The 72,089-nt window shown below is 33.5% G+C and overlaps 3 protein-coding genes and 1 non-coding gene across 10 annotated transcripts; 1 reads left to right on the top strand and 3 right to left on the bottom strand.

Moving 5' to 3' along the window:
• Positions 1-20,016: 20,016 nt before the first annotated feature.
• LOC149989100 (eukaryotic initiation factor 4A-10-like) lies at positions 20,017-23,169 on the top strand. 2 transcript variants are annotated; one of them, XM_090250894.1, is made up of 5 exons: positions 20,017-20,120; positions 20,655-20,735; positions 21,068-21,605; positions 21,942-22,236; positions 22,525-23,169. In XM_090250894.1, the coding sequence occupies exons 2-5, from the start codon at positions 20,668-20,670 to the stop codon at positions 22,863-22,865; spliced, it is 1,242 nt and encodes a 413-aa protein (XP_090107020.1). In that variant the 5' UTR covers positions 20,017-20,120; positions 20,655-20,667; the 3' UTR covers positions 22,866-23,169. The 2 variants fall into 2 exon arrangements, with proteins under 2 accessions (XP_090107020.1, XP_090107021.1); XM_090250895.1 differs by having other exon boundaries at positions 20,441-20,735.
• A 3,176-nt stretch (positions 23,170-26,345) lies between these two features.
• LOC112283272 (uncharacterized) lies at positions 26,346-30,640 on the bottom strand. 4 transcript variants are annotated; one of them, XM_073534499.2, is made up of 2 exons: positions 29,983-30,640; positions 26,346-29,562 (listed from the first exon to the last, which is right to left on the bottom strand). In XM_073534499.2, exons 1-2 carry the CDS (start codon positions 30,107-30,109, stop codon positions 29,468-29,470), a joined length of 222 nt encoding a protein of 73 aa, XP_073390600.1. In that variant the 5' UTR covers positions 30,110-30,640; the 3' UTR covers positions 26,346-29,467. The 4 variants fall into 4 exon arrangements, with proteins under 4 accessions (XP_073390600.1, XP_073390598.1, XP_090107018.1 ...); XM_073534497.2 differs by having other exon boundaries at positions 26,346-29,101; positions 29,983-30,636; XM_090250892.1 differs by having other exon boundaries at positions 26,346-29,696; positions 29,983-30,635.
• Positions 28,528-36,524, bottom strand: LOC141045481 (uncharacterized). 3 transcript variants are annotated; one of them, XM_090250891.1, is made up of 3 exons: positions 32,527-36,524; positions 32,157-32,281; positions 28,528-31,665 (listed from the first exon to the last, which is right to left on the bottom strand). In XM_090250891.1, the coding sequence occupies exons 2-3, from the start codon at positions 32,219-32,221 to the stop codon at positions 31,356-31,358; spliced, it is 375 nt and encodes a 124-aa protein (XP_090107017.1). In that variant the 5' UTR covers positions 32,222-32,281; positions 32,527-36,524; the 3' UTR covers positions 28,528-31,355. The 3 variants fall into 3 exon arrangements, with proteins under 3 accessions (XP_090107017.1, XP_073390597.1, XP_073390596.1); XM_073534496.2 differs by having other exon boundaries at positions 32,157-35,727; positions 35,963-36,524; XM_073534495.2 differs by having other exon boundaries at positions 32,806-36,522.
• Positions 30,544-30,616, bottom strand: TRNAK-CUU (transfer RNA lysine (anticodon CUU)). The gene has a single exon. It is a non-coding gene; the product is annotated as a tRNA-Lys (tRNA).
• Positions 36,525-72,089: the final 35,565 nt, after the last annotated feature.

Genomic DNA, 72,089 nt, shown 5'->3' with positions numbered 1-72,089 from the left:
TTTTTTTTTGTATAGATCAATTTTTATTATGCCATTTATGTTTTTGGTAAAAATTTACAAATAAAGTTTTATCAGATTAGTACTCCTTATTTTCTTTGCTTTCAATTTTGCTTACCTCTTTTAAAACCTTTTTTGACTATTTTACTTATATATTTTTTTAATTAATAGATTATATTAGAAATTTAACAATTATTAAATCTAAGATCTTTCTATTCTCAATTAAATATCAAAAATACCACCTTCTTCTTCTTTTTTAAAAATTTACTCTTAATAAGAGCATATGCTACTAATATAGTTTGTTTAAATACACCAATTTTATAGTAATTTGATGCTATTTTGTCTATTGGAATCTTAAAATTTTAATACAAATATAGTCACCAATATTAAGAAAAAAATTCTAACATTATTCAATCTTAGATTTTTTATGTTCCACCCATTATATTTTATTAAACTGAATATCTACAAAAATTATCCTAATTATAGCTTCAAACAAATTTGAAGCTCTATATCATAACAACTTTATTACAACTTAGTCTTTCAAAGAAGATAATCCCTATTTGCTAAAAATAAAAATTAATATATAGACTATTTTTATTTTTTTCATATTATATCACATATCATACCAATTCACTTGGATTAAAAAAATTAATTTATTGCTTTGATCATATTTCTATTCTTATAATTATAATTTCTTATTTATCCTAACTTTGTAAAAAAATTTATATAGCATAAAAAAGAAATATTCATCTTTTTTTTATTATTTTTAGCATTTATAAGTTTGATCTTTTTTAAAAAAAAATAAAAGAATGGAATTTTTATAATTCTAATATGACTCTAAATCTTCAACATTTATATTTAAAAAAAAAATTAAAGTCACAATTTTTAAAATAATGGCAATAGAACTTATATTATTGTTTTTAAAAATCTTGATGATTTTTTAAACAATTATGTCTTTGTGTATTACATCAAATAAAATATAAACTTTTAAGTTCTTTATTTTTTGGTACCTAAAATTTTACTATAAAACCAACTTAATCATAAATAAATATTATAATTAGATAATAAAATATTTTATATTAAGTCAAGTTGACTTAGTTGAGTTACTTTGATATGATCAAATTGAATTTTGTACAAATTTATGCAATTGAATATATTTTTAAGTAATAATATGCTATGAAAAAAATTTACTTCACAATTAAGAATTTACTATAGGTTAATATCAAGGATATAAATCCAAAAAATCAATGGGGTTAATACACTCTTATTTCACTTAAAAAGAGTAAAAAAACACTCAAAGACGGTATAATATTAAACTATAATGGCTATTGTCAAAGACAAGGAAACTAACATCTTTTGAAACAAGACTAAAGATAAGAAAGTATGAGTCCCATTAATGCATCATATTTGGTGGATTGACTAAAAATATAGTTTTAAGTCATTTGATTATATAAGTATTAAGGTTAGAGAGGCTTTTTGACTATTTAAGTATTTATTAGAATTTAGAAGTATTTATAAATTACAAAAGTCTTACTAGAAGAAAAGTTATAAAAATGAAGTCTCAATAAGTCTTAGAAACAATTATCTTAGTTGATTTAGTATTTTTACTTCTTGTTAAGTGTTAAGAGTTAGTTATTGAAACCAATATCTTCATTGGCTTCTTATGTATATGTATTACTTGTAAAAATCCTATGAATAATTAATTAGTAATTAAAAGAAGTATAAAAAAGAACTTCATATATTTTTAATTAATTATATAAAATATAGGATTTTTAGTGGATGTAATTTTTTTTTATTATAAAAATTTACTAAGGTAGGAAAATATAGCCTTAAATAGATATTAGTATTATAAAAATATTATAGGAATTTTTATAATTTATTTAGAATTAACTTAAAATATTTTAGGAATTTTAGAAAAGATTTCAAGACTTTGGTAAAATTAAGTTTTATCACCTTGAGAGCCATTATGAAAAAGTGGAGCAAGATTTGAAGACCATACCAGGTTTGTAGGCTATTTCGATATTTTAAACACCATAGTGAAGTCAAAAATGTAAAATTATGAGTTCTACTAGTAAAAAAATAAGAGGACTAGTAGCTAATTTTGTCCTTGTAGGAAAGGAGGTACACAAGTTCCATATGAGTTGTAGCACCTTGGATGTAGGTAGAAAGATAAGTCTATGGCCTCAAGGCCTCTTTAGGCAACTCACATATACTACATGTTACCTTTGATGAGGCTCGAATCCTTGATCTATAAGCAAGTTATCCTTGAGGTAAAATATTTTCACTTAACTTTTTAATTATTCACTTCCTATCTTTGAACTTTCATAATTTACTCATAGTAATTCGGATTTATATGTTTCTTATGTCATTAAAAAGATAATAAAATTATCTATCTAAAAATATATTTTTAAATATTTAATTTTACTTTTTATTAAATAAAAATTTGATGAACAAATTATAGATTATTTTTATTATATGTAACTGCTTGATTGCAATTATTTCACTTATTTTGTATGTGTGTGTATGTGTGTGTGTGTGTGTATATATATATATATATATATATATATATATATATGCATGTGTGTGTTTTATTTTATCTTATTTTATTTTTTTGTTTATTGCATCTCCTACTTCATACCACCAATTATACAATTCTCAATTGATGCCATCTTATAATTTGGATTGAGGGAGAAATTTACCCTCATAGAACGACATTGATAAGAGTAAAGAAGGCTTCACTCTTGTATTAAGGATATTAATCTTGAAGAAAGAAATCTTTAATATACTCTTATGACACTGAAAAGAAATAAAAAGTCACTCAAAGATGATATATTATTGAATTAGAATGACTATTGCCAAAAATAAGAAGACTAGAAAGTCTTGAAACAAGACTAAAGATTAGAAAGGTATTAATAAGAGTGAAGAAGGCTTTACTCTTGCCTCCATATATACTTTTAACTAAGAGCTATATAGAGATGTCCTATAAAACCTCCAAAATGTATTGACTTTATATGATACATATCTTAACTTGCAAGAAAAGTTTTCTATATGTGTGCCACATAGTTAGCTTGTTTTATAAGCTACTAACACATGGTTAACTTGTTGACCAAGTTTCTAACCTACCAATTAACTACAAACACATATAAAATCAAAGCAGCATCAATGAAGCTTTTAAGAAGCTACTTTAGAAAGTATTATAAAATTATCTTATTTTTATCTACTTTTATTTACTTCTATCTAATCATATAGATATTTATTAGAGTACCTATGTATATTTGTGACATTACCCCTCCTTCTAAGGATGAGTTCCATAAGGAGCAATTTTCAGATGTTGAAGAAATCCAAGATGTGACAAATTATATTTGCCACATACTCTAATCTTTGTTTTCTTCAAAGATGGTTGATAGGTCCTCTCAGCCATCGATAGTATCTCATACTAGGGCAAGAAGATCACCCTATTATTTGATCATTGTTGAGGCCTTTGTAACTTCTTTCAAATAAAATATTTGGAACATTATTAAGAATTATTTCTATCTCTAATAAAATCACCAAACATTGAGATTCTCTTCCAAGGTTGTGATATTAGATACATTATATCTCGCTATCTATTCAAAGAAGGACATGTCATTCTTGAGAATCTTCATCTCAATTTTGTCAATTTCAAGGTTGTGACAATCACAATGTTTTATCTGATATGTCCGCAAATGAAAGCTCTTGAATTGAATCTACTAGTTGTTGGTTCACCATCTTATTAGCATTACAAATACAAAGAAGCTACAAAGAAGGATAGAAGATAGAGTGTTATCTTCCTTTAATCTTGTTTCTTTTACAACAAAGATTTGCTATTCTTTATCTTAATTTTGATAGATGTTGTTGATGAAAAGCTTCAAATCTCTTTGCTACATTTGCAAGATTCTTTGATGGCTCCCATGTGCATTTACTAACATCATATCTATGCCAATGAATAAGATATTCCAACCTATTTTGGTACTGCCTTGAATCTAAGACTTCTTCCACCTCAAATTCTTGATTATTATCCACTTTTATAGGAAGAGATGGCATTTGTCTTCTTTCAAAACTATTCACTATCTTATACGGCTCAAAAAAAGATACATGAAATACAAAGGTGGATCTTTATAGACTTCAGTAGATATAATTGATAAGCAACAATATTGACTTATTCACTAATAAAAAAAGATCCAAGCCTATGATAGTCTAACTTATCATAAGAACGAGTAGTCTTGATATTGCAATGAAGTAACCATAATTTTTCACCTACATTAAATTGTAGTTATTCCTTGCAATAGGCATCTGCATTAATTTTTTTGTCGTTTTTGAGCTCTTTTTAACTGCGCTATTGTATTATAATTGCATATAGTATGTAAAAATTAATTAGAATATATAATATGTTCATAAGTCTCGATGTGTGTTAGAATGGTTAATAGATTAATTTAATGAAAATGGATATAAAAAACTTTATTTTAAATTTATCTATTTTAATTATGGCATTTAAAAAATTATAGGATCTAAATGTTTAGTATGAAGCTTTGAAAGGAGATTAGAGCTTAAAGATGAAAATTTAAACTATTACAAGGCTTATTGGAAGGGATGAAAGCAAGGCATGGTTGAATAAAGACAAGAGATAGGAATCTTCATCCCTATTGGTCAAAGGCCATGCTCAGTAGGCTTTTAGGAGGCAGTCTACAATCATAAAAAGAATTTTTAGCAACTTCAAAGAGGCATTTCAGAATCAAAAGCTAGAATTATAAGGTTTAGGATTTGGACTACAATTTGGATGCAAAAAGTAGTGAGTTTGAAGTTAGGATGAAGAAATTATAGTTGTTTGAAATTAAGGTATCATTTTAAGACATACTATTGTTCTTTTGAACATATGAGGAGTTTTAAGGTAGTTTTTAGAGATTGAAAGATACGGCTGAAATACTAATTTCATAACTTATATCTTTTATGAAAGAATTGTTATATTTGAAGTTTGAATGAAGAAGTTATAGAGAGTTGAAGTCAGTGCATTCAAATCAAAGGCAGTAAGTGAGTGATTTTATTCATAGTAATGGTTGGAACCATATTTTGAGTTTTTGGACGAATTTTTAGATCAAATCTTTTGAAGAAGGTAGATTAATATATTGAAAAGCTAGACATACAAATTTTGCAGCATTTGAGTACTTAATTTGTGAAATATAAAGAAAATTACATGTGGATATATAAAAATTAGGATTTGAAGCTACTGTTAGGATTTTGGCAATATCTTAAGATTTGCAATAAATTTACAATTGAAATTTGTTGTGGTAGTTATTAAAAGTATATTAATACTTTACATAAAATTTGAGTGTGTTTAAAAATTCAAATTGGATGATATGAGTTGTTGAAGTTCAAGAATAATATCTCATAAGAATATGTAAGGATTTAGAGTTTTTTTTTTTTTTTCATATTTTGGGTGTTTTTAGAAACTTAAGACTTATATGTTGGATATTATTGCTTCTAAACTTAATATATATATATATATATATATATATATATATATATAAACTTAATCTTTCTTATCTCAAGACTTGATTGAGCAAGTGGTGACATCCAAAAACTCAGTACTTTCTTAAGGCAAATTCTCTCTACCTTGACAGTGCCTTCATTGTTGCATGTAGCTTTGACAAACAATTTGCTAAATCTTTTGCCATAGGAATATCAACTTTTAAAAAGTCAAAAGTATTAAATTATAGATAATAACTATAATTGGTAAAGAAAATTATTTGTTAGATAGAAGAATGTACCAAATTATTGTATGCAAACTCTACCAATGGTAATAGAATTGTCCAATCATCTTGATGATAATTGATGGTACACTTAAAATATTACTCCAAAACTTAATTCACTCATTTTGTTTGCACATCAATTTGAGGATGAAAAGCCAAAGAGAGATTTATATCCACTTTTAAAATCTTAAAAAGGATTTTTCAAAATCTTAATATAAATTGAATCTCCTTATCTGATATAATATCACTGGACAATCCGTGATAGTAATAGATGTTGTTAAGAAAAAACTTAGTCATTTCTTCACTTATAATAGATTTTGTACATGATACAAAATGTGCCATCTTGATAAAATAATCTACTACGACGAATATAGAATCATACAAACTTGAGACTAAAAGATCCATGATAAAATCTATAGAAATTGAAGACCATAGTTGCTCTAAAATAGGTAATGGCTGAAGAAGACTATAAGATCGATGGCAAGGAATTTTGGATCTTGAACAAATATCATATGATTGTATAAAATCTTTGGCTGTCTTTCACATTTGAAGCCACCAAAAATCTCTCAATATTAGCTCCAAAGTCTTATTGTAGCCAAAATGCTCGGCTATTAAAAAGTCATGATAAGTTTGATGAAGACATAATCGTACTCTATCTTTTGAAATATATAATCATCCCTCAAAATAGAGTAGATTATTTTTGAACTCAAACTTGGAAGTATCATGAGACTTAGAAGAATTATTCTTGATATCATAGATAAGAGGATTATAAGACATACTTGATTGAATTTGTTTAACAAACGTTGAATCAATAGGCAATGTTGATTTTGTTGCTTGAAAGTGAAAATATTTTGACCTCAAGAGAATCGTTGTTTGTTGATTAAAAGATGCATCTCCTTCTTTAGATGCAAGATAAGAATATCTAGAAAGAACGTCTAACAAACCTTGTTGTTTTTCAAATCGATAAGTGATCTTGAAATCAAATCTTGATAAAGACATGCTCCAATGAGCTTGGTATTAATTTAAAACATGTATTGACATGAAATACTCAAGGTTCTTATTAATCTGTATACACGATGATTAGACTCAAGGTGCCTTCAAAATAATGACATTATTCTTGAAATGAATCCACGATAGTAAGGAGCTCTTTGTCATAGATCTCATAATTAATCTCGGCTGCTGAAAATTTTCTAGAATAGAAAGCTATTGGATGGAGTTTGTCATCTGCTTCCATTTATGATAATATTGCATCCAAGGCAAAGTCTAATGCATTTGTTTCCATAAAAAATGCCTTGGAGAAGTTGACACGATATAAAATTGATGTAAAAATAAACTCTTTTTTTAAAGCATCAAATGATGCTTTAGCTTCTTTACTCCACTCAAGTTTGTCTTCACATGTCAAATGTATAAGTGGAGCTGCAACTTGAAAAAGATTCTTGATGAAGATTCAATAATAATTGATAAAGCCTAAAAAGTATTACATGTCTTTTATTATTTTTAGAATCTTTCAATCTATGATAGTACAAACTTTCTTTAGATCCATCATTAGCTCTTCATTGGAAATGATGTATCTTAAAAAGTCAACTTGAATAGTTTAGAATATATACTTTTCTAACTTTGCATATAATTCTACATCACTAAGTTTTTGTAATACATGACGAACATAAACTTCATATTTTTTTGTGTTAAAATAGATTAAGATGTTGTTCAAATAGCAAATAAAAAAATTATCAAGAAACTCACAAAAAATGTCATTTATAAGATGTTGAAAAGCAGCTGGTACATTCATGAGTCCAAAAGACATGACATTATATTCAAAATGTCTATACCTAGTTCAAAACATATTTTTTTTTATTTATCTTTTTTTTTAATGTATACCAAATTATATGCTTCTCGTAGATCTATTTTTGTATAGATCTTTGCTTGATTCAATTGATCAAAAAGTCTTGAAATTAGAGGTAGAGGATACCTATTCTTAATAGTGATCTTATTGAATCCTTGATAGTCCATACACATTTACAAAGATCCATCTTTTTTCTTCACTAATAAGATAAGAGCCTCAGTTGGAGATTTAAAATAATGTATGAAATTCTTAGCCAAGTTTTCATCAATATACTCCTTGAGTGCAACCAACTCGTTTTGTGATAGGTTATAGATTGGTCCAAATAGTAGATGAGTTCTTTCATGAAGTTTGATGGAACAATCATAAGATTGAGGCCTCAAAAGAATATCTACATTTTTTTTTTCAAAAACATCATAGAAATCTTGATATTGGCTAAGAATACCACTTGGCATCTTTTTGCCATAAAAAATAGGCATAGCATATAAAGCAAAAGATAATCCTTCTTTTATGGCATGCATAAAAGCTCTTGCACCTACCGATAAGGGTTTGGATATACAAGATTTATATATTTTTACTTAACTAATGGGATTTTGGATTACACTATCAAAAAAATTAAGATTTTAAGAAATCCAATCTATCTGAGGATTAAACTTTTTCAACTAAGATAATTCTAAAATTACCAAATTAGACAAAGATCTTATTATGTTAAATATTACTATGTTATTATTATTATTGAAGAACAAGCTCTATGAAGTCATAATACTTAGTATCAATAAGGTTGTATTCAAAGAGAGTATGGAATAAGATATCTCTTACTTTCAACATCCGTTACTTATAGGTGGTGGTTGCTGTCCTAATGAATGAATTCCATCTTTTGATGAATTCATCCATCCAATATTCTACTAAGACTATCCATTGCTATTTTATCTATTAAAAGAATATATCTTGAGCATATTTCCTATATCCTTAAGATCCATTGTTCACTCATCTACCTTATCTCTTGGCCTTCTTACATACCAAGAACAAATCCTTTGACTAATAGCAACTTATCTAAATTAATATCTTCTACAATGTAACTTTTATTTATTTATTTTAACAACTTTAATATTCCCACTTTGCTATTAGTCAAAGGCTTTCAATTCTAATGCCTTTGTCAACATGTAATATCTATCCTTTATTAATACCTTTATCAACAAATCAGCAAACATGTCTTATGTTGCACAATACTTCATATCAATTATTCTCTTTTCAAACTTCTCTCTTATGAAGTTATGTTAAATGTCAGTGTGCTTGGTCCTTAAATGATACTTTGGATTCTTTGCAAGTGCAAAACATCCTTGATTGTCACACTCCATTGTAGTTGCTTCTATTTGTACAATTCCAATGTCCTCCAAAAGTTGTCTTAATCATATTGCCTCTATTGCACCATGACTTGTTGCCATATACTTTGCCTTCATTGTTGATCTTGCAATTATTGGTTGTCTCTTACAATTCCATGAAATAGCTTCCATTCCAACAAAGAATACATATCCTATTATTAACCTTCTATCATTTGTATCTCTAGCCCAATCCGCATCATAATAACCATACAAATTGATGTTATCACCTCCAAGGTATAATTTGAAATGCAAAGTGTCTTTTAAGTACTTCATGATACTTTTGATGGTTGTCCAATGGATTGATCCAACATTTGACATGTGTTGGCTCACAACACTTACCGCATATGCAATAACCATTATATACATAAGTGAGCCCACTATTGTCTTGTATGGAATATTTTATATTTGACCTTCAACTTCAGCAAACTCTTCATTTGTGAGCTTCATCAACTTCAAATTAGCCTCCAAAGATGTACCTATAGGCTTACACTCTTCCATGTTGAATTGTTTCAATACTTCTTCAGTGTACTTGCTTTGGTTCATTATAATAGTCGTTTTAGCACGACCTCTTACAAACTCCATTCCTAAACAATACTGAAGCACTTCCAAATCACTCATCTCATATTCTTTTTTAACTTTACCTTCAAACAATCCATCATCTTCATAGTATTGGTTAAGATGATCGAATCATCAACATAAAGGATGATAATCAATATAAATTCACTTGATTGCATAACATATAAGGAATGATCAAATTCACTCCTTCCAAATCTTTCATTTATAAAGAATGTATCAATATGTTATCATACTCTTGGAAATTGCTTGAGCCTATATAAAGCTTTTTTCAACTTATAAACAAGATGTTGTTTGCCTTCTTCTATAAATCCTTGAGGTTGCTTCATGTAGATGTCTGTTTTTAGATTTCCATTCAAAAAAGCTATCTTCACATCTATTTAATGCATCTCCATGTCCATTATTGTTCCAATTGCAACAATGATTTTAATGGTGGTGAATTTAGCCATGAGAGCAAATACCTCATTGAAATCTATACTAAAAACTTGTAAATAGTACTTGACAACCAATCTAAACTTGTATCTCACAACATTACCCATTGCATCTTTTTTGGTTCTAAACACCTACTGACAACCAATTAAAGATTGATTTTATGGAAGTTGAGTCAATTTCCATATTCCATTGTCCATGAGTGATTTGTACTCTTCTTCCATGGCATTCTCCTACTTCATAGCATCCGTGGACTTCATTGCATCATACAAACTCAATGGATCAACAAAGAGTGTAATATTGTCATGTCCTTCACTTACTTAAAAAAAGATGTGATTCTTCTACCATGCACCAAGTTGTTTTCTATCTTTCAAAGGATATCTCCTTTCACTTGATGAAGCTTCACCTTCTTTTACTCCAAGGTTTCTTGTAAGCTTCTTCTTTCTAAAAGCTTGTTTCTTCACATTCAAAGGTTGTTATTCTTCACCATCATCATCATCTTCAACATCCTCATTGTCTTCATTATTGGTTTTAACAATTGTAGGCACACTATAATTTATCTTCTTTGGCTCTTCATCTTGATTCGAATTTCCACCATCATCAATCTCATCATTTTTTTATTCTTATTTTGTTGAAATTGAAGATGTATCTACAAACACACCATTACCTTCACTTAGATACATCTCTAAGTGCTCGTAAGCACTTTTATGCTCCAAAAACTCTATATCATGACTCTTGATGATCTTTTTGGTTTCTAAACACATAAGCCTATATGCCTTAGTACCTTCACAATATCCAATAAAAACACATTTTATATCTTTTGTATCAAATTTGGACCTCATATAATCTAATATCTTTGCATAGGTAATGCATCCAAAAATCCTCATGTATAAAATACAAGATTTTTTGCCACTCCAAGCTTCTTATGGAGTCATTGATGTAAGTGCACTTATTAGGCACCTATTCCTTGTATACACTACATTTACCACTACTTCCATCCAATATTCATGCCCGAGGTTTTGTGCATGAAGCATAATCCTTGCCATCTCCACAATAGTGCGATTTACTCTTTTAGCAACTCCATTTTGTTGTAGAGTGTAAAGAGTAGAAGAATATCTTGCAACACCTTGAATCTTCAAGAATGCATCAAAATATTTTGACATGTACTCACTTCCATTATCCATGCACAAAACTTTGAGCTTACACTCACATTGTTTTTCTACAAGAGCCCTAAACTCCTTAAACCTTGAAAAACATTCATTCTTAGCTTTAATGATGTAAATTTACACTTTTCTTGAAAAATCATCAATAAATGTAATAAAGTACCTTGCTCCTTCAATTGATGGTATTTTCATTGGTCCACAAACATCAAAATACACAATCTTTAATAATTTGGTAGCATGTGTTGCAACTCCTCTTGGAAATAAAGCCCTTTGTTGTTTGCCTTGTATATATCCTTCATAAGCAAGTTTCAAGGCATTGTGGTTGAATTCACCAAGATTCAAGCCATTTACCATGGATTAGAATTCTTTCATGCTTTTGGCATTCAAATGACCAAGTCGTTGATGCCAAATTCTAAATTTATCTTGATGTTGTGGAAAACCAGCAAATGTTGCTACTTCTACTCCATTCACCTTCTTACAATTGATGAAATAGAGATTGCCATCTCTAAGGCCTTTGGCAACATGTTCTCCACTCAATGTCTTTACAAAGCATCCATTCTTATCAAATTAAACCTTACAACCATGTAATACAAGTTTGTTCACCAAAAAGAGGTTCTTTTTCATCTTTGGCACATGTAAGCCTTCTTTCAATCTTATTATCTTGATTTGGTCCTTCACAATGATTTTCACAGTAATTGATCTAATTCAAATGGCTTGTACTATGCTATTATCTCCCAATTAAACTTTGATTACTAAAATTTCTTCATAAATATCAAATAAATATTTATATGGTGTCATATGCTTAGTAGCACCCAAATCTATAATCTACTTAGATATAGTAGCCATGGAGGCTTTTTTACTTGCCATGAAAGCATAGTCATCTCCATCAAAGTTATTACAAGCATTATTTGCATTCTCTCTATTTTCTTTCTTAGCTTTGTAGCAATTTTTAGCAAAGTGACTTAATTTTCTATAAATATAATAATTTTTCATGTTACTTTTGGAATTATCACATTTATGAAAATAGTTATCTTTGCCTTGTCTTGAGAATAGAGCCAAATCATCACTTTGAAGTTTTTTTTTTTCTTCTTGATTACTTCATGAATAAGCCTTGATGTGACAATATCAAGGACCTGAATCTCAAAGTAAGAGAATCCTCGATGCACTCTTATGTCATTGAAAAGAACTAAAAAGTCACTCAAAAGGTAGTGTAATATTAATTAGAATGGCTATTGCCAAAAACAAGAACACTAGAAAGTCTTGAAATAAGTCTAAGGACTAGAATGGCATTGAAAAGAGTGAAGAAGGCTTCAATCTTACCTCTATATATACTCTTAACTAAGAGCTACATAGCGATGTTCCATAGGACCTTCAAAACATTTTGACTTTGTTAGCCATATGTCTTGACTTACAAGGCAAGTTATCTATGTATGTGCCACATAGTTAGCTTGTTTTATAAGCTATTACATGGAGTTAACTTGTTCCACAAGCTACCAACAGGTAGTTAACTTATTGGCTAAGTTTCCAACCTACAAAAACATCTAAAGTCAAAACCACATCTATGAAGCTTCTAAGAAGCTTCTAAGAAGCTTCACTAAAAGACTTTATGAAATTAATCTATATTAACCTACTTCTATCTAATCATATAAGTAATTATTGAGATAAATGTATATGTCTGTGACAGACATAATTCATGATAAGCTCTTTTATGTTGATAGACTCTAATGATACAATAAGGTAGTTGTAGGACTCGGGAAGGCTCGTGAACAATGTCAACACAATGTCCTTATCATCAACTAGCTTATTAACAACTGCCAATTGATTTGCAAGTGATTTTAATTTATTGATATGAGCCATGAGGTCATTTCATTCTTCCATTTTTATTGTTAAAAACTTCTTCCTTGTCTAGAGAATGTTGGCAAGGTTTCTACTTTCATAGATATTGTAAAGAGTCTTCTATGCTTTCGCTAGTCCATTATAAGCAATTACATGTAAAAAATTGGCATCATCCAAATTTGATGCAATCATGCCATAAGCCTTCATTTTACAACATTTATACTTCTTCTTCATCTTGATATCAGCATTATCACTTGGAGGCTCTTCACTTTCATCTACAATGTCTCATAGATCTAATGAAGCCAAATAAAGCTGTATTTTCTTCTTCCAATGGTAGAAGTTGTCACCTCTAAATTTCTCAATCACTCTCAAACTTGCATCTTCACTTAAAGCCATGTCTAAGAAAATGGTGTATCAAAGGCAATTAAGAAAAGAGAATAAAGAGCTCTCAAAATCAACAAGAAAGCATTGCTGCCTAAGAAACCTAGAATGCCCTCTTTGTAAATAAATAAGTGATTTCACTCTTAAATCACTCTCAACTTCACTTCTAAGACTTCTCACAAGTCTTATATTCTATCTTAATCTCTTGTATAAACTTTGCCACACCACAATCACCCCTCTTCTCTCATAAAATACTTCTAATCTCATAAAATACTTTTTATTACTATGAGAGGATTTGAAGAGAAGTTTATCACATAAAACCACAATGTTAGATCACAAATGATGTAAATCAGCAAAAAAATATAATACTAGTGTTTTAAAAACATCACTCAAAGGTATCTAACAACCTCTAAGATTATCCATGCACTTAACAACAAGTAAGAACAAAACTACATCAACAACTAAATGCAACAATGGAGTTAGATGATACCAAATCCTAACATCAACAACAATCAAAAGATCTATTCTTCGCAACAAATAAGACTTCAAAGAACTTCAAAAACTCACAACTAAAGATGAGTGGACTCATAACCTATTGAAGAATAAGTACTATAAAGTCACAACACTTATTATCAATAAAATTACACACAAAGAGAATATGAAGTAAGATATTTCTTACTTCCAACACCCATTACTTATAGGTGGTGGCTATTGTCCTAATGAATAGCTTCCATCTTTTGATGAATACATCCATCCAACATTTTATTAAGACTATCTATTGCTATCTTATCTACTAAAAAAAATATATCTTAAGTATATTCTCTATATTCTTAAGATCCTTTGTCTACTCATCTACCTTATTTCTTGGCCTTCTTACATACCAAGAGCCAATCATTTGACTAATAGCAACTTATCTAAACTAATATCGTCTACAATGTAATTTTTACTTATTTACTTTAATAATTTTAACAATTATAATCTTTAATTACTACATCTAAAAGAATATTCTCATGCATAACATCTCCAAAAGATAGCAAATGATCATCTATGACTTCTACATGTATAGTTTTAGTTTTTTTGACTAATGATATCTCTTGTTTTTTTGACAAAATCTTTGTCTATAAAACAAGCTGAGGCTCTTAAATCTAACAAAGCTAAGACTTTGTGATTTTTTGGTCTTAAATAAACTTCTATTGTAAAACAAGGTGAAGAATCAAAGAAGAGAATATAACCTTTACTAGAAGTTACACAAAATTCTAATCACGTGATCTCTATTGTAGCTAGAAAAACTTGTTTTCCAACACATCATCTTATTTGACAACCATGCTTCTCATTTTGTAGTTGCATTGTTTCTTTGGACAATATTGAGTAGTGTATTTAGTTTCTCCACAATATAAGCATAAGCCCTCTTAACATTGTCAAGTCTTTTTCCGCTATGTGAGAAAATTAAAATGTACCGTATGAATTTGTATTGATTCTAGCCTCGATGAATAAGTTTTTGAAAACTTGAGAGCTACCGTCATTAATTGATTTATTCTTTTCTAGCCAAATCTTTATTCTTGATGTCATTCAAATAATTGATTGTTGCATGCAATGCCATGAACAATAAATTCTTCCAAAGATTCTATCTTTGCCATTGTCAATAATAAATCTTTAACATTATCCTTCAATCCATATCAAAATTGATTGATAAGGGCTTTGTCATTCTAGTCCATGTCACAAACGTGGTGTTGGAATTCAACAACTTATATAGTGGGTAATCGTGTTCCTTGCCATAAAGATAAGACCTTAGTCTTTGTTACTCTTTTTCAATCACTTTCTCCAAATGTAGTCATAAATACTTCTCGGAATGAATTCAAATCATAAAAGAATCAAAATTTCTTTTCCTTTTAACGGTAGAAACCAAAAAAGAGCACTTTTTGATAAAAGTGCACCTATAAATTTAACTTGAGTAAATCCATCTGGATATTGGAAAGGATGCAATCTTAGAAAGAACTTGACTTGTTGTAGAAATCCTTGAAATTTTGATCTTGTTCCATCAAACTTCTCAAGCATGTTAATCCTTTTCCCTGTCACATTTATAGAAGCAAGACTCCCTAGATTTGGTTGCGACATTGATCTACTTATTTTTTTCAACTGCACAATTTCTTGCTACAAACTTTAAACTTCTTCTATATGCATAGGCATAGTATTTCTATGATTCATGTTGGAAATATGTGAAATTTCTACTCTTAGAGTGTTAACAAGCTCAGGAAGATCTACAATAGTTGCAAATCTATTCTCACTTGTACTGGGAGTAGCATCCATAATCTTTCCTTCCATAGACAATTCAAACAAATTCAAAAAATTATATTAGAAGAGGATAATTTGCAACCTCTAATATCAAATGAAAATTTCTACAAAGAAGGATAATCCACTATTTTTAAGAAAAAAATCAGTTTTAGAAAATAAGATTTTTTGTTTAAAGGTGGGTAATCCGTAATCTTTAAAATACAACAATAGAAGTGGGTTAATCCACTCACTTCTAAAACAAGATAGAAATAATAAGTTAGAATTCTTGTCAAATTATTAAAAAAATGAATCTCAAAGAAAGAAAATCCTCAATACACTCTTGTATCATTGAAAAGAACTAAAAAGTCACTCAAAGATGATATATTGTAGAACTACAATGGCTAATGCCAAAGACAAGAAGACTAGAAAGTCTTGGAATAAGACTAAAGATTAGAAAGGTATTTACAAGAGTGAAGAAGGCTTCACTCTTGTCTCTATATGTACTCTTAACTAAGAACTATGTGGAGATGTCCTATAGGACTTCCATAACATGTCGACTTTGTAAGACACATATCTTAACTTACAAGGCAAGTTTCCTATATGTGTGCTACATAATTTGTTTGTTTCGCAAGCTACTAATACATGGTTAACTTGTTGACCAAGTTTCTAATCTATCAATCAATTACAAACATTTATAAAGTCAAAACAACATCTATAAAGCTTCTAGAAAGCTGTTTTAGAAGATATTATGAAATTAACCTACTTTTATCTACTTCTACCTAATTATATAGATATTTATCAAAATACCTATGTATATCCATGACACAAAATTATTACAATGCCTCTATTCTTTGTTGTAATATCCATAGATATAAATCAGTTTCTAAGGATCTTCATCTTATTGATACATTATAAAAGATGATTAAAACTTTATACCTTTATAATAATAAAATTTATAATTAAAAAATATAAAATTAATTAAATATTTAGTTTTATAAATAGTTGGAAAGGTCTTCCATGCTTTAATTGATGCTATGTATTTTGGCATGTAATTGGATTACAATAGTTGCAGTTGCAAATCACAAGATTTAATGAAGATGCATCTCATATTTTTGTATCCTACAAGAAAATACATTCTTGTAGTTGTGAAGGATATACAATGGAATCCTAAAATACATAATACACTCTTATTAGACATAACCTTGTGCAAGAAAGGTTATAAGTTTAATTTAGATGATAATAGAATTGATTGGATCTTTTTTTTGAGTATCATACTCAAATAAAGCATACTTAATAATAAAACTTATCTTACACCTTGTAAAATTGAAAAAATTATTATAATAATTAATTTATCTATCTTAAGTTAAATACTCATTAAATAACACCAAGCATTAGTACATACTTTGATGCATATAATATAAGAGATGAAATGGATAAATAATACCAAAAGATTAAAGTTCAAGGATAAAAAAAATATATATATATATTCATTTGTTAATTATGCATTGTTAGTAAGGCTTATAAGCAATCTTTTCTACACAAGTAAAAGCATACCAACGGTAGTCTAAACATGAAATTATTTAATTTTGGTTATTTTGATGCAACTAATTTTTGTGGTACCAAATGGTTAGCTATGTAGATTGACAAATTATGATTATTGTAGCCTTATATTTCTTCAAACTAAGAACCATGAGCATGTTTCTTATAAATCTTAGGAATTAGAGGAAAAAAAGAGAATAATAAAAAAAAGATGAAGTTTTTTTTCATTGATTATTTGCAGCCATATTTGTGACTTGGGCTTACACTTGTCTTTAACTTGCAAAATTTAGAGGTAAGACACCATATAAAGTTTTCTATGGTAAAAAATCTTTTTTAGAAATTATATTTTGATTTGATTATCATGCTTGATACCATATACTAAAAAAAAAGCATAAAAAGCTGAATTTATGTCCTAATACATGTTGTCTTGTTTGAAAATGCACTAGGCACCTAGTTATAAAAGATGAAGTTGTATTTTACAAATATCCAAAAAAATCCTAATATGTTTCATCTATATAAGAAGAATGGAATTTGAATATTAATTCAAAAGTACTTAAAACTACTACAAAGTGCTCAAAAACACTCTTCTTAGTAACTTTAATCCTACATAAATTCTAATTGCCTTATTACTTTTATAATTAGAAATTTTGATTTATCTTTGCAAGTCTTAATATTAGTCAGTGAATTTTGGCAAGCTGTAACTCCTAATTTGATTGTCCACTTAGTACAAAATTTTGCATGCAAATTCCACTATAAGTCTTTTATATGCTTAGAAAAATTTAGCCCAATCCAATTTATAGATTGTGAGAAAAAGCCCAAAAACTACACTAATGTTACTTGGTCGCCAACTTGAAAGGAGATGTAGATGTTCCAATAGCAATTTCTCCTTCTCCAATTGTTAACTTTAGCTCAAAACTGGTGTGCAGCTTGATCTTGAAGTCTTCTACCACTATGCCAAATTTCACCTTGATCCAATTAGTAGATCTTTAGATATTATAGAAACCCTATCCAATCCCAAATTGTCAACTTCTAATATCCTCTTGTACCAAAATCCAAAGATCTCTCAATTGCACTATTAGATTAACGCAAAATTTTATATGCACTTATTATATCCAATCACCCAAGCATTGTCAAATTTTGAATCATAGATGTGACACCAATTGCACAAACTAGCCAAGAGTGCTAGCCTTAATTATATTGCATAAATTCCAAATCACTAATACAAATCTTGACTTTGAAGAATAAGTGCAAAGTCATTCCAAACCCTTTGAAAACAAGCTTTACACCTCTAGAATCAACTTGAAGCTAGATCATCAATCCTAATTGCCAATCTTTGAATGCCCTCCTACTTTATCCTAGGCAGTCATTTTAGTGGCTAGAGGCTTGATTTTGACCTTGTCTCACAAATAGTCGACCCTTGAATATCAATCTAACCTATCCTAGGGGTTTTTTAGCCCAACCCTACCCTCAACTTAATCCTAATATCAACTATGCTAATTATTTATCTCTTTTAATCTGGTTTTACCAATTTATGGCCTTTCTAAGGCAATAAAAGAGTTTTTGCAACCTAGATGGTAAAATTACTAACCAACTTTAAATCTACTAGCTATTAAGATAAGAAAATAAACTAAGAGGCTTTTATAAAAGCCATGTTTAAATATTTTGAATTATTATTGAAGCAAGATGATTAGATATTAATTAGAAATTTATTTTTGATTATATTTTCACCATATAGTTGTGTTACATTATGACTATGTAAAGGCAAAGAAGGATACATTTGTTGAATATTAACAAAAAAAATACAAGATTTTCTTACATAGGAAGAGAAAATAATTTTGAGTTAAGATGTGGTATTCTTTGATGACAAAGATGAACTGCTTGGTGAATTATTGACTCTTGAAGAAAAAAATGGAAGAAAAAATCTCAAATAAAAAAAAATAGAAATAATTACTTAGCTACAATTTCATCATTAACAAAACTTTTGGATGATTATTGGAATATCTTAAAACCAAAATATTAGAAGTACATGAGGCTATTCCAACTTAAAAGAAATAAAGCTTTGATGTGGCTAAAAGTTGTTAATCTAAAATTTTACAAGCCACTTATTCACTAAGATCAACAAAGCAAAATTGCCAAAAAAATCTACACAACTATAATGTAATCCATCTCTCACCAAATAACAATAAGATAATCATTGTCACATAACACATTATTTCAAAGCCTTTTAAAATTGACCATGTGCCACTTATAAATCATTGATCCTATATAACAATCCAAATACTTGTGTACAATTAGTCAATCAAATCAACATAGAACAAATATTTGTGAAACACTTTACAAAACATGTTAAAAAATTACATATCCACAAAATTATGATTATTTTGCTACTAAGAAAAAAAAAACAACCAACAAATACAATAATCTAGCCAGTGTTCACCTCTGTAAACCTGGTTACAGTATCCCATGGTGATCCAAAGGACTTAAAATCCAAAAAACCAAATTTCACAAGAACTTCTTTGATGTAATTGGTTTAAGATACCGTCATAATGTAGAACTGGCAGCAGCAGGTCACGAAGGGTACGAACAGAAGCTGAACAATGGAAGGAAAGAAGAAGAGAGAGAGAGAGAGAGAGAGAGGGGAGGCAAAGCAGGGCAGAGACAAGAAAGGAGGAGGAGGAGAAGGGCAGCAGTGCAAGGAAGGAAGAGGCGGGATGGGGGGATTAGGGGTTGGGACTTGAGAGGCCGGGTGGGGGCTGGCAGGCACGCAGCAGCAGCACTCGCACCAGCAGGAGGGCCTGATATAGCGACGCCCAGCGTGCAGCAGAGTTCTTTCGTGACCTCCGCCGTCACGCCCCGCTTCGGCTCTCGCCCGCGTCGTTGCAAGCTCAAGCTCGCGCTCCTCCTGCTCCTCTCGCCCGCCCTCGCTTCTTCGACTCTCGCACCGGTATGCTTCCCGGCGTTCCTCTTGTTGACACGCCCTCCTCCCCCTGCCCCCTCCCCTACACTTTGTGGTCTCTGCGCCTCCATTTCTGCTTCTTTTCGAGTTAGGGTTTCGCCCCTTCCATCTCTCCCTGCTTCACTTGCTGTCGTCAGCGTTTGTGTTTACTGTGCGCCGCTTCTTCGTCTCTTGTCAAGCCCTTCCAGTGCGGCGCGCTGCATTCCACCTGTGTTTTCCTCGGGGTCGGTATCGACCGCGGCCAGGGTGATTGGATTGGAGCTCTGATGCGTCAGGGGTCTTGACAGTGTTTTTCTTTTATGCTTCAGGAAGTATGTAATGTTTTTAGGCTTGCGGTGCAAACCCTTCTGGTCTGATTTTTGTGGCGCACTCCTTGCTGCTTCGGTGAGAAGGTTTAAGCTTTTATGCCACAAGGCTCGGAGGATCTTAATACCGTGCGGGTGAAGGGGGTTTCCGCATATAAAATGTTTTGGCTTTATACAGGACACTGACTTTCGTTAGGGTTTGGGCCGGTTGCTGCAGCAAGCATTCCAGCATGGCAGGTTCTGCGCCAGAAGGATCCCAGTTCGACGCGCGCCAGTATGACGCGAAGATGGAGACCATGTAAGTGTTGTGATCTTGAGTCCCTTGTTCTTGCAAACTTGCGTTAGCACCGAGTATTCCATCTACGTAACTGCACGCGCGAACTTTTCGTTGTTGGCTCTCGTCCAGCATCACCTCTTCTCACACCCCTACCCTCCGAGTCTTGCGATGCTGGGACGGCTCCCCTTTGCGCTCTGCGAGTGTGCAATTGTCCACCACGCAGGACCATTTGTGTCCAACCGAGTCATGAAAGTGTTCCGGCAAGGGTATCGTGGGAGGTCTCCAGTCATTCCCGGTAGCTGTCTTTACCGTTGGTGTTGACGCAATATCGATGTGTGACTGGTGTATCTCAGCTTGGGCGGCGAGGGAGAGGACTTCATTTCCACATGGGAGGAGGTCCACGAGACGTTCGACGTGATGGGTCTTCACGAGAACCTTCTGAGGGGCATTTATGCGTACGGTTTCGAGAAGCCGTCGGCCATCCAGCAGCGCGGAATCGTGCCGTTCACGAAGGGGTTGGACGTGATCCAGCAAGCCCAGTCCGGTACGGGTAAGACCGCGACGTTTTGCTCAGGCATCCTGCAGCAGTTGGACTACCAGCTTTTGGAGTGCCAAGCCTTGGTGTTGGCACCCACCCGTGAGCTGGCCCAGCAGATCGAGAAGGTGATGCGCGCACTGGGCGACTACCTTCAGGTGAAGGTGCACGCGTGCGTGGGAGGAACCAGTGTGAGGGAGGACCAGAGGATTTTGCAGGCGGGTGTGCACGTGGTGGTGGGAACACCCGGGCGTGTGTACGACATGTTGCGCAGGAATGCGCTGCGCGCGGATTCCATCAAGTGCTTCGTGCTGGACGAGGCCGATGAGATGCTTTCTCGGGGTTTCAAGGACCAGGTGCGGTGTTGTTGTCGTTGCTGTTGTTGTTGTTGTTGCCAGGTGCCGGTGAGCGTTTGTGGAGAATTGTGTTTGGTCGTGGTGGGAGCGGTGTGGATGGAGTCGCCGGTTCGGGTGCGACGGTCGATGATGTTTTAATTATGCGTTATCTTTCCGAAAGGGGAGTGGAGATTGATTCCTCCTTGTGGAAGCAAGATGGCTGAGACCTTTGCAAGATACGTTTGCACGTTGGTGTGGTGGTAGGGTAGGGAGTGGTTGGAGCAGCGTGGGTGCGTGGCAGTGTCGTGACTTGGCTTGGACGAGTGGCTTACCTGGTGCGGTGTCCATGACGTGCAGATTTACGACATCTTCCAGCTGCTGCCCCAGAAGCTTCAAGTGGGCGTGTTCTCCGCCACCATGCCCCCGGAAGCCCTCGAGATCACGAGGAAGTTCATGAACAAGCCGGTGAAGATCCTGGTGAAGAGGGACGAGTTGACGCTGGAGGGTATCAAGCAGTTCTACGTGAACGTGGACCGCGAGGAGTGGAAGTTGGACACCCTGTGCGACCTGTACGAGACATTGGCGATCACCCAGAGCGTGATCTTCATCAACACCCGGCGGAAGGTGGACTGGTTGACGGACAAGATGCGCGGTAGGGAGATAGAAGGCATCGTGTTGATTGTTTGAAGAGGGTTTGGTTTTCGTGGGGTCGGACCGGGCGGGTGTCGCGTTTCGGGGATGTGGAGTGGCGGGGTGGATGGTGGGCGTGCGTGGGTGTGGCTGTGGTGGTTAGGCCGGAACTGTGTGTGTGTGTGTGTGTGTGTGTGTGCGCGCGCGCGCGCGCTTGGATAGGATGGTTGGCATGGCGTCCAGCTTGGATGATGTTGTCTGACATTGAGTGGGTCGTGTTTTTTTTCTTTTTCTTTGTGGGGATGGACAGCCCGTGACCACACCGTGTCGGCCACTCACGGAGACATGGATCAGAACACCCGGGACATCATCATGCGAGAGTTCCGTTCGGGGTCTTCCCGAGTTTTGATCACAACGGACCTGTTGGCGCGGGGTATCGACGTGCAGCAGGTGTCTTTGGTGATCAACTACGACCTGCCAACTCAGCCGGAGAACTACCTTCACCGTATCGGTCGCAGTGGGCGGTTCGGGCGCAAGGGAGTAGCGATAAACTTTGTGACGAAGGAGGACGAGCGCATGCTCCAGGACATCCAGAGGTTCTACAACACCGTGGTTGAGGAGCTCCCGTCGAATGTCGCGGATCTTCTGTAGGTCGGGGATAGTTCTGCAGCAGCACAAGGATCGGGAGCAGTATTTTCTCAAGGTCTGCTTAAGGATCCTGTGTAAAGTTTTGGAACGGCTCCTTTGTTAGAATCCACGTCGTTGTCGCCTGTCGGTTCTGCCCATATGCGTTTGTACTGCGGTGGTGCATTACGCTTGCTAGTCTGAAGAGAAGGAACAGTGGGAGATGCGGCCTCGAGAGGCCTTGAGTTGCAGATTTAGGGGCAGAGGCATGTGGGTCCCAAATGAGGCCAAATTCCTGGTAATTAGAATATATGGAGTATTTTTGAGCGAATTTTGTTTCTGATTGTAATTTCTTTTACGAGAGCCACGTGATTCAGCCACTTGCTGTCGGTGTTACTGTGGGGGTGGGTCGATTGCCCTCGCCTTGGCCACAGGGAGGCTTTGCGTGTTGTACTGCCGGGAATGCAGACGGTGGTGGTGCGAGGAAGACCGTTAGCAATTCAGGGGGTTACGTGCCGCTATCGCAAGAGTAGTGCCGTCGCATTGTGCTCCGTCATTAACCAACAGCGGGTGAAGATGTGAGGTGTTTGGTTGGGTGATGTGTAGGTATTGTGCTGTGCATCTGTGCAAACGTTGTGGGCTACGGGTCCGGGACTGATGCAGGGTCATCGATACGACGTCTTGTTGTTTTTGTTGCAGTGGGTGTATGGAGTGTGTTGGTCAGTCGGAGCACTTCCATTATCTCGGGCTATGGCACCGGTTGGTTGAGTGAAGTGGGGCGTCGATTTGGAGAATGTGTGTCGTTACCTAGGTCGTCGATGGTTGTCGATGTTGGTGCGAGGAAGGACGAGCAGTGATTGGTCACTTTGGAGGGTCCTCTCTGGGTCGTTTGAGGCGTGGTTGCTCGAGTTGTCGCAAGGTTGCGAGCATGCGGAGCCAGGTAGTGCAGGTAGGCGAGGGGAACGTATACGTGGATTAGAACAGCGCAAATATCACCAACCACGGGGTTCCTACGATTGTTTTTAGGCTGCGTGTGTCAATCGGACTGGGTCCACGAGCGGGGTTGAGGTGATGATGGCCAGCTGAACGTAATTCTTTACTTGTAGGAGTCAGAGCTGACGGGGAATGAGGGACTGCAAGGTCGTTTGTGTACCGCTGGGGACCTAGAAGCATGGAGAAGTCATTGGATGCGTACAAGTCGCAGTGCAAGTCGCACCACCATATCGTTTTCCTCGCACTCTTGGGGTGGCGTAGGGGTACAGGGGGGCACACATTACCATACTCGTAATGTACTTTGATAGATTTTGAGCTTTTGATGGTCCCAGAATAGGGCAGAGAAGTGAAGGGACAAATCATGTTAATTGTTTGGAAGGTGATGGGTCCTCGAATATTTACCAGGCTTTTCGGAGCCCCCTCTCGGGTGGCGGTGGAGCTAACTTCACCTTTGAGAATTTGTTTTACTCTGCATTTGCAAATTGAATGCCAATTGAGTGTTGACTTGTTGCGTTTGAGCAAGTTTTTACTGAAGTTGTGAACCTTTGTAGGTTTGTTACGGATTTGATGTGTTGGGGGAGGGTAATGTTGGAGATGTAATGCTGCCTTGTTTCTCCTATCAAGTCTTTTGTTGGGTGCCTCTACCAGATTGTTTTGCAGGATGTGTTTTTGCACATTTCTGGGACATTAGTTGTAGGTTGGGTTCCTGCATGGAATTCAGTGGAATAGTAGGAAGACATTGTTTTTTAAGTTCTCCTTTAATTATGTTGCGTTCATCCTAACTCTGTTCTTTAGTGACGTATAATGCCATGTTTGGGAATCGTGTGTATTTGTTTTTTATGCAGGCAATATTTCTTAGACGGAAAAACTGTTTTGATGATTGAGTATTGAACCATTTGTTTGTTTCCTATTTTGCCATGCTTGATAGGAAGGTACTTAAAAACAATATTCTTTGTACCAATGTAGTGGAATGCTTACAAAGTGCACCATGAGATCAATATTTTGTGTGGAATTGGATTGGTGTGGGTCAATTCTTGTCTCAGTAAAGAGGGTGTGATTTGTAGATAAGACACAAAGGTGTGGTGGTTAAGACTTAGAGGGAAAAAAATTAACTTTTGCATTAGTATTCATTTTGCTTTGTGCCACCTTGACCTTGCTACCTCTCTTTTATATACATTAATATCCAACTCATGGAAGTGGAGATCTTACACAGAGCATTGTTTTGAAAACAAACAATTTTTGTTGAAGCTTTATCCTTTAGATTCAAATGTTGTTGTGGGATGCAGTCCTCTTCAAAAACTTTATTTGTGGATTATCTGGATATATATATATATATATATATATATAAATATTTGAGTGTGTGTTTATTGAAAATAAAGAATGGAATAAACACTATGTTAGAATCTTAATTTGGAATGGACTAATCATATATGGAGAGATTTATTTATTGGAATTTTTTGAAAAAGAAAATAGCAAACCATCCACAATAGATTTGGAATAGATTAAGCTTGTATGGGAAATTCTAGTAGAATTTTTTGAAAAACAAACTAGCTTTATACTTGCAACTTGAGAGAACCTTGCTTAAGAGATGGAATAAGTTTTTGATGACAAAACAAATGTTAGATTCTAGAAATAACAAAGTCATTAATTGGAACTTCAAAATGTCCAAGTGTGGCATGATATTATATTAAAGTAATATCATTCAAATATATATATATATATATATATATTATAAAAAATTATTTGTTTGATATGTATGTATATATATATATTCTTATTGGATATTGGTTTATCAAGTTATTCATACAAAGCCATTTTGTAGATGTGATTGAATTTTCATGTTTGTTTAATCAAAAGAAAGAATTAGATGTATATAAATATTATTTGGTGAACTATTGTGTATCAATTGCTGAAAATATTTTAGTAGAAAAGTTCATTGATATAAAATATATTTTATATAGTATTGGCTTTAGTAGATGCATTGTATAAAGATTTGTGGATGCAAATCTCTTTTATAAAGCCTTCATTACATAATATCGATAATATTAATATGCCTTTTCTTGTCATGGGGTTATTTTTCATTATAGTTTAAAAAAAAAAAAAAAAAAAATTGTTAAATTTGACCCAAATATTTACTAAATCAACCCACCCATTGTAACCATCATCAAAAAAGTTCCATTGCTGGATTCCAATGGTTGCATCTTCAAGCAATATTGATGAATCAGTTCATTTAGTAAATGTCTAGTTCAATTTAACAATTCCCTAAAAAACTTATGTAATGGTTGTGGAAAGTTGATATTATAATATAAGTTTAAAGTTGCTTAATTTGTTAATATTATTTGATAAATACCTAGGTATAAATGAGATATAAGTTTATTAATTTAATTTTAGATCTTTAATTTTATTTTTATTGTTTTTATTTTATTTAGACAAACATATGTTGCAAATTACAATAGTTATTTTTTTATTTTTTTAGACTTAGTAGAATCATCAAATTAAATATTTGAATATTCATTGAATATTTGGAAGTTTTACAATGAAATACTACTATTTTATAAATTATGAAGATTATACAATTGCTAAAAATTATAGTTCAATTCCTTTAATTTAAAATTTTTTATCTTAAATTTGGTCAATATGGTATTGTATACATTCAACCTTGGACTTATTATTGTGGTTGATAATCAAAGCAAGATTTAGTAACTTTCAAAAAATATATATTATATGTATAAGAATTATTTTTGAAGGTCAAGTGGGTAATATACATATCACATCTTCAAACGTGATCTTAATTAGTTTATTGACATGTATTGGAATAATGACCAGATAAAGGATTTTCCATTGCCATGCCACAAGCCCTTTTGCAATAAACTCAAAACACAACTATTGAGATGATTAGAGATAGAATGTATCTAAGTAAACTAAACATGATATAGAACTTTCTATCTCAAATTATGTTAATTGTGTAGAATATGTTTTGAATAAAACCACATCTTCAAATAGTCTCATTAGAAATAGAGATAAGGCCAAATGTAAATTATACAATACTGATCACGTCTTAGTCTCAGCTTTCTATTATCTTTTTATTTGTATTCAACTTGAAAGTAGAGTAGGGTAGTATATCAAGCACCCAAAGGTACTTCAAGACTTTTAATGAAAGATGACAATTTATAGAGGCCAAGTCTTGGGTCTTTGCTCTCTATTGCTATGGTTTTATACGATTTTTGTGACATCAGAATTAGGCTCTTAGAATTTTTGAACAATATAAGATTTTCAAATTAAATAATTTGATCAATGGATAGCACGTTTCTACTAAGTCTTTGAATATAAAAAATATTTGTAATGGCCTTGATTTCACCATTGGACATTAGAAGTTTAATATTTTTTATTCTTTGAATCATGTGATCTTGGCCCAAGGTTGATGTTACTATACCTTATGTGCTATTCAATTCTAGCTTAGAGAATAGTTTTGGATCACTTACAAAGTATTGTGATGCTCCTAAATCAAGTACCCAATCTTGAGTTTGATATGTATTTATTGATAGAACAACAAGAATTCTTATAATTTCCTTGTCAGATATATTTACAAAGGATAGTGAACTATCATGTGTGACTTCATTTGCAAAGTATGCCTTTATAGATTGCCTTTTAGAGTATCTTCTATGTAGTTTCTAAAAGTTTGAAAACAATGGTATTGAGATAGTATAAATTGCCATAATAGTCATATTTTTTTATAGTAATGACACACCATTTAGTCAAGGCATGTGTTGTAGTTGAGTTGATATATTTTGGGTTGCCTCTAGAAGTTGTCGTATGTTCCATCTCTTGGATTTGAAAAATGCCCTCTTTAGATGAAATTCCAAATTTTCATGACTAAGGCTTCTTCATATGATGATCCTTGTTGAAGTTTTAGATTAGTTTCTTTGAGATATAATTTGTTGAACAACTTTGAGATGGATGGAATCATTTTTTTGTTTTGAATTATACAAATAAACTATTCAAAACTTAATAGAAGGTAGATAAGATTTTTTTGTATTATTGTGGCATCATCAAACTATTGTTCTGTTGCTTGCAATTCCTTTAGCAAATCATATATTAATTGTATAAATGCAAGCATGTCCATATTGTCTGCCATTTGTGTCACTGATCTCTTGTTTCAAAGTACCATGATATGTTGGCCAAAATGTGAGTTTGGTACAAATCCTTCACTTTCTTCCATGCTTCCTTGAGATCTTTCAAATCAACAATACAATCTTGTGGCCCCTCTATTAATGATTACCTTAATAATGCCAAGAGCTCTTTTCTTCTTCTTGGACTAAGTCTCTAGTTCTTGACATGTTGGAATGTGGATTCTTTTTGTTGGTTGTTTATCCGCCTCTTCCATCTACTCCAAATTCCTCTTAGTTGCTTGTTCTTGATGTGTGGCCATTCACATTTTCTTCATCTTCACTTTCAATGCAGTCTTACAGGTCTTCCTTTTCAAAACCATGCTCCATAGTGGTTTTCCACAACTTGTAGTTTGTTGGAGGACCTAGCATATATCACAATATCTAGGGTCTCCATTTTGTTATATCTAACTCACAAAGTGATACACATAAGGTTCTTCGTGCATATGCTACTGAATACTCAGTGTGCTTGGGATGCTACATGTTCTACTTACTTTGAGACTACTGCACAGCTCTGATACCTTGAAGAATTATAACCAAACACTAAACTAGATTTTATTTCACTTGTTTAACTCTGAGAACAAGGTTGTTTAGGTACCAATGAACAGTAACCGCCAAGCAAGATCTAATCCAGGCGGACAACAAGAAAACGTAACGTGGCAGCTCATATAGTGCTGGCGCACACCATACTAGAGTAATAATAGAACAGGGGCTAAAAATGTGTCAACACCTATATTGGATGTTAACAGCAGAATCCTGCGCACGATGGTTCTGAGGGTCCATTGTAAAATTCAATTTATCAACACTCATGTATGAATTCGTAAATAGATGTTCACTTAGCTCTGCACTGACGGTGACTGTTTAAATCGGCTGCAGAACTATTGTGATTTCTGTGCGAATGCCTGACATCCACATGAAGCTTCAAAGCACAAGCTGCTTCATCAGGATGTAACCGTAGATGTTGGGCCTTGTTTGTCGACTTCCACGGTTATATATCCTAGCCCACCTTATAAGTTAGGCAAGCACACTTGATTGGGATAGGACCTTGCGGAATTTCGTATTGAGTGTGAGAAGAGAACATGGCTGCATCTTTCACTTTACCTGCTACAGAGAGACGCATGATCTGATGAGTCTTGCATGCTAATCTTCCATTGGTAAGACACTTACTTACACTTGATGAGTTCATCTCAAGGTCGGCGAGCCCTCTTTGCCTTCACAAAGGGTAGTGCCCGAGTGTTAAGTGATCAAGTCACCAAATCGAATTCTGTACTAGTTATTCGCATTGCTCCGGGGATGATCCTCCGGCTGTCGATACTTGCCAGAAGCAGATGTCATCCTTGGTCCACCTCTCCAGTTGGATTCTGACGAGGTCTTTTTGGCAATAACATAAATCTCGGGAGAAACAGATCATATAGATTCAAGTTCTGAGTAAGCACATAAATACGTCACAATTTACAAGCTAGTCACTCCTTAAAAATTGTTCGCCGTGACAGCAGAGAAACGGATGGACAACTGTGTTTGATCAAGATTGTCCTCTTCAAGTTCTTTTCCTGACTCGCCATGTTCTGATGAAAGAACGTCACCATGTCACGGCACAAAATCCTTGGGCCCATCGTAAGAAACAACACCCCGCACAAGGTCATGCCACATCTCACCTGCAGCTCGCTAGGCGTCTTGTCCGCATTCACAACTTCTACATCTGGTTTGTCATTACAAAGGATAACCACGAACACGAACACATGATGGAAGCAGAGGCGGGTGCACAATACAACCCAGAGTGAGTTTCTGTCCAAAAGTGACTCCAGAACGCCCCACATCGGCACATTTTTTGCAAAAGCAAATCAGTTACCGTGTGCGCCGATGAGAACATTTTCATCAATGGAGTGAGCCTCAATGCTGCTGGAACAATGTTAACTTCAAACACGTGGAACTTCTTGACAAACTGCTCAAGGGCGACAAAAGATTTACCGACATCCGCTTCTTACCAGCAGTGTTAGGCATGGGCCCCATCGTTAAGTTCTTGCGCAAGTTGGTCGCCGACGTCCCCATCATCCGTGTCATCCGCGATGTGGCCATGCCGTTAGCATACAAACTGGTTTGGACGCTCCGCATTCCGGTCGGCGGTTTCACCACTTGTGCTGCTGTTGTAGCATAGTGCTATCAGTGCATCAAAACCATCAGGGACAGAGGTTTCATTCCCATTCCAGCTCCCCTTGATCCCTCCGATCCTCCCTTCAATCCCGTGACTGGATTCTGCTACCCGCCCTCACGCCCGAAGAGGAACTAGCTCGCGCTCGTTAGTCTACATGATTTCATGTACTGTCACATTCAATCCGGATGGAGGACCTCCCTACCACGAGATGTTGAGTTTTGCACAGGTTCTTTACAGAAGCGTGCAACCTTCTTGATCCGAAATGCCCCTCTCTTTTCCCTGCCTCCGCGCGGGTCCCGGTCCCCTCCCTGACAAGAAAGGGCAACAAAGGGGAGGAGAAAATAGAAAGAGGGAATTTATAAGGATCCACGGGCCGACGGGATTAGTTGTACCGCGCCACCCCAGGGGCTCGAACCCTGGACCACAAGGTTAAGAGCCTTGCGCTCTACCAACTGAGCTAGGACGGCCACTACATCCCTCTTCGGTTGCCGACGCAACACTAGACCCACCGGTGGTGCACGTTCTCCATGATCACCCTACTTTATACTATACTTTGCCCCCTCCCCCTCCCCCCCCGCTCTGCCCTTGCGCATCCAAGTTCGCGCGCGCAAACCGCGCAAACTCCAAGGTGCACCCCAAGTGTACAAGCGTCCACGCGCACCCGACATGGAGTCCAGCATTTGCAGCGACGGAAACCTCACCTTCTTCCACTCGCTTGTCGCCCTGGACTCAACCAAACCGGGGCTCGAACCTACCCCAGTGCTCCACTGCCTGCACCTGCAGAATTTTACCGCCCAATTGCATCACAGGAGCCGCCTCCTTCCTTTTCAAAATTTCCGCCACCGCTGGCTGTTGGCCGTGTGCGTCCGGAACCAGGTCTTTTACTGGGCTGTACAGCAACCGAGCTCATCAATCGGATCAACCCCGACCACGTGTGCATCCTGCGACCTACAACGCACTCGCGACGCACTCTTCACCGATCGCGATCACCACCAGAGGCGGCCCAGGCCATGTTCTCAAACCCTTCCAGGACCGGGGCGCTCCGCGGGCTGCGTCCCCGACTGCCTCGTCGTGTCGCGTGTTTGAGCCTCCTGCTAGACAGGCGGCAGCTGCCGGATGCGGGTCTTGCGGTTGGAGTGCCTGCAGGTCATCCATGGCATGGTTGGCCCGGCGCGTGAGAATAGGGCCATTCACAGGCTCTCTGGATCATGGCCTGGACATTCGATGCACCCGTCTTGTGATTATCGAATCTCGTGCCCAAGACGGTGCGCCGAGCATTACCAATCGCCGGGATAGCGGTGAATGTCTGTGGGAATCCTCGCCGTGGGGGCCCAATGAATCTGCCTGAAGGGGGCTCGAAGCAAAGAGGCGTGTGCGTTGTGCTGGTGTGAATGCTGCACACGTGAGGTGGGACCGGGACCCGCGCCAGAGAAAGGAAGACTGGTCCCCCTCACTCTTCTGTTGCTGCTGCTCCTCGCAATTGTAGCACACGCGCTTCAGCTGGCCGTGGCAGGCTCTGTTTCCATGTCAAACAATAACTGAGGAAGTACTCCCTAATATCTCTAAAAACAAAGACGCACTTGCAGAGTTACTCGTTCAGCGCCTCAGTCCCCTACTTGTTCTCTGAATTCTCCCTCTGAGAGCATTTAATCATTCAAGTTCAAAGGATCTGTACGGTGGTTTGCTGAATGAAGCAATTTCAGGTCAGTCGCTTGTGAATAATCTCATTTTCTCCCAATTGAACAACCCTATTCAGTCCCTTTGCTGTTAGTCTGGAGTCGTTACAATGAAAATTATTTGAAATATTATTGCTATTTTGACATGCTTAGGTAGGTGTGAGTCAAGACCAAGGGAGAATTTCAACAATCACTGGTCTTTTGCTCGAAAGGTGCAGTTTTTCCCTAGTGAGTAACAAATGTTTAATGCGGTTGGTCTCAAATATTTTCAAGACTTTTATTGTGCCACATTCTTGTCTTAACAGTAAATCCTTCTCTGGTACTAAAGAACCTTTGTTGCTGCTGCTTCTGTTGCCACACTGCTTGCCCTCCAACGCTTCTCGCAACACCATTCATCCATCGGATGATGCTACTTCCAAGCCCTAATTGGCTTGAGCAGCTCGTCGCAGCAAAAACCTGTCCAACTCTCCCCAGCGTCGATTCTTTGCTATAAAATGCAAGAACCACACCAGCTGTTTTTTTGACATGGAAATCACTTTTCTTACATAAAATTAAAAATTGATAGCAATAGTAAGATGGTTTAAGAATTGATACAACAAACTCAAAATTAACTAACTAGTATATCTATTTAAAACATCTTGAAGATTTTTTCTTAGAAAAATGAAATAAAAAGTTATATATGAATAGAATAAAAATTGTACATCTTAAGATATTTACTTCGCTCACGAATATAAGTTTGTAGATGAGTATTTGCTGCTACATTGTGGTAATCAAAAGTTTTTTTTAGGACACTACAAGAATAATATGGGACTAACTGCTTGACTAGAAATTCACTATGGTACTTTATTTAGAACGCTTTCAGTGTTTATAAATAGAGAAACATCTGCTTGACAGAGATTCTAATTGATATTCAATATTTCTATGTATATATATATATATATATTAGTGCCCCCTAGAGGGCAAAGGCAAAACGGAAGTACCCCAGGGCAACTGGAAACCTTCGCCAAAAGTTACCGTTGTCCATCAGCGAAAATTTCGTCACGTTTAATAGTACTCTAAAGATACACATTCCTAAAATTCACACGTGTGGAGGGGGGGGGGAACCTTCATTCATAACAAAAAACAAATTGCAACAAGATCCTGTGTACGCGACTCTGCTAGGAAAATTATGAAACAGAATTTTTTTGTTCACAAGCATAATCAAAGCGTGTTCCACATTATTCAGAGACGAAGAACCACTCGATCAAACAAAGAGCAAATAGAACACCCATTACGAAGCCATCCTTAAAAATAAGCAATCTGATAACCCATCTAAAACAAGAGTGCGACAATACAACAAAAGTAAATAAAAACCTTTAATTCCAGAGCCAAATCCGAAAGGAGACAAGCGATTCCGATGAGCCGAACACTTTACACACGACAAATCTCCCGTTGTCTCCTTCTCACACTCAATTTAAAAGTGACTGAAATAGACCTAATAATTCTGACCGACTGAGAAATTCATTGCTGGATTCCAATGGTTGCATCCTCAAGCAATATTGATGGATCCGTTCATTTAGTAAATGTCTAGTTCAATTTAACAATTCCCTAAAAAACTTATGTAATGGTTGTGGAAAGTTGATATTATAATATAAGTTTAAAGTTGCTTAATTTGTTAATATTATTTGATAAATACCTAGGCATTAATGAGATATAATTTTATTAATTTAATTTTAGATCTTTAATTACATTTTTATTATTTTTATTTTATTTAGACAAACATATGTTGCAAATTACAATAGTTATTTTTTTATTTTTTTAGACTTAGTAGAATCATCAAATTAAATATTTGAATATTCATTGAATATTTGGAAGTTTTACAATGAAATACTACTATTTTATAAATTATGAAGATTATACAATTGCTAAAAATTATAGTTCAATTCCTTTAATTTAAAATTTTTTATCTTAAATTTGGTCAATATGGTATTGTATACATTCAACCTTGGACTTATTATTGTAGTTGATAATCAAAGCAAGATTTAGTAACTTTCAAAAAATATATATTATATGTATAAGAATTATTTTTGAAGATCAAGTGGGTAATATATATATCACATCTTCAAAAGTGATATTAGTTAGTTTACCTGTTTCAAAAATGGATTGTACTAACCAACATGCATTTTGGTTTCCACTAAGCTGTGTTTGGTTCGGCATTGTACAAACCAGTCTCAACTGGGGTACTGCAGCAGAATCCTTCTCCCAAAAGCTCCTTACGACATCGCTTCTATGGAAGCAAGCGATCGCGGAGACCCTGCAGACATTGTTTTTGAACCCTCACACTCTTTCCATCTCTCCAACATGGATCCATCACAGGCACTAGTTAATTAGCGGGTGCTCCACGGTTTTGTTGCAACAATGATATAGCACCTGGAGTTAGAGGATGATAAGGTGACGATTTTGAGCCCAGTTTTATTCGATTAAATCTGAGCAATCGCCTCTGCTCACTCCTGACGAGGTGTACTCACAGAGCTTTCTGTTTTTTTTGTGATGGGAGCAACTTGCGATGGAAATTAAAAACTGAAATGACGTAACTGAATCAGCCTAACATCAAAGAAATCTCCTTCATTCACAAATTGAACACGCAAGTAACACATAAGAAAATTAGTGTGCAGTAATTGGGACTATCAAAAGAACCTGTAGTGATCCACGCTTTCAAAGTAAAGTAATGATAATTTCACTTTCACTGCATTAATTTTTTTCCTAAACAGTCTATTTCACGACGACGATGCCAGCAACAAAGACGTTGGTGTAACAGAAGGCATTGACGAAGCTATATTCTTTTGCATCTTGGCAGTCAGCACAAAGTCACCATGGATAAATCCCGAAAAGTTGTGTACATGGTAACCTTAGAATCGGCTTATTGTGAGGCCCAAAATAACCCCTTTTGAAGAGGTTTAGAACAAAAATAATGCAGTTTGGCACCTTTCGCTGTAGTGTACAATTTGGGGACACGCGAGATACGTCATTTGAGTGACGCAATTACATTCCATGAGATGACACAACCCGATTAAAAAGTAAAACATGCCTGCAAGCCGCCACCCTCGCATAGATTCCCAAGGCACGACTTAATCCTGTGGTAAATCCAGCCTTCGTAGATGACCCACAACACTGTTTCAGTAAATTCAAACGTATCTCTGCTACACTAAGCTATTGAACAAAGAATGCGTCCAGCTTGAAAATGTTACCGAAAAAGTTTCGTGGCGACTTCGAGGCAGGCTTTCGCGGAGAATCATACTGACCATCTCTTTTTCAAGTTTTATCAATAGATTTCACACTAACTATCTCTTCTTCAAGTTTTGCATTTCTTGACACTTTTGAATTGGCTCTCACCTCCCTTGACAGTGCCCACCTTTGAAGCAAAAGATCCCATTCCCAGTCCTCGTCCTGATAATGCTTTGGTGAAATTATTAATACCCACTTCCTTGACTTTGATCGTCAAGCCATCTACTGACGCAACAGCAGCCTCTTTTCTTGCCTATGCCCCGCAGCAAGGGCAGAAGCCTTGGCCTCCTCTGCTGCTAGCATAAAAATGTAATCCAAAAAGTTATGCGAACAGGAGTAAATTGCACAGCAACCCTAGCACTTTCCCATGGCCATCAAATTTCTAAAACACTGATCTCTCTCCATGGCTCTTCATGCTTACCGTTGTCGAATCTGAGATGAGCATACAAAAGCAGAGGGGAATGCATTGGTCCTTTCCTTTGTGAAGCATCACCAATTTCAAAATCAGAACACAACACCGACAAAAAAAAAAAAAAAAAAAAAAAAATCTTTTGCTGATCCGGCGCGGCAGAAAAGATTCTTGAAAAAAGCTGTAATTCTCATGCAAATGCTTGTTGTAAGCTGGCGATTTCATTGGGCTGTATCATCAGACAATCACACACAACTCCACATTAGTTCTGTATACAATAACAACAACAATAAAACTGGCACTTTCTGAACCTCAACTGTCGGCATGAAACATGAAATGCTGTGCAGATTGATGTTGAGCACTTCACAAATAAACTTGGCACTGCAGTTTGAAATCCGTGATGGAACAATAATAAAACAAACATGAATGCAATTGTAGCAACATCATTCAGATCAAAGCATCACATGTCTTGATCGCTGGTAAGAGCACCCAGTTTTGTGAGAGCGGATGCCAAATGCCAAATGCGCCGGGGAATATTGGGGAAGAAGGAGCAAGTCATTTTTACTCGTGGGTTGACAGGAGGTGGAATCTCGTCCCTCTTGGTGGATCATATGCTTCGGCTTCAATCTGCTTCACTTGGGCGTAGCTCGGCCCAGTTTTGCAAATATCAAGCATCTTACCAAACATCGGTAGCTTACACATTGTCCTGTACCGACCATCAATGAGTTCTTGGCGCGATACACGCCGTTCAAGTTCTGCTCCCAACCATACCCGCTCGCCAGAAAATGCATCGCCGCCTGCCACTCTCCACACATCCTACGCACACAATTTTACATTTCCACAATTCGCTCTCGGACTCACTCACCCACACACGCACTTCCCGCACATACACCGCATGCAACCACACCTCCTTGCTACAACCATTCCCTCGCCTCGCCAGCATCAAGGAGAAACAACCACCATCCCCATACATCATCTGTCTTCATCTGAGCAGCAGAGGGCAGGTCTGCAAAACACACACAGGAACTATCTTTTTGTTCCAATGACAAATGTGAACACTGTTGCAGTTAGTAAACGTTTAGTGATCTCAGCAGTTTGCTTGATTTTTTATTGATAAAAAGTAGAGTTAACTTTACACTTTTGCTTTACTTGTGACAAAAACAAAGAATGTGTGCAGCCAATCATATAGGGTTTTTGTCTCCTCTAGGCTATTTTATATAATAGAGATAAAACAAAAGCATTAATTTAATACTAGTTGAATCAGTGTTGTTGTCATGGAATCTTAGGAATTTGAAATTCAAGATTAAGCCCCAATATCCAATACCAACCCTCATTGTACTTTGAGTCCTATTCTACCAGGGCAATGGACTTCTCTCCAAAGAACTGCATAAATTTGAGCAAACTGATTGTCCATAGCCCTTGTAGATCCCAATCTTATCAAAGGCAAAGCATATACTATCTATCCAAGAAAAGCATTCCATGTTGCATTCTCCTTTGCAATATTGGTGAGCCTCAATGAATGGTTTAGTTGGAAGAGAGTACGACTTAGAAGATTACTCCTATTTGGAAATGTGGAATAGGCGCTCAAAGGAGACTTTGATAAAAAGAACACAACATTTAACAAAGCTAAGAATGTAATCAACAATAGCTCCAATTCATCACATATGAAGTTCTACTTGTTCTTAGAGAATCTGCATCATGCATTATTATATGCCTTGGAATGGACATCACATATATAACATTGCATCTAAAAATTAAAAATTAAAATTAATTTAATGAAAATGAAATAGTGTCAAATATATCAAGACACATGCATCTTCTTTATAAATATTTGTTTTTTAGGTAGGCAGACATTTGTACTATCTTTTTATTTTTTTATCTAAAGTTTAATAAACCAACTCTAGTATGAGAGGTAGAAGATGTAGACATTGAAAAATTACCTTGTCAAGTATAATTACAAGAGTTGATGGTTCTTGGCAAGCTTTTGCTTATAAATGCCTTTTCTTGAAGCCTGAGCAGTACAGTATGCTTTTCTTTTTGTCAAAACATATTGGTGACATAATATTAAGTAAACTCATATCTTCTTCTTTAAAATGTAAGTCCACAAATATTGTTTATTTTTTTTTATTAATTTACTATATGTTATCTGAGAGACATATTTATAATCATCTTTGCAAATTAAGCTCAATGTAGAAATCTTAATGTGCATATCATTTTGTCCAATCAACAAATTATAATTAAAACTATTGATACTTAGAAGTTAGGTCCCAATGATAAAAAAAAAGAAAAAAAGTATGGAGATTATTGCTCTAATATCTCTAGATCATGATCTACTTTATAGATATTATATTCTAAAAGAACAATTAAAATTTTTAAAAAATAAACCATGTATTTGAATAAAAAAAAAAAATAAGATAATGATCAATATACTCTATATATTATCCTCAAAGTATGGACATATAAATAATCTATTTAAGGCAAAGATAATTTATTGAATTTGTGAATAATAGCCCTGTTTTGGGATTGATGTTTCATGCAATAGAATTGAGGACTACCTTCACTATTCAAAAAGCTGGAAGTTAGTTTGTTTACAAAAGTTGAGTCAATGTCTTTGGATTTTACCTCTCCATTGTTGCAAATTAGATAGGAAATTTTCAGAGCAAGTCCTTTTGCTAAGATGCATGCCTCTCAATTTCATTGCTTGGTAAGAATTAAAAGTTATTACTCTTGATGAAGTCAATGTGAATATGCAAGAATATAACACCTTACTTCACTTTAAAACTTCTCAAGTTACAAATTAAAATGTGACTTGATTTGTCAGCTTTGATACACATACTAAAATATTGAAAGAAAAACAAAAAATTACAAAATCACTTCATACCCTCTTTTCAACTTTTTTTTGTGGAAAATAAAATAAAAAATCAAATATAAATCTAAAGACCACCTTTCAACATCCATGAAGTTAAATCTCTAATAGTCACAATACTCAGAAAAATAATAAAAGTAAAGAATATAGATTTCATATTATGAACATAAGTAGTTCTAGGATACAAAAGAAGTAAAGAAGAAAAAAAAAGAGATACATATCAAGAGGCGTTGTACCTCAACTTATGGTAATGTAACTTCTAAATCACATTCATTTCACAAAATCCAACATAAACTTAATAAAATGGAATAAACTACATTTTTACATAATAGAATAAATTACATTCACAAAATATAATTTGGCATCTTTTACTGCAATGTATAATTTAGAAATATGCAAGATATAACATTTGAATAATGTAATTACATTCTATGAGATGTTACAACCTAATTAAAAAGTAAAATATGCATGCAAACTACCACCCTTATAAAAATTTTAAATGAAACTCTATCATATTGATATAATAAAATTTTTGTTGAAAAGTAAAATGTCAATGTCTAAATTTTACATCTTGGGATAGAAATTAAAAACTAAAATGATGTACCTCAATCAACTTAACATCTAAAAAGCCCCCTTCATTTATAAACTAAATATATAAATATATTCTTGTATATTTTTCATAAAAACATGGATTCTTTTTTCCGTGCATTGCCACGCAAGCAAAAATTAGCATCACCAAAAAATTATATACATTGCTCAAAAAAACTAAGGTAGTATTGCCACACCCCTATCAAAGACATGAACTGGAAGAAGATGCATAAATCTAAGAAATCTATGTAAAAAAAAAAGTGACAAAATAGTAATAAAGTAATATGTATATTAAAAAAAAAAAATGGAATGGCTATTGCCAAAAGACAAGGAAACTAGAGACTCTTAAATTTAGACTAGAAGCAAAAAAAGAGTTGATAAGATTAAAGAGGGGTTCACTCTTGCCTCTATATATATTATCTAAGTAGGAGTTATGTAGCGATGTTCTATGTCACGGACATACATATAATTACCTATATGAATAGATAAAAGTATGTAAAAGTAGATAAAAGTAGGTTAATTGTGTAATATCTTCTAGAGTAGCTTCTTAGAAGCTTCATAGACGCTGCTTTGACTTTATAGGAGTCTATAGTTGACTTTTAGGTTAGAAACTTGGTCAACAAGTTAGCCATGTGCCACACATGTTGGAAGCTTAAAGAACAAGCTAACTACATGGTCCATCCATAGAAAACTTGCCTTGCAAGCAAAGGCATGTGGCCTAGAAAGTCAACATATATTGGAGGTCTTATAGAACATCGCCACGTGGCTTCTAGTTAGATAGTATATATAGAGGCAAGAGTGAAGCCCTCTTCACTCTTGTCAACTCCTTTCTTGCTTCTAGTCTAGTTTCAAGGGTCTCTAGTTTTCTTGTATTTTGGCAATAGCCATTCCAGTTTCTTTCTTAATATACATATTTCTATTTTGTCCTATTTCTTTTTGAGAAAAGTCTCACTTACTCTTTAGCTTTCATCGAGTTCTTGTCCTTGACAGATTGACAAGAGTACACTTACAATATCAGAGCTTTGTCTTTTCTTGATTAAGAGTGGATTACCCCTTTTTCTTGATAAGACATAAGCGCATTAGAAGTTGCGGATTACCCTCTTTTAAACTGATATTGTTCTTAGTATTTTCTTTGTTATCAATTCCTCTCTTCTATTTTGAGCGTTATTAGACATCTTCTCTTTTCTAAGTGCTACTATGGCAGAGCTTGTTGAAATGAAGAGTGCAATGGCATAGATGCAAGAACAATTGAGGGAGTTAATGCTTGCGATGCATCAACTCAATTTACCACCACAAGGAGCAACAAGAATGGTAGGAAGTGAAGATATAGAGATGATTGGGGCTGCTTCAACATCTGCACCAAACCATGTCCCTTCTCCCAGAATGGAACACCCTTCGAGTGTTAGAGAACCGAGAGTTGCCTTGCCCGAGAAGTTTGATGGTACCAGATCCAAGTTTCGAGGATTCATCAATCAGGTCCAACTAGTGATTGAACTTCAACCCCAGAGCTATCCAACTCCAGGGTCACAAGTTAGATTCATTGGTACACTTCTTTCAGGTTCAGCATTGTCATGGTTTTCATCTTTTCTTGAACGACGAGATCCAATATTGGATAATCTGGAGGCTTTTTTGGCGGAGTTTTGATCCATGTTTGGAGAACATGATGCAATTCGTGTTGCAACCAACAAGATCCGTATTTTGCGACAAGACAATCGATCAGTAACATTATATGCTTCGCAATTTCGACAACTTGCAACTGATATCAAGTGGGATGATGCCGCACTTGTGAGTCAATTTCTCTACGGATTACAATATGAGGTAAAGAAATTGATGCTTAATTTACCTGATCCTCAAACATTGAGTCAAGCAATTGACTTTGCTGTGAAGTGCGACAATCGACTTTTTGAATTTCGATCAAAGAGTCGCACAAGTGGGCCTCAACGTTACTACAATTCAATGGCAACACCGACGTCTCCTCAACACATACCTTCAGAAGTAGAGGATATGCAAATTGATGCGGTACGTTTCAAACCTCTTACTGAGCAAGAAAAGTCTTGTCGTCGACAAGAAGGATTGTGCTTATATTGTGGAGAACCTAAGCACACTGCTCAACATTGTCCAAAGAAGCGACGCAACTACAAAATGAGGAGTACGGCTGTCAAAGAAGACAGTATGTCGGAAAACGAGTACGTCCAGCTACAATAGGGACCGTGCGGCTGGAATCTTGTACAACTTCTAATGAAGGTCCTATCCTCTCCTCAGAACCATCTCCTTGTTTTATAATAGATGTGCGTTTAGGACCTAATAATTACAAAGCCTCTGCCTTGGTAGATTCAGGAGCCTCATCTTGTTTTTTAGATGAAGAATTTGCTAGATGTCATAGAATATCATTAATACAAAAAACTAAACCTGTACACGTAGAAGTCATAGATGGTCGTCCGTTTTCTTCTGGAGATGTAACTCACGAAACACTTCCTGTAGATGTAGTAATAAATGGTCATAGTAGTTGCGTAATTTTTAATATAATTAGATCTCCCTCTAATCCAGTAATTTTAGGCTTATCATGGTTAGAAAAGTATAATCCTCGAATAGATTGGATTTCTCGTAAACTTGATTTTCCTCACAGCATTAGTAACAGTTCTATTAATCAAGTAAAAAACCATGAGTCTAGTATAGTAAAACCCGCACTTATAGGTGCAAAAGCATTTATACACGCAGCAAAAGAAGGATCAACTTTTGCTATTTATGCTGCACCTATTTCTGAAAGCGTAAAGACTTCAAGTGGCATTCCAAGTCAATATCAAGATTATCAAGACGTTTTTGACAAAAAGAATGCAGATATTCTTCCTGAGCATCGCCCATACGATTGTTCAATCGATCTCAAGGAAGGAACTCTGCCACCATTTGGACCAATTTACAGTTTATCGCAAGATGAGTTGGCTGAACTCAAGACATATATTGACGAGAATTTAGCAAAGAATTTCATACGCCATTCAAAATCTCCAGCAGGAGCTCCAATTTTATTCGTAAAGAAAAAAGATGGATCTTTACGAATGTGTGTTGACTATCGAGGACTCAACAAGATCACAATCAAGAACATGTATCCATTACCTTTGATATCAGGACTCCTTGACCAGTTAAATCAAGCTAAGATCTATACAAAAATAGATCTAAGAGGAGCATATAATCTAGTACGGATCAAAGAAGGAGATGAATGGAAGACTGCGTTTCGAACCAAGTACGGGCATTTTGAATATAATGTCATGCCTTTTGGACTCACGAATGCACCAGCTGCTTTTCAACATCTCATGAATGATGTATTTCGTGAATTCTTAGACAATTTTGTCGTCTGCTACCTAAACGATATCCTGATTTATTCTAAGAATGTTGAAGAACATGAAATACATGTTCGTCAAGTATTACAAAAACTCAGAGATGCAGGATTGTACGCCAAGATGGAAAAGTGTATTTCACACTACTCAAGTTGACTTTTTAGGATACATCATTTCAAATGATGGTCTTATGATGGATTCTAAGAAAGTCCAAACAATCATGGATTGGAAGATTCCAAAGACTGTAAGAGATGTCCAATGTTTCTTGGGATTTGCCAATTACTATCGGATCTTCATCAAAGATTTCTCACGAGTTGCAGCTCCACTTACACGCTTGACTAGTAAAGATAAATTCCAATGGAATCAAGAAGCGGAAGCAGCATTTGAAGCCTTGAAGAAATCGTTTGTCTCTGCACCAGTCTTATATCGTGTTGACTTTTCCAAGGTATTTTTTATGGAAACAGACGCATCGGATTTTGCCTTGGGTGCAGTTTTATCACAAATGGGAACAGATGACAAACTCCATCCGATAGCTTTTCATTCAAGAAAATTCTCAGCAGCCGAGATCAATTATGAGATCCACGATAAAGAACTTCTTGCAATCGTGGATTCCTTTCAAGAATGGCGTCATTATTTAGAAGGTGCTTCTAGTCCAGTCACTGTGTATACAGATCACAAGAACCTCGAGTATTTCATGTCAGCACGCGTGTTGAATCGTCGTCAAGCTCGTTGGAGTATGTCTTTTTCAAGATTCGAGTTCATTATCACTTATCGGCCAGGAAAACAACAAGGTTTGTCCGATGCCCTGTCTAGACGTTCTTATTTTGCACCAAAAGAAGGAGATGCAGCTTTTGAGCAACAAAGAACGGTCCTCTTGAAACCGGAGCAATTTCATCTCCGAGCAGTGAAATCAACATTGACTGTTGATTCAACTTTTCTCAAGCAAATCCAGTCCAGTATGTCCTCAGACCCTCTTGTTCATGATATCGAGAATAATTCTTCCAAATCTCATGATTCTTCTAAGTTCGAGTTCAAGAATAATCTATTATATTTTGAAGGACGCCTATATGTTCCAGAAGGAAAAGCACGTTTGCGTGTTCTTTAAGCACGTCATGACTTTCCAGCAGTAGGGCACTTTGGATATAATAAGACTCTGGAACTCATATCAAGAGATTTTTGGTGGCCACAAATGTGGAAGTCAGTCAAAGACTTTGTACAATCATGTGATATTTGTTCAAGATCAAAAATTCCTCGACATCGACCTTACGGGCTTCTTCAGCCATTACCTATACCAGAACAACCATGGTCTTCTGTTTCTATGGATTTCATCACAGATCTTCCAAACTCAAGATCTTATGATTCTATATTTGTGATAGTAGATCGTTTCACCAAGATGGCACATTTTATGCCATGTACAAAATCTATCACAGGTGAAGAAACAGCTAAGCTTTTCATTGATAATATCTATCGCTATCATGGATTACCTAAAGATATCATATCGGATAGAGGAACTCAATTTGTGTCGAGATTCTAGAGGACTCTTTTCAAGATTTTAAAAGTGGACATAAAACTATCTTCAGCTTTCCATCCTCAAACTGATGGACAAACAGAGCGCGTAAACCAAGTCTTGGAACAGTATTTAAGGTGTACCATCAACTACCAACAAGATGATTGGACAAACCTTCTGCCATTGGCAGAGTTTGCTTATAATAATACGGTACATTCCTCCACGCAACAAACACCTTTCTTTGCCAATTATGGCTATCATCCACGACTTGATACTTTTGATTTTTCAAAAGTTGATAATCCTGCAGCAGAAGATATGGCAAATCGGTTGTCAGAGTTACATGCAATAATGAAGGCGCAGTTGAAGAAAGCTCAAGAACGACAAAAGATAAATGCAGATGTATATCGTAAAGAGCAACCACAACTCAACGTGGGTGATAAGGTATGGCTACTTCGTCGCAATATCAAGACCACTCGACCTTGTGACAAATTGGACTATCGTAGGCTTGGCCCCTTTTCTGTTTCTGAACAGATCAACCCAGTTGCATATCGGTTACATCTACCGGAGTCAATGAAGATCCATCCTGTATTCCACGTGTCTCTTCTTGAACCATATAAGACAGTGGATATACAAGGAAGAAGACAAATGCCACCGCCTCCTATAGAAGTAGATAATAATGAAGAATTTGAGGTGGAAGAGATATTAGACTCAAGGCGGCGCCGAAATAAGCTGGAATATCTTGTTCATTGGTGCGGATATGATATTAGTGAGCGCACATGGGAGCCATCCAGGAATCTAGCAAATGCATCAGCTAAAGTCAAAGTTTTTCATCAACGACATCCATCAAAACCAAGATGAAAACCTCTCTTATAAAAGAGACAAGATTGAGGCAAGATAACATTCAATTTCCTATCCTTGTTTGTAACTTCTTTGCATTTTGTGATGCTAATTAGATGGAGAGCCAACAACCAGCGGATTCAACTCAAGAACCTTCGTTTGCTGACTTACCGGATGAGACATTGCGATTGTCACAACCTTCAAGACGACGCAACCGAGATGAAGACCCTCAAGAACGACATGTTCTTCCTCGAATAGATGGTGAGATACAACGCGTTTGGTATCACGACCTTGGAAGAGATTCTCGATGTTTGGTGATATTATTGGAGATAGGAACGACTCCTGATGGTGTTTCAAATGTATTATTTGAAGGAAGTTATGAAGGCCTCAACAGTGATCAAATAACAGGGTGGTCTTCTCGCCCTGGAATGGGACACTATCGATGGCTAAGAGGACCCATCAACTATCTTCGAAGAGAACAAAGATCAGAGTATGTAGTAAATACAATTCGCCGCATATTAGATTTTCTCAATATATAATCACCGCTCCTCGTGGAACTCGTCCTTAGAAGGGGGGGTAATGTCACGGACATACATATAATTACCTATATGAATAGATAAAAGTATGTAAAAGTAGGTTAATTGTGTAATATCTTCTAGAGAAGCTTCCTAGAAGCTTCATAGACGCTGCTTTGACTTTATAGGAGTCTATAGTTGACTTTTAGGTTAGAAACTTGGTCAACAAGTTAGCCATGTGCCACACATGTTGGAAGCTTAAAGAACAAGCTAACTACGTGGTCCATCCATAGAAAACTTGCCTTGCAAGCAAAGGCATGTGGCCTAGAAAGTCAACATATATTGGAGGTCTTATAGAACATCGCCACGTGGCTTCTAGTTAGATAGTATATATAGAGGCAAGAGTGAAGCCCTCTTCACTCTTGTCAACTCCTTTCTTGCTTCTAGTCTAGTTTCAAGGGTCTCTAGTTTTCTTGTATTTTGGCAATAGCCATTCCAGTTTCTTTCTTAATATACATATTTCTATTTTGTCCTATTTCTTTTTGAGAAAAGTCTCACTTACTCTTTAGCTTTCATCGAGTTCTTGTCCTTGACATTCTATAGGACCTCTAATATATGTTGACTTTGCAAAAATTATGCCTTAGCTTACAAGACATTTTTTCTAAGTGTGGACCACATAGTTAGCTTGTTCTTCAAGCTACCAATATGTGTGGTACATGGCCAACTTGTTGACGACGTTTCTAACCTAAAAAATCAATTATAGACACCTATAAAGTCAAAACAGCATCTATGAAGCTTTTAGAAAGCTTTTATAGAAGATATTATAGAATTCACCTACTTTTATATACTTTTATCTAATCATATAGGTAATTATTGGTTTATATATAAATATATATATATAAATATATATATATATATATATATATATATATCCATGACATTATCCCTCCTTCTAAAGACAAATTCTATGAGGAGCGGTCATCATATGTTGAAAAAATCTAAGGTGTGGCAAATTATATTTGCAACATACTTTGATCTTTGTTCTCTTCGAAGATGGTTGATAGGGCCTCTCAACTATAGATAGTATCCCATATCAAGGGGGAAAGACTACCGACTTATTTAATTGTTGTTGAGGCCTTTATAATTTTCTTCAAATAAATCATTTGAAACATCGTCAAGAGTTGTTTTTATCTCTAATAAAATCATCAAACATCAAGAGTCTCTTCTAAGGTCATGATACCAAATGCATTGTATCTCGCCATCTATTCAAAGAAGTATATGTCATTCTTGAGGATCTTCATCTCGATTGCATCATCTTGAAGGTTGTGGCAATCACAATTTTTTGTTAAGTAAGTCAACAAACAAAGATTCTTTAGCCAAATCTACTAGTTGTTGGTTCTCCATTTCTTTAGTATCACAAATACATAGAAATCAAAAACAAGGATAGAAAATAGAATATAATCTTTTTTAGTCCTTGTTTCTTTTATAGTAAAGACTTACTATTTTTCATCTTGATTTTAATGGATGTCATTGATAAAAAGTTTCAATTGCCTTTGCTGTATTTGCAAGATTCTTTACTGGCCTCTATGTGCTTTCAATTTATTTTGGTGCTGCCTTGAGTCTAAAACTTCTTTGACTTTGAACTCTTCATTATTGACCACTTCTATAAGAGAAGGAATGACTTATCTTCTTTTGATGTGTTTACAGTCTTGTATGGTTCAAGAAGAGATACATAGAAAACATGATGGATCTTCATTGACTGTGAAAGATATAAATAATAAGCAATTGGATTGATTTGTTCACAAATAGGAAAAGATTCAAGCTTGCAGTAGTCCAACTTATCACAAAGATGAGTAGTCTTAATATTATAATAAAGTAACTATACCTTGTTTCCTACATTAAATTATGGTTGTTCCTTTTGATAGGGATCTGTATTGAACTTTTATTGTTCTTGAGTTTTTTTTAATTGCACCTTCATTGTTGTATATAGCTCTAATAAACGATTTGCCAAACCTTCTGCCACAAGATTATCAACTTTTAAAAAGTCAAAAGTATCAAGTCATGGATAGTAACCATAATTGACAAAGAAAGTTATTTGATGTATAGAAGAATGCATCATATTATTATAAGCAAACTTTACCAATCGTAAGAGGGTTTTCTAATCGTCTTATTGATAATTAATAGTATATCTTAAGAATTATTCCAAAACTTGGTTTATGCACTTTTTTTGTCCATCAATTTGAGGATGAAAGGCCAAAAAAAGCTTTATGTCTACTTTTAGAATCTTAAAAAGAGTTTTCCAAAATCTTAATATAAATTGAGTCCTCCTATCTGATATAATATCTTTTAACAATCCATAATATTGATAGATATTATCAAAGAAAAGTTTAGTAGTATCTTCACATGTAATAGATTTTGTGCATAGTATAAAATATGTTATTTTGATAAAATGATCTATTATTAAAAATATAAAATCACATGAACTTGAGACTAAAAGATCCATAATAAAATCCATAGAAACAGAAGACCATTGTTCTTCTGGAATAAGTAATGGCTAAAGAAGTCTATAATGTTAATAACAAGGAATTTTTGACCTTAAACAAATGTCACATGATTGAACAAAATATTTTACAACCTTTTACATTTGTGGCTTCAAAAAATATTTCAATATTAACTCCAAAGTCTTGTTGTATTCAAAATGTCCTACCACTGAAAAGTCGTGACATGCTCAAAGAACACATAAATGTGCTTGTGCTTTAAGCACATATAGGCGTCCTTCAAAATAGAGTAGATTGTTCTTGAATTCAAACTTAGAAGTATTACAAGACTTAGATGAAGTATTCTTGATGTCATGAATAAGAGGATCACAAGACATACTTGATTGAATTTATTTAAAAAAAGTTGAATTAATAATCAATATTGATTTCATTGCTCAAAGATGAAATTTTTCTAGCTTCAATAAAATTATCTTTTGTTGATTAAAAGTTGCATTTCTTTCTTTAGGTATAAAATAAGAATATTAAGAAAGAACATCAAACAAAACTTGTTGTTTTCTTGGCTAATAAGTAATATTGAACTCAAATCTTGACAAAGACTTGTTCCAACAAGCTTGGCAATGATTCAAAATACAAACTGACTTGAAATACTTGAGATTCTTATGATTTGTATATACAGTGATTAGACTAGAAGTTCCTTTTAGATAATAATGCCATTCTTGAAAAGAATCCATAATTGCAAGAAGCTCTTTATTATAGATTTCATAGTTAATCTCAGCTACTAAAAATTTCCTAGAATGAAAAACTACTGGGTGAAGTTTATCATCTATTTCCATTTGTAATAATATGGCATCCAAAGCAAAGTTTTATGCATCTATTTTCATAAAAAATTCCTTAAAAAAGTGAACGTAATACAAGATTGGTGCAAAAACAAAGGTTATCTTTATAGTTTTAAATGCTGCTTTCGCTTCTTGATTCTATTAAAATTTGACTTTACAAGTCAAATGTATAAGTAGAGCTGCAATTTAAGAAAAATTTTTGATGAAGATTTGATAGTAGTTAGCAAATCTCAAAAAACATTAGACATCTTGGACCATTTTTGGGATCTTTCAATCTATGAAGGTTAAACTTTCTTAAGATCCATCATAAGTCCATCATTTGAAATGAGGTAATTTAAGAAGTCAACTTGAGTAGTATAGAATATACACTTTTCTATCTTGGCATAGAGTCTAGCATCTGTTAATTTTTGTAACATACAAAAAACATGAAATTCATATTCTTTTATATTTTTAGAATACATCAAGATGTTGTCTAGATAATACACAACAAAATTATTCAAAAATTCTCAAAAAATATCATTCATAAAATGTTGAAATTTTTTTGGTACATTTATAAGTTCAAAAGGCATGATATTATATTCAAAATATCCATACTTGGTTTGAAATAAAATATTTTATTTATCTCCTTCATTGATGCATACTAAATTGTATGCTCATCATAGATCTATTTTTGTATAGAACTTAGCTTGATTCAACTGATCAAGAAGATCAAATATTAAAGTTAGTGGATATTTATTCTTGATAGTGATCTTATTGAGTCCTCGATAATCAACACACATCTACAATAATCCATCTTTTTTCTTCACAAATAGAATTGGAACTTCTGCTGGAGATTTGAAATGGCATATAAAGTTCTTGATTAGATTCTCTTTAATATACTCCTTGATTTTAGCCAACTCATTTTGTGATAAATTGAAGATTGGTCCAAATGGCAATTGTGCTCATTTTTGAAGGTCAATTGAGTAGTCATAAGGACTATATTTTAAAAAAATATTCACATTTTTTTTCTCAAATACATCTTGAAATTCTTGATATTGGATTGAAATGTCACTTGAAGTCTTTGCACCATTAGAAATGGATGTGGCATAAATGACATAAGGTGATCCTTCTTTTGTAGCATGTAAGAAAGCTCTTACACCTATAAACACAAGTTTAATTATATTAGACTTGTGATTTTTTATTTGATTAACTATATTCTTAGTTATATTTAAAAAAAATTGAGAGTATGAGAAATCTAATCTACTCAAGAGTTGTATTTTTTAATCAAAATAAATCTAAAATAATTGGATTAGAAGAAGATCTAATGATAATAAATACCACAAAGTTATTATGACTATTAGTTATTACTTCTATAGGTAAATAACATCTTTAGAAGATAACTTATGACCATCTATGGCTTCAACATAAATAGGTTTAGTTTTCCTTACTAAAGATATGCTAAGTCTTTTAGCAAATACTTCATCTAAGAAATACATTAAGGCTCCTAAATCTAATAAAGTATAGGCTTTGTAATATTTAGGTCCTAAAATAATATTTAATGTAAAACAAGGAGAGGATTTTGAGAAGAGAATAGGACCTTCATTAGATATTGTATAAGGTTCTGATGGCACAATTCCTATTGAAGCTAAACAAACTTGTTTTCTAACATATTATCTTTTTTGACATTTGTACTCCTTATTTTATAATTACATCACTTTTTTAGATAATGTTGAGTAGTGATCTTAGATAATATTGAGTAGTGTGGAAGCTTTTTTAACAAAGTTTTGATTCATGTATGGAGAACATGATGCAACTCGTGTTACAACCAACAAGATCTATATTTTATGACAAGACAATCAATTTATAAACCATGATAATGCTGAACCTAAAAGAAGTATACTAATGAATCTAACTTGTGATCCTAGAGTTGAATAGTTTTGGGATTGAAATTCAATCACAACTTGTACTTAATTGATAAATCCTTGAAACTTAGATCTTGTGCCATTAAACTTCTTAAGCAAGGCAACTCTTGGTTTTCTAGTACCAAAAAGATGTTCCACCATAGGAGAAGAGACATGATTATATGTAGATATTGAAGCAGCTCCAATCATATCTTTATCTTTAATTCCTACTATTTTTATTACTCCTTATGGTAGTAAATTAGGAACTACATGGCAATGTTATATAGGACCTCCAAAATGTGTTGACTTTGCAAGACATATATCTTAACTTGCAAACCAAGTTTTTCTCATGTGTGCAATGTAATAAGCTTATTTTGCAAGCTATCAATATGTGATTAACTTGTTGACTAAGTTTTTAACCTATCAATCAACTACAAATATATATAAAGTCAAAGTAGCATCTATAAAGCTTCCAAGAAGCTTTTTTTTTAAATATTATGAAATAAATCTACTTTTAAATACCTCTATTTAGACTTATAGATAAATATTAGAATAAATATGTATTTCTATGATATTTTTTTTTTCTTGAGACTAGTTTTATAAAGAACAATTATTATATTAACAAAATATAAGATCTAGTGAATTGTGTTTGTTGCATATTTTGATCTTTGTTCTCTTTGAAGATGGTCCCGTCAACCATTGATAGTATCACATATCAAGGCAAAAAGACCACTCTGTTATTTGATCATTGTTGAGGCATTTGTAACTCTATTTAAATAAAATATTAGAAATAACATCAAGAATCATTTCAACTTTTAATAAAATCACCAAATATTAGGAGTCTCTTCCAAGGACATGATACCAAATACATTGTATCTTGCCATCTATTCAAAGAAAGATGTGTTGTCCTTGATGATCATCATTTTGATTATGCCATCTTGAAGATTGTGACAATCATAATATTTCATCTAATAAGTCAGTAAATGATAGCTCTTAAGTTGAATTTTCTAATTGTTGATTTTCTATCTCATTAGCATTATAAAAATATCAAACAAGAGTAGAAGATAAAATGTTATATTTGATAAATTTTATTTCTTTTAAAGTAAAGATTTACTATTCTTTATCTTAATTTTGATAGATGTTGTTAATGAAAAATTTCAATCTTCTTTGTTGCATTTATAAGATTTTTTATTGGCTTCTATGTACATTCATTAATATCATATCTACTATCATATTATAATTCTTTATAGTATATAAAAATTAACTAAAATACATAATGTCTTTATAAGTGTTGATATGTATTAAAGTAGTTGATAGGTTAATGTAAAGAAAGTTGATGTAAGAAAATTAATTTTGAAATTTACCTTTATTGACTATAATGTTTAAATTATTTAAGATTTAGATATTTAGTATAAAATTTCAGAAAAATATTGGAGCTCAAAGATGAAGATCCAAACCTTTAAGAAACTTATTTATAGGGATGAAAAAAAGGTATGGATGAATGAAGATAAAAGGTGAAGATTGTCATCCCTATTGGTCAAAGACCATATTGAATAGGTATTTAGTAAGTTGTCTACAGCTATAATAAGGATTTCAGCAACTTCATAAGGAATATTTAAAAATCAAAAGTAAAGGTTGTAAGTTTTAGGATTTGATTTATAATTTTTGTACAAATTTTATAAGATTTGGAATTAAGGTGATGAAGTTATAGCTGTTTGAAATTAAGGTGTCTTTTTAAGATGTATTTTTTCTCTTTTAAAGTTATAAGGAGTTTTAAAATATATTTTGAAGATCGACAGCTGCAATCTAAAAGATGATTTTAAGACCTATATTTTTTGTGAAAGAATTTTTATATTTAGAATTTATATGAAGGAGTTATAGAGTATTGAAGATAGCACATGTTATTCCAAGGCAATAAGTTAGTCATTTTGTTGATACTAATGGTTAGAGCCATATTTTGAGTTTTCAAATGAATTTTTGGCTCAAAATTTCCAAAAATATATGTTATTAGGTTAAAAAGTTATATATCAAAATTTTATGATATATAAGTATTTAGTTTGTGATATATGAAGAAAATTACACACATGTATATGTAAGCAAGGATTCAAAGCTATTGTTAGGATTTTGGAAATAATTCAAGATTTGTAATGAATTTGAGGTTGAAATTTGTTTTGATAGTTTTTGAAAATACGTCGGTACTTCATATAAAATTTTCGTTTCTTTGAATGGTTTAATCGTGAGATATGAGTTGTTGAAGTTTGGAAAAAAATTCCTTTAAGGATGTATAAGGTTTTATAATATTTTTGTCATATTTTGGTGATCTTTAGTACTTAGGACTTATTGTCAAGGACAAGAACTCGATGAAAGCTAAAGAGTAAGTGAGACTTTTCTCAAAAAGAAATAGGACAAAATAGAAATATGTATATTAAGAAAGAAACTGGAATGGCTATTGCCAAAATACAAGAAAACTAGAGACCCTTGAAACTAGACTAGAAGCAAGAAAGGAGTTGACAAGAGTGAAGAGGGCTTCACTCTTGCCTCTATATATACTATCTAACTAGAAGCCACATGGCGATGTTCTATAAGACCTCCAATATATGTTGACTTTCTAGGCCACATGCCTTTGCTTGCAAGGCAAGTTTTCTATGGATGGACCACGTAGTTAGCTTGTTCTTTAAGCTTCCAACATGTGTGGCACATGGCTAACTTGTTGACCAAGTTTCTAACCTAAAAGTCAACTATAGACTCCTATAAAGTCAAAGCAGCGTCTATGAAGCTTCTAGGAAGCTTCTCTAGAAGATATTACACAATTAACCTACTTTTACATACTTTTATCTATTCATATAGGTAATTATATGTATGTCCGTGACATTACCCCCCCTTCTAGGGACGAGTTCCACGAGGAGCGGTGATTATATATTGAGAAAATCTAATATGCGGCGAATTGTATTTGCTACATACTCTGATCTTTGTTCTCTTCGAAGATAGTTGATGGGTCCTCTTAGCCATCGATAGTGTCCCATTCCAGGGCGAGAAGACCACCCTGTTATTTGATCACTGTTGAGGCCTTCATAACTTCCTTCAAATAATACATTTGAAACACCATCAGGAGTCGTTCCTATCTCCAATAATATCACCAAACATCGAGAATCTCTTCCAAGGTCGTGATACCAAACGCGTTGTATCTCACCATCTATTCGAGGAAGAACATGTCGTTCTTGAGGGTCTTCATCTCGGTTGCGTCGTCTTGAAGGTTGTGACAATCACAATGTCTCATCCGGTAAGTCAGCAAACAAAGGTTCTTGAGTTGAATCCGCTGGTTGTTGGCTCTCCATCTAATTAGCGTCACAAAATGCAAAGAAGTTACAAACAAGGATAGGAAATTGAATGTTATCTTGCCTCAATCTTGTCTCTTTTATAAGAGAGGTTTTCATCTTGGTTTTGATGGATGTCGTTGATGAAAAACTTTGACTTTAGCTGATGCATTTGCTAGATTCCTGGATGGCTCCCATGTGCGCTCACTAATATCATATCCGCACCAATGAACAAGATATTCCAGCTTATTTCGGCGCCGCCTTGAGTCTAATATCTCTTCCACCTCAAATTCTTCATTATTATCTACTTCTATAGGAGGCGGTGGCATTTGTCTTCTTCCTTGTATATCCACTGTCTTATATGGTTCAAGAAGAGACACGTGGAATACAGGATGGATCTTCATTGACTCTGGTAGATGTAACCGATATGCAACTGGGTTGATCTGTTCAGAAACAGAAAAGGGGCCAAGCCTACGATAGTCCAATTTGTCACAAGGTCGAGTGGTCTTGATATTGCGACGAAGTAGCCATACCTTATCACCCACGTTGAGTTGTGGTTGCTCTTTACGATATACATCTGCATTTATCTTTTGTCGTTCTTGAGCTTTCTTCAACTGCGCCTTCATTATTGCATGTAACTCTGACAACCGATTTGCCATATCTTCTGCTGCAGGATTATCAACTTTTGAAAAATCAAAAGTATCAAGTCGTGGATGATAGCCATAATTGGCAAAGAAAGGTGTTTGTTGCGTGGAGGAATGTACCGTATTATTATAAGCAAACTCTGCCAATGGCAGAAGGTTTGTCCAATCATCTTGTTGGTAGTTGATGGTACACCTTAAATACTGTTCCAAGACTTGGTTTACGCGCTCTGTTTGTCCATCAGTTTGAGGATGGAAAGCTGAAGATAGTTTTATGTCCACTTTTAAAATCTTGAAAAGAGTCCTCTAGAATCTCGACACAAATTGAGTTCCTCTATCCGATATGATATCTTTAGGTAATCCATGATAGCGATAGATATTATCAATGAAAAGCTTAGCTGTTTCTTCACCTGTGATAGATTTTGTACATGGCATAAAATGTGCCATCTTAGTGAAACGATCTACTATCACAAATATAGAATCATAAGATCTTGAGTTTGGAAGATCTGTGATGAAATCCATAGAAATAGAAGACCATGGTTGTTCTGATATAGGTAATGGCTGAAGAAGTCCGTAAGGTCGATGTCGAGGAATTTTTGATCTTGAACAAATATCACATGATTGTACAAAGTCTTTGACTGACTTCCACATTTGTGGCCACCAAAAATCTCTTGATATGAGTTCCAAAGTCTTATTATATCCAAAGTGCCCTACTGCTGGAAAGTCATGACGTGCTTGAAGAACACGCAAACGTGCTTTTCCTTCTGGAACATATAGGCGTCCTTCAAAATATAATAGATTATTCTTGAACTCGAACTTAGAAGAATCATGAGACTTAGAAGAATTATTCTCGATATCATGAACAAGAGGGTCTGAGGACATACTGGACTGGATTTGCTTGAGAAAAGTTGAATCAACAGTCAATGTTGATTTCACTGCTCGGAGATGAAATTGCTCCGGTTTCAAGAGGACCGTTCTTTGTTGCTCAAAAGCTGCATCTCCTTCTTTTGGTGCAAAATAAGAACGTCTAGACAGGGCATCGGACAAACCTTGTTGTTTTCCTGGCCGATAAGTGATAATGAACTCGAATCTTGAAAAAGACATACTCCAACGAGCTTGACGACGATTCAACACGCGTGCTGACATGAAATACTCGAGGTTCTTGTGATCTGTATACACAGTGACTAGACTAGAAGCACCTTCTAGATAATGACGCCATTCTTGAAAGGAATCCACGATTGCAAGAAGTTCTTTATCGTGGATCTCATAATTGATCTCGGCTGCTGAGAATTTTCTTGAATGAAAAGCTATCGGATGGAGTTTGTCATCTGTTCCCATTTGTGATAAAACTGCACCCAAGGCAAAATCCGATGCGTCTGTTTCCATAAAAAATGCCTTGGAAAAGTCAACACGATATAAGACTGGTGCAGAGACAAACGATGTCTTCAAGGCTTCAAATGCTGCTTCCGCTTCTTGATTCCATTGGAATTTATCTTTACTAGTCAAGCGTGTAAGTGGAGCTGCAACTCGTGAGAAGTCTTTGATGAAGATCCGATAGTAATTGGCGAATCCCAAGAAACATTGGACATCTCTTACAGTCTTTGGAATCTTCCAATCCATGATTGTTTGGACTTTCTTAGAATCCATCATAAGACCATCATTTGAAATGATGTATCCTAAAAAGTCAACTTGAGTAGTGTGAAATACACACTTTTCTATCTTGGCATACAATCCTGCATCTCTGAGTTTTTGTAATACTTGACGAACATGTATTTCATGTTCTTCAACATTCTTAGAATAAATCAGGATATCGTCTAGGTAGCAGACGACAAAATTGTCTAAGAATTCACGAAATACATCATTCATGAGATGTTGAAAAGCAGCTGGTGCATTCGTGAGTCCAAAAGGCATGACATTATATTCAAAATGCCCGTACCTGGTTCGAAACGCAGTCTTCCATTCATCTCCTTCTTTGATCCGTACTAGATTATATGCTCCTCTTAGATCTATTTTTGTATAGATCTTAGCTTGATTTAACTGGTCAAGGAGTCCTGATATCAAAGGTAATGGATACCTGTTCTTGATTGTGATCTTGTTGAGTCCTCGATAGTCAACACACATTCGTAAAGATCCATCTTTTTTCTTTACGAATAAAATTGGAGCTCCTGCTGGAGATTTTGAATGGCGTATGAAATTCTTTGCTAAATTCTCATCAATATATGTCTTGAGTTCAGCCAACTCATCTTGCGATAAACTGTAAATTGGTCCAAATGGTGGCAGAGTTCCTTCCTTGAGATCGATTGAACAATCGTATGGGCGATGCTCAGGAAGAATATCTGCATTCTTTTTCTCAAAAACGTCTTGATAATCTTGATATTGACTTGGAATGCCACTTGAAGTCTTTACGCTTTCAGAAATAGGTGCAGCATAAATAGCAAAAGTTGATCCTTCTTTTGCTGCGTGTATAAATGCTTTTGCACCTATAGGTGTGAGTTTTACTATACTAGACTCATGGTTTTTTACTTGGTTAATAGAATTGTTACTAATGCTGTGAGGAAAATCAAGTTTACGAGAAATCCAATCTATTCGAGGATTATACTTTTCTAACCATGATAAGCCTAAAATTACTGGATTAGAGGGAGATCTAATTATATTAAAAATTATGCAACTACTATGACCATTTATTACTACATCTACAGGAAGTGTTTCGTGAGTTACATCTCCAGAAGACAACGGACGACCATCTATGACTTCTACGTGTACAGGTTTAGTTTTTTGTATTAATGATATTCTATGACATCTAGCAAATTCTTCATCTAAAAAACAAGATGAGGCTCCTGAATCTACCAAGGCAGAGGCTTTGTAATTATTAGGTCCTAAATGTACATCTATTATAAAACAAGGAGATGGTTCTGAGGAGAGGATAGGACCTTTATTAGAAGTTGTACAAGATTCCAGCCGCATGGTCCCTATTGTAGCTGGACGTACTCATTTTTCGACATACTGTCTTCTTTGACAGCCGTACTCCTCATTTTGTAGTTACGTCGCTTCTTTGGACAATGTTGAGCAGTGTGCTTAGGTTCTCCACAATATAAGCACAATCCTTCTTGTCGACGACAAGACTTTTCTTGCTCAGTAAGAGGTTTGAAACGTATCGCATCAATTTGCATATCCTCTACTTCTGAAGGTATGTGTTGAGGAGACGTCGGTATTGCCATTGAATTGTAGTAACGTTGAGGCCCACTTGTGCGACTCTCGGATCGAAATTCAAAAAGTCGATTGTCGCACTTCACAGCAAAGTCAATTGCTTGACTCAATGTTTGAGGATCAGGTAAATTAAGCATCAATTTCTTTACCTCATATTGTAATCCGTAGAGAAATTGACTCACAAGTGCAGCATCATCCCACTTGATATCAGTTGCAAGTTGTCGAAATTGCGAAGCATATAATGTTACTGATCGATTGTCTTGTCGCAAAATACGGATCTTGTTGGTTGCAACACGAATTGCATCATGTTCTCCAAACATGGATCAAAACTCCGCCAAAAAAGCCTCCAGATTATCCAATATTGGATCTCGTCGTTCAAGAAAAGATGAAAACCATGACAATGCTGAACCTGAAAGAAGTGTACCAATGAATCTAACTTGTGACCCTGGAGTTGGATAGCTCTGGGGTTGAAGTTCAATCACTAGTTGGACCTGATTGATGAATCCTCGAAACTTGGATCTGGTACCATCAAACTTCTCGGGCAAGGCAACTCTCGGTTCTCTAACACTCGAAGGGTGTTCCATTCTGGGAGAAGGGACATGGTTTGGTGCAGATGTTGAAGCAGCCCCAATCATCTCTATATCTTCACTTCCTACCATTCTTGTTGCTCCTTGTGGTGGTAAATTGAGTTGATGCATCGCAAGCATTAACTCCCTCAATTGTTCTTGCATCTGTGCCATTGCACTCTTCATTTCAACAAGCTCTGCCATAGTAGCACTTAGAAAAGAGAAGATGTCTAACAATGCTCAAAACAAATAGAAGAGAGGAATTGATAACAAAGAAAATACTAAGAACAATATCAGTTTAAAAGAGGGTAATCCGCAACTTCTAATGCGCTTATGTCTTATCAAGAAAAAGGGGTAATCCACTCTTAATCAAGAAAAGACAAAGCTCTGATATTGTAAGTGTGACTCTTGTCAATCTGTCAAGGACAAGAACTCGATGAAAGCTAAAGAGTAAGTGAGACTTTTCTCAAAAAGAAATAGGACAAAATAGAAATATGTATATTAAGAAAGAAACTGGAATGGCTATTGCCAAAATACAAGAAAACTAGAGACCCTTGAAACTAGACTAGAAGCAAGAAAGGAGTTGACAAGAGTGAAGAGGGCTTCACTCTTGCCTCTATATATACTATCTAACTAGAAGCCACATGGCGATGTTCTATAAGACCTCCAATATATGTTGACTTTCTAGGCCACATGCCTTTGCTTGCAAGGCAAGTTTTCTATGGATGGACCACGTAGTTAGCTTGTTCTTTAAGCTTCCAACATGTGTGGCACATGGCTAACTTGTTGACCAAGTTTCTAACCTAAAAGTCAACTATAGACTCCTATAAAGTCAAAGCAGCATCTATGAAGCTTCTAGGAAGCTTCTCTAGAAGATATTACACAATTAACCTACTTTTACATACTTTTATCTATTCATATAGGTAATTATATGTATGTCCGTGACACTTATATATCAATGTTATTGCTCCTATAGGAACAATTTCATTTATAAACTTGATTTTTTTGTTTTATCTTAAGACTTGATTGAACAATTAGCGATAGCCAAAAGCCTAAGGCTTTCTTATGGCAAATTTTTTCTACTCTGACACCACCCGAATGAATAAGATATTCTAACCCATTTTGGCACCATCTTAAATCTAAGAATTCTTCCACTTCAAACTCTTGATTATTATCCACTTCTATAAGAAGAGGTGGCATTGATCTTCTTCTTGAGATATTCATTGTTTTATATGGCTCAAAAAGAGATATATAGAATATAGGATGGATCTTCATAGATTCTAATAGATTTAATCAATAAGCAATAAGATTGAGTTATTTACTATAGGAAAAGGTCCAAGCTTATAATAGTTCAACTTGTCATAAAGATAAGTAGTCTTCATATTGCAACAAAGTAGCCATACTTTATTATCTACATTAGATTATGGTTGTTCTTTGCAATAGACATGCACATTGATCTTTTGTCATTCTTGAGCTTCTTTTAATTGTGCCTTCATTGTTGTATGTAGTTCTGATAAATAATTTGCCAAATCTTTTGCTGAAAGATTATCAACTTTTAAAAAGTCAAAGTATCAAATCATAGATGATAACCATAATTGGCAAAATAAGATGTTTGATGAGTAGAAGAATGTACCAAATTATTATATGCAAAATTTTCTAATGGCAAAAGAGTTGTCCAATCATCTTGATGATAATTGACAATACACCTCAAATACTATTTCAGAACTTAATTTACTTATTTTTTTTGCCTATCAATTTGAAGATAAAAATCCAAAAAAAGCTTTATATCTATTTTTAATATCTTGAAAAGGATTCACTAAAATCTTGATATAAATTGAGTTCTTTTATCTAATATAATATCCTTAAATAATCCATGATAGCAATAGATATTATTAAAAATAAGCTTAGTTGTTTTTTCACCTATAATAGATTTTATACATAGTAAAAAATGTACCATCTTAATAAAAAAATCTACTATCATGAATATAAAATTTTACGAACTTGAGATTAAAGATCTATAATAAAATTTATAGAAATAAAAGACCATGATTGTTCTAGAATAAGAAATGGTTGAAAAAGTCTATAAGGTCGATGACAAGGAGTTTTAGATCTTAAACAAATATCACATGATTGTACAAAGTCTTTAATTGCCTTTCACATTTGATACCACTAAAAATCTCTAGATATTACTTCCAAAATCTTATTGTATGCAAAATGTCCAAGTGCTAGAAAGTCATGACAAGCTTAAAGAACACGTAATCATGCTTTGTCTTCTAGAATGTATAATTACCTCTTGAAATAGAATAGATTATTATTAAATTCAAACTTAGAAGTATTATAAGACTTATGAGAATTATTCTTAATATCATAAACAAGAAGATCAGAAGATATATTTGATTGAATTTCTTTGTCAAAGGTTGAATCAATAGTCAATATTGATTTTATTACTTTAAGATAAAAATGCTTTGGCTTCAAAAAAAATATTCTTTGTAGATCAAAAGCTGCATCTCTTTCTTTTGGTACAAGATAAGAATGTCTAAAAAGAGCATTTGATAAATCTTATTATTTTTTAAGTCTATAGGTGATCTTGAAATCAAAACTTAATAAAGACATATTCCAACTGGCTTTGTAATGATTCAAAACACGTATCAACATGAAGTACTTGAGATTATTGTAATCTGTATACATAATTATTTAAGTAAAAGCATCTTCTAGATAATGACATTATTTTTGAAATGAAATCATAATTACAAGAAGTTCTTTATTATAAATCTTGTAGTTAATCTCAACTATTAAAACTTTCTTAGAATGAAAAGAAACCAGGTAGAGCTTATTATCTGCTCCCATTTGTAATAAAACATCATCTATAGCAAAATTCAATGCATTTATTCCTAGGAAGAATGTCTTAAAAAAATCAATGCAATATAAAATAGGAGCAAAAATAAATATCATCTTTAAAGCTTTAAAAGATATTTTTGCTTCTTTGCTCTACTTAAGTTTGATTTTACATGTTAAATGTATAAAAAGAGCCATAATTTGATAAAATTTCTTGATGAAGATTCAATAATAATTGGCAAATCTCAAAAAATATTGTACATCTGTAATTATTTTTGAGACTTTTCAATCCATACTAGTTTGAAACTTCTTAGGATCTATCATTAATCTTTTGTTGGAAATAATATATCTTAGATAATCAACTTGAGTATTATAGGATATATATTTTTTCATCTTTGCATATAATCCTACATCTCTAAATTTTTGTAATACATGACAAACTTGAAGTTTATATTTTTCTATATTCTTAGAGCAGATAAGAATATCTTCTAAATAATAGACAAAAAAATCATTCAGAAACTCATATAAAATATCATTCATGAGATGTTGAAAAATAGCTGGTGCATTCGTGAATCCAAATGAAATGACATAATATTCAAAATGTCCATATCTAGTTTGAAAAATAGTCTTCTACTCATCTTTGTCTTTAATGCACACTAGATTGTATGTTCCTTGTAGATCTATTTTTGTGTAGATCTATACTGGATTGAATTGGTCACAAAGTCTTGAAATCAAAGATAAGAGATATTTGTTCTTGATAATAATCTTATTAAGCCCTTGATAATCTATGCTTATCTGCAAAGATCCATCTTTTTTTTTCTTCACAAATAAGATAGGAGCTCCGAATGGAGATTTCAAGTCATGTATGAAGTTCTTAGTTAAGTTCTTCTCAATTTATTCATTTAGTGTAGTTGACTCATTTTGCAATAAGCTATAGATTGGTCCAAATGGTGATTGAATTCCCTCTTGTAGATCAATTGAACAATCATAAGATTGATGCTCAAGATATCAAGGACATAAATTTTGAAAAAAAAAACCTCAAAACACTCTTGTATCATTGAAAGGAACTAAAAAGTCACTTAAAAATGATATAATATTAAACTAGAATGATTATTGCCAAAAATAAGAAAACTAAAAAGCTTTGAAATAAGACTAAGGCCTAAAAAGGTATTTTAAGAGTGAAAAAAAGGTTCACTAGTACCTCCATATATACTCTTAACTAGGAGCTACGTGGCGATGTCTTGTAGGATGTTCAAACATATTGACTTTGTAAGACATATATCTTAACTTGTAAGATAAGTTTTCTATATGTACACCACATAGTTAGTTTATTTTGCAAGATATCAATACATGGTTAATTTGTTGACTAAATTTCTAACCTACCAATCAATTATAAAGACATGTAAAATCAAAGCAATATATATGAAGCTTCTAGAAAGCCTCTCTAGAAGGTATTATGAAATTAACCTACTTTTAATTACTTTTATCTACTTCTACCTAATCATATAGATATTTATTAGAATACATATATATATCCATGACATAACCCCCCTTTCTAGAAACAAGTTCTACAAAGAGCAATCTTCATATATTGAGAAAATTTAAAATGTGGCAAATTGTATTTGCCACATATTCTAATCTTTGTTTTCTTTGAAGATGGTTGATAGGTCCACTCAACAGTCTTCTATACTAGGGTGAAAAGACCACCTTGTTATTTGATTTTTGTTGAGGCCTTCATAGCTTTCTTCTAATAAAACCTTTAGAACATTGTGAGGAGTTGTTCTTACCTCTAATCAAATCACCAAACATCAGGACTCTCTTCCAAAGTCATGATACCAAACACGTTGTATCTTACGATCTATTCAAGGAAATACATATTATTTTTGAGGATCTTCATCTTGATTTCACTCTCATAAAGATTGTAACAATTGCAATGTCTAGTTTGGTAAGTCCATAAATGAAAGCTCTTGAATTGAATGTGCTGATTGTTGATTTTCCATCTCTTTAGCATTCCAAATACACAAAAGTTACAAAGAAGAATAGAAGGTAAAGTGTTATCTTTCTTTTATCTTATTTCTCTTATATTAAAGATTTGCTATTCTTTATCATGATTTTGATGGATGTCATCAATGAAAAACTTTAATTCTCTTTGTTGCATTTATAAGATTCTTTGCTAACTTTCGTGTGTATTCAATAATATCATATCCACACCAATGAACATGATATTTCAACTTATTTCGGTGCCACCTTGAATCTAAGACTTCTTCCACCTTGAACTCTTGATTATTATTCACTTCTGTAGGACAAGGTAATATTGATGTTCTTTCCAAAATATTCATTGTCTTATATGACTCAAAAAGAGACATGTGAAATACAAAATGGATCTTTATAGACTCTGGTATATATAATCAATAAGCAACAAGATTGACTTTTCCACTAATAGAAAATGCTCTAAGCCTACAATAGTCCAATTTGTCATAAGAATGAGTAGTCTTGATATTGTGATGAAGTAACCATACCTTGTTACTTATGTTAAATTGTGGTTATTCTTTGTAGTAAGCATTTTCATTAACTTTATTATTCTTGAGTTCCCTATAACAATGCCTTTATTGTTGCTTGTAGTTTTAATAAACAATTTATCAAATCTTTAGCTGCAGAATTATCAACTTTTAAAAAGCCAAAAATATCAAGTCATAGATGATAACTATAGTTGGTAAAAAAAAAGTATTTATTAAATAGAAGAATTTACCAAATTATTATACACAAACTTTGCAGATAGTAATAGAATTATTTAATCATCTTGATAATAGTTGATAGTACATTTCAAATACTATTGCAAAACTTGATTCACCCATTTTGTTTATCCATTAGTTTGAGGATGGAAAGTGAAAGAGAGCTTTGTATCCACATTTAAAATCTTAAACAGGGTTCTCCAAAATCTTGAAATAAATTGAGTCTCTTTATCCAATATAATATCTTTAGATAATATGCAATAGCAATAGATATTGATAAGAAAAAGCTTAGTTTCTTTTTCATCTTTAATAGATTTTGTACATGGTACAAAATTTGCTATCTTAATAAAATAATCTACTATCAAGAATATAGAATCATATAAATCTTAAATTAAAAGATCCATGATAAAATCCATAGAAACAAACGACCGTGGTTGTTTTGAAATAGGTAATGCAAGAAGAAGTCCATAAGACTCAAGACGAGGAATTTTGGATCTTAAACAAATATCACATGATTTTACAAAGTCTTTGATTGCCTTCTATATTTGAGGCCACCAAAAATCTCTTAATATTAGCTCCAAAGTCTTGTTGTATCCAAAATGTTTGGCTACTAGAAAGTCATGACAAGTTTGAAAAATACGTAATTGTGCTCCACCTTCTAGAATGTATAATCGTCCCTTGAAATAAAGTAGATTGTTCTTGAACTTGAACTTAAAAGTATCATGAGACTTAAGAGAATTATTCTTGATATCATAGACAAGAAGATCAAAGGATATCCTTGATTAAATTTACTTGACAATCATTGAATTAACAATCAATGTTGATTTTATTGCTTGAAGGTGAATATGTTTTGGCTTTAAGAGAATCATGCTATGTTAATCAAAAAATATTTTTTTTTCTTTTAGTACAAGATAAGACCATCTAGAAAGGATGTTTGATAAATTTTGATGTTTTCCAAGTCAATAAGTGATCTTGAAATCAAATCTTAATAAGGACATCTTCCAACAAGCTTGGCATTGATTTCAAATATATGCTGATATAAAATACTCGAAATTCTTATGATTTGTATACAAGATGATTGGATTTGAGGTGCCTTCTAAATAATGATACCATTCTTGAAATGAATCCATGATTGCAAAGAGCTCTTTTTTGTAGATATCATAATTAATCTCAACTGCTGAAAAAAAATTGGAATGAAAAGCTACTAGATGGAGTTTGTCATCTATTCCCATTTATTATAATATTACATCTAAGGCAAAGTCTGATGCATTTGTTTCTATAAAAAAAATGTCTTAAAGAAGTTAACACGATATGAAATTGCCATAGAAGTAGATATCTTTTTTAAAATATCAAACAATACTTCAGCTTTTTTACTCCACTTAATTTTGTCTTTATAAGTCAAACGTATAAGTAGAATTACAACTTAAGAAAAAAAATTAATGAAGATCCAATAGTAATTGAAAAAGGCCAAAAAGCATTGCACATCCCTTACTATTCTTGAAATCTTCCAATCCATGATAGTCAAGACCTTCTTTAGATCTATCATTAGCCTTTTATTGAAAATAATGTATCCAAAGAAGTCAACTTGAATAGAGTAGAATATACACTTTTTAACTTGACATATAATCTTGTATCTCTAAGTTTTTATAGTACATAATAAACATAAACTTCATACTCTTCTATGCTCTTAGAGTAGATTAAGATATTTTTAAAATAACAAACAACAAAATCATGAAGAAACTCACAAAAGACATCATTCATTAGATGCTGAAAAGTGGCTCAAGCATTCATGAGTCTAAAAGGCATGACATTATATTCAAAATGCCCATACTTGGTTTGAAATGTAATTTTTCATTCATCTCCTTCTTTAATGTGTACTAGATTATATGCTCCTTGTAGATCTATTTTTGTATAGATCTTTACTTGATTCAATTGATCAAGAAGTCCTAAAATAAAAGGTAGAAGACTTAAGATTTAGAATGACATATGAAATTTTTAACCAAGTTTTCATCAATATATTCTTTGAGTGCAAATAACTTGTTTTCTGATATGCTATAGATTGGTCCCAATGATGGTTGAGCTCTTTTATGAAGATCGATGGAACAATCATAAGGACAATGCTTTGAAAGAATATCTGCATTTTTTTTTCAAAAATATCCTAGAAATCTTGATATAAACTAGGTATATCATTTGATGACTTTTTGCCATCAAAAATAGGCATGGCATATAAAGCAAAAGATAATCCATTTTTTGTAGTATTCATAAAAGCTCTTGCACCTACTAGTAATGATTTGGATGTATTTTTACTTGACTAATGGAATTTTGTATTAAACTATCAAAAAAATTAAGGTTACAAGAAATCTATCAAATCCAGTCCATGTCATAAGTGAGGTTTTGGAATTCATGAGCATATATAGTCGCTAATCATGATCATTGCCATAAAGATAAGAGCTTGGCTTTTGCTACTCTTTCAATTAAAGGTACAAACCAAGAGAGAGTACTTCTTAATAGAAGTGTATTTATAAATCTAACATAAGTAAATCCATCAACGTACTGGAAGGAATGCAACTTTATAGAACTTGACTTGTTGTAGAAATCTTTAAAATTTTGATCTTGTTCTATGAAATTGCTTAGGCATACTAATCCTTATCCTCGTCATACTTGTAGAACCAAAACTCTCTGGGTTTAGTTGTGAGGTTGATCTACTTGCTTCTTTTAATTATACAATTTCTTGCCACAGACTTTGAACTTCTCCAATAGGCGTAGGCATAATACCTCTATAATTCATATTAAAAATAAATGAGATTTTTATTTTTAGAGTATTGACAAGCTCATAAAGATCTGCAATAGTTGTAAATCTATTCTCACTTCTACTGAGAGTAGAATCTATAATCTTTCCTTTCATAGAAAACTCAAACAAATTCAAAAAGTTAAATTAAAGGAGGATAATCTACAACCTCTAATATCAAATGAAAATTTCTACAAAAAAAAATAATCGATTTTCTTTAAGAAAAAGATTAATGTTAAAAAATAAAATTTTTTGTTTAAAGATGGATAGTCTGTAACCTTCAAAATACAAAAATAGAAGTAAAATAATCTACTTATTTATAAAACAAGACAAAAATAATAGCTTAGTACTCTTATCAAATTGTCAAAGAAATGAATCTTAAAGAAAGAAAATCCTCAATATACTCTTATGTTACTAAAAGGAATTAAAAAGTCATTCAAAGATAATATAATATTGAACTAGAATAGCTATTGCTAAAAATAAGAAAACTAAAAAGTCTTGAAATAAGACCAAGGACTAAAAAAGCATTGATAAGAATAAAGAAGGCTTCACTCTTGCCTCCACATATACTCTTAACTAGGAGCTACGTAATAATGTCTCATAGGACCTTCAAAATATATTAACTTTGTAAGACATATATTTTAACTTGCAAAGCAAATTATCTATATGTGCGTCACATAGTTAGCTTCTTTTACAAGCTACCAACATGTGATTAACTTGTTGACTAAGTTTCTAATGTACCAATCAACTACAAACATATGTAAAGTCAAAGCAACATATATGAAACTTCTAGGAAGCCTCTTTAGAAGGTATTATGAAATTTATCTACTTTTACCTACTTTTATTCAATCATATAGGTATTTATTAGAATATCTATATATATCTATAACATTAGAAGAATATCTGTATAATTTTTTTTAAAAATATCCTAGAAATCTTGATACTGACTAGAAATACCACTTGACATCTTTTGATCATTAAAAATAGGTATGGCATATACAACAAAAGATGGACCTTCTTTTGTTGCATGCATGAAAGCTCTTGCAACTACTAGTAAGGATTTGGATGAATAAGGCTTATTTATTTCTACTTTACTATCAATTTTTTTATTAAACTATAAAAAAAGTTAAAATTACAAAAAATCTAATCTATTTGAGGATTATATTTTTTCAACTATAATAATTATAAAATAATTAGATTAGAAGGAGATCTATTTTTATTAAATATTATTAAATTATTGTGATATTTAATTGCTACATCTAAAAGAATAATCTTATAAATAATATCTCTAGAAGACAACAAATGACTATCTTTGACTTCTAAATGTACATGTTTAGTTTTCTTGACTAAAGATATTTCTTGTTTCTTGACAAAGTCTTTGTTTATATAAGAAGCTAAGGCTCTTAAATCTAATAATGTAAAGACTTTGTGATTTTTAGGTCGTAAATAGATATTTATTATAAAACAAGGTAAAGGATTTGGTGAGAGAATAGGACCTTTACTGGGTATTGCACATGATTCCAATGGCATGGTTCATATTATAACTGAAAAAACTCGTTTTTTGACACATTGTCTTCTTTAGCAATTGTGCTCTTCATTTTGTGATTGTATTGCTTCTTTGAATAATGTTGAGCAATGTATTTAGCTTCTTCATAATATAAGTACAAATCCTCTCAACAACATAAGGTCATTTTTTGCTTAGTGATGAATTTAAAATGTATTGTAACAATTTACATTAGCTCCAACTTTGATAAATAAGCTTTTAAAAACTTGAGAACTATTATCATTATTTAGTTGGTTCCTCTCCAATCACGTCTTTTTTCTTGATGCTTTTTAAATAATTCATAGTTGTATACAATGGCTTCACCAATAAATTATTTCAAAAATTTCTACTTTCAATATTATTAATTAAAAATCTTTGATATTATCCTTCAATCCATATCAAAATTCATTGATGAAGGCTTTGTCATTCCAATTTACATTGCAAGGAAGGTTTTGGAATTTAACAACATATATGATGGCTGATCATGATTTCTATCATAAATATAAGAGTTTGGTCTCTGCTACTCTTTTTTTATCACTTTCTTTGAATGTAGATGTAAATGCGTCTAAGAATGAATTCAAATCATAAAGAAATTATAAATCCTTTTCTATTAAAGATGAAAATCAACAAAGAGCATTTATAGATAGAACTATCTTTATGAATCTAACTGGAGTAAATCCATTATGATATTGAAAGAGATACAACTTTAAAAAGACCTTGACTTGTTGCAAAAATCTTCAAAATTTTTATCTTATTCCATTAAACTTTTCAAGCATTTTAATCCTTATCCATATCATACTTATAGAAACAAAACTTCTTTTATTTAATTGTGAGGTTGATTAACTTTTTTCCTTCAATTGTACAACTTCTTGATGTAAAATTTGAACTACTTTTATAGGCATAGGATTAATATTTCTATGGTTGGCACTTGTGATGCATGAAATTTCTACCTTAAGAATATTGACAAGTTTTTGAAGATCAATAATAGTTACAAATTTATTCATAATTCTACCGAGTATAGCATCTATGATATTTCCTTCCCTTTCAAAAAAACTTGTCAAATTCATAAGTCAAATCACAAGAGAATAATCCACAACTTTTAATATCAATAAATTTTTTTGTAAATAGGAATAATTTTCTCTCTTTGAAGAACATATCAATGTTAAAAAACTAAACAGTTTGTTTAAAGGTAGATAATCTACAACCTTCAAACTACAACAATAAAAGTGAAATAATCCACTCACTTCTAAAACAAGACAAGAATAATAAGTTAGAACTCTTGTCAAAATTTCAAGGACATGAAGCTTGAAGAAAAAAATCCTCAATACATTCTTGTGTCACTCAAAAGAACTATAAAGTCACTCAAAGATAGTATAGTATTAAATTAGAATAGCTATTATAAAAAAAAAGAGTAAAAAATCTTAAAAAAAGACTAAGGATTAGAAAGGTATTGATAAGATTGAAGAAGGCTTTACTCTTGCTTCTATATATACTCTTAATTAGGAGCTATATAGCAGTATCTTATAGAACCTCCAAAACATATTGATTTTGTAAGACACGTGGTTAACTTGATGACTAAGTTTCTAAGCAAACAATCAACTACAAATACATATAAAATCAAAGTAGCATCTATGAAGTTTCTAAAAAGCTTTTCTAAAAAATATTATGAAATAAATTTATTTTTATCTATTTCTATTTAATGATATAAATAAATATTAGAATAAATATATATGTACATGATACAATGCATATTTTATAGCATTATCCTTTATATAAAGATGGTCATGAATATTATGGATATTTATTAAAAGACAAAAGAAAAACTAAGGTTGGAGGCTATTACTCGTAGCTTTATTTTTGTCTGAACATTAATGCCTACATGCAAAGCTATTGATTAGTGTTAATGCCTATGTACAAAGCTATTAATCAGTGTGAAGGTTACACAATCATCTTAACAAGAGAAAACCTCATATTATTGACTAGTCAATACTTCTTTATGTTGTTTAGCAACTATGATTAAAATTTACTTTTGATCTAACTCTCATGAGAATAAATTTATTTGAGAAGCTATGAGTGAATTCCTACAACATTATCCAAATTTCAATCTCTTAATCCATGCCACTAATTCTATAGTAAGATTTTATAATATATTTAGTTTATTAATGTTAATCCATATTATGCAAATAATAAAATTATTTATGCAGTTATATTTAAGAATCTAAAATCTTAGAGGTCTCAAAGTGGCTCATCTTTAATTTAGAATATGCTTTTAAAGAAAATAGTGACAAAGCTAACATCTATGGTGAACAGTTCTTTAGAATCAAAACCATATATAAGTATTGATAATTCTTTCTTAGTGCAAAAATGACAAATAATTATTGAAGACATGAAGAAAGTTTGATACACATGCATGTAGCTATTTGATGTAATATATTGTACACCGCAACTTAAATAATCTGTATTTGGAAGCAATAAAGTAAGAATTCAAAAAAGCACAAATTTCTACTTTGTTTCTAAGTTCAAATAAAACTATAAGGCTTATCAAACATTTGCTCATTATTTGACATGACAAGAATTTCAATTTTGTGTATTGATAGATTGATCTCTTTTAATATAAATCTAATAGTAGATAATCTATTTTTCTTCAATTATTTTGAAATCCAAACACAAGATTATTCTTATAAATGCTAAAAGTCAATAGGTCTGATTACTATAAAGGGATGCAAAAAGAATACAACTCTACAACAATAGCTAATTGATGAGTGCAAATGAACCAAAATTGAATGTTAAAAATTGTTTTACTTCATGAATACTAAATTTTCTACTATATAGAGAATGTCTAAGGTGTTCATGTGGAATAGTTGCCTTATATTTTTATTCTACTATTTACCTTATTTGTTAGAAAACTTGATGGAATAGTCACATTAAAAAAGGATTTTCTTCCTCCTACAAAAACTATGACAAAACCAAGATCATAAAATTCTAAGCCTCTCATTCTATTCCAATTTATAGTATGTGTTCATCATCTTCTTTAGTAAATGTCAATTATTTTGATTCTTTAAGAAAGTAATTTTCTAATTTTGATTCTATACTTTAATTATGTATTAGATACTTAACAAAATGTCTCCATAGAGCTCGATATGAAACTATGTAGTAGCAGTTTATTATGTCCTAGTTGTTTATAGATTATAGCATGGGAGATCTCTAAATACAAATTTGTCATAGATCCTTTGAAGACGTGCCAAAATCAAATTGTTGACATTTCAAAGGTGTCATCCATTGAAATACTAATTAAATAAAGAATTTTCCACTACTATGTAGCAAGCTCTATTGCAATAAACTTAAAATAAGATTGTTAACTCAATTGGAGGCAAAATGTAGCTAGACAAACAAAACATGGTTTGAAACCTTCTGTCCCAAATTATGTTAATTGCACAAAACATGTTCTATACAAAACTATATCTTCAATTATTCTCATTAGAAATAAACATTAGGCCAAATGTAGTTCATACAACACTGATCACGTCTTAGTCTCAACTTTCTTTTACCCTTTCATTTGGATTAACCTGAAAGAGCAGGGTAGTATATCGAATCCAATCAAATCCAAATTAGTCTCCACCCTATATTCGATGTTAACAGCAGAATCCTGCGCACGATGGTTCTGAGGGTCCATTGTAAAATTCAATTTATCAACACTCATGTATGAATTCGTATATAGATGTTCACTTAGCTCTGCACTGACGGTGACTGTTTAAATCGGCTGCAGAACTATTGTGATTTCTGTGCGAATGCCTGACATCCACATGAAGCTTCAAAGCACAAGCTGCTTCATCAGGATGTAACCGTAGATGTTGGGCCTTGTTTGTCGACTTCCACGGTTATATATCCTAGCCCACCTTATAAGTTAGGCAAGCACACTTGATTGGGATAGGACCTTGCGGAATTTCGTATTGAGTGTGAGAAGAGAACATGGCTGCATCTTTCACTTTACCTGCTACAGAGAGACGCATGATCTGATGAGTCTTGCATGCTAATCTTCCATTGGTAAGACACTTACTTACACTTGATGAGTTCATCTCAAGGTCGGCGAGCCCTCTTTGCCTTCA

Source organism: Physcomitrium patens, chromosome 6 (assembly GCF_059467195.1).
Source record: "Physcomitrium patens ecotype Gransden chromosome 6, ASM5946719v1, whole genome shotgun sequence".
Lineage (NCBI taxonomy): Eukaryota > Viridiplantae > Streptophyta > Bryopsida > Funariales > Funariaceae > Physcomitrium > Physcomitrium patens.
The sequence above is the reverse complement of the archived record's forward strand: the minus strand, read 5'-3'. Positions and strand labels throughout refer to the sequence as shown.

Bases quoted from the DNA above. Each gene is read 5' to 3' on its own strand.
- LOC149989100 (XM_090250894.1), top strand. From the start codon at position 20,668: ATGGCAGGTTCTGCGCCAGAAGGATCCCAGTTCGACGCGCGCCAGTAT. The intron at 20,736-21,067 runs GTAAGTGTTGTG...GGTGTATCTCAG, and splicing joins GACGCGAAGATGGAGACCAT to CTTGGGCGGCGAGGGAGAGG. The intron at 22,237-22,524 runs GTAGGGAGATAG...GGGGATGGACAG, and splicing joins GTTGACGGACAAGATGCGCG to CCCGTGACCACACCGTGTCG.
- LOC112283272 (XM_090250892.1), bottom strand. From the start codon at position 30,109: ATGCGGAGCGTCCAAACCAGTTTGTATGCTAACGGCATGGCCACATCG. The intron at 29,697-29,982 runs GTAAGAAGCGGA...ATGACAAACCAG, and splicing joins GCCCATGCCTAACACTGCTG to ATGTAGAAGTTGTGAATGCG.
- LOC141045481 (XM_090250891.1), bottom strand. From the start codon at position 32,221: ATGAATGGTGTTGCGAGAAGCGTTGGAGGGCAAGCAGTGTGGCAACAG. The intron at 31,666-32,156 runs GTTCTTTAGTAC...ACATGGAAACAG, and splicing joins CAGAAGCAGCAGCAACAAAG to AGCCTGCCACGGCCAGCTGA.